Source organism: Nicotiana tabacum, chromosome 13, assembly GCF_000715075.1.
Source record: "Nicotiana tabacum cultivar K326 chromosome 13, ASM71507v2, whole genome shotgun sequence".
Classification (NCBI taxonomy): domain Eukaryota; kingdom Viridiplantae; phylum Streptophyta; class Magnoliopsida; order Solanales; family Solanaceae; genus Nicotiana; species Nicotiana tabacum.
Window position 1 is genome coordinate 11661307 of NC_134092.1, and position 72089 is coordinate 11733395.

Consider the following 72089-nt stretch of genomic DNA (forward strand, 5'->3'; position numbering starts at 1 on the left):
TCTACCTGAAGTGGAAGAAGATCCATGCAAATGGTCCGAGACGAAAGAGCTTTGGATCTGTTAGGAAGAACAAGCACTACAAATGCACGGTAAAGATAGCAACGAAAAAAATTCCCAGCCTAAACTTCGCCAATCTATTTGAATCACGAGGAGCAAGCAAACTCAAGCACTAACGGGTATGGGCAGCCATAATACATGTCAAAGTCCCAAATCGGACTCTCATGGGATGGGAGATATCTTTATATGGCTTGAGCAATCCTCACCTCTTGAGTTAGCTTTTGCGGTTGAGTTAGGCTCGAGGTCCATTTCTTTATTGTATCAAAGCCAGACACATTCCAATTCATCATTATTTTGCCATATGATGGGCCCCCATTTTATATTATCCATGCTACAGATGTGGTGTCAGAGTCTAACGGGATGGGCTTGAGCTAGCTTTTGGGGTTCAGTTACTCCGAAAGTTCATTTATTTATCAGTACACACACCAACAATAAATATAGCATGGCAAAGATCAATCGCACAAGAGACACCAAATTTTTACGTGAAAATCTCTTCAATGTGAAGAGTTAAAAAATATGAGATCAAAACTCCACTACTTAAAAGATCTCTTACAATGTAGTAAAATTGAACTAGTAGTAAGCTTCCATGTACTACTTAAAAGATCTCTTACAATGTAGCAAAATTTAAATCCCAGTGCATTTACGAGTCCTCATCACACGCTCCAATATATAAAGATATTGTCAAACCTCTCTATAACAACCATCTTGACATCAACATTTCACTATAACAACTAAGTTATTTTTGGATCCGATTTTTAATGTTAATGTTTATATTATGTGTTTTCTATAACAACATTTCGCTATAGCAGCCAAAAAATGTCCGGAAAATGATATCATTTTAGACAGGTTTGACTGTACTATCAACAATAAACAACACATATCATCGTAGCAAATTGAAAACATAAAAGCTAAACCATTACTTCAACTTGGAGCAGAAAATAAATCAAAACTACGTCGAAATGATGTCTGTGTATCCGACCTTGGAGGTGCCACGGTAGTGAACCCAAGAGCCCCAAGCAGAGGAATAAGGTTCGCCGATACTATAAGGCAGATCTTTGAGGCCTGTTCCAGATCCGCTGACGACGCCTTTCAGGAAATTAAACATTGTAGAATCTCACCGATCTCCGATCTCCGATCACCGACGAGGAGACGGAACCAGAAAAATAACGACTCTGTTACACACACACACACACACAATACGCGGCATAAATGGGAACTGTAGTGATAACTTGATATTTTAGTGCTTCGCGGTCTACGACAGCCTTTTGTCCCTTGCCCGTACTGTGAAGAAGGAGACCATTTAACCCGTACTGTGAAAAAAATAACGGAAAAATAATGTGATGCATTTTTAAAAAACAAATCAATAAAAATAATATTTTTATATATTAAAAAATAATTTAACTTAAAAAATTTTATTTTACCATTAATAAGATGATTTATAATCAAACAAATATTTATGACTTGTTTTAAACCATAAGTTTTAAAAAGGGCAAAATACATAGTTTGTCCCCAAAACTTAGTGTCAAATCCATATGACACACTTTCTGATCACGCACAACATTTTACACACCCAACCTATTTGAAGTTTATCTAATACATACCTTCTTGCCGACGTGGCCAGTGCGTGTTTTACCAATAAAATAAGGCGCGTGAACAATAAAAAATTATTTTCTTTCTTTATTTTTTATTTTTTTTCATTTTCCAAAACCAATTCAATGCCTATACTCCGCCAAATCCAACACCCACCTTCCACCGTCGTTTCTCCGCAATTTCTCCACCATCCTAACTAACACCCACCTGCCAAGAAACACCATACATTCACCATTGAAGCCTGTCTTTTTTTTCTTCTCAAATTAACCTAGTTGTTGATAGTAGCCATGAAAGCCTTTACCTTCTCTATACAAAATAGTGTAGTTTGAGTTAAACACATAACTAAGATCTTCAGGACATGCCATTTATGTCTTCAATCTTTGAGTTTAAACAAATATTACGCAGTTTGATGTTCTTGAGTTATAATAAAGTTTTGTAATTTCTTCATCTGAAAGTATTTGTTGAATTCTTGTTACTAGCTATTGCTCGTGTTTTTAAAGTATACAAGGGGGAGGGCTTAAAGCCTTAGAGGTGGAAATCGATGGAAAGGGGGCTTGGAGAAGAGGGTAGACGGTGGAGGAGGAGGAAGTTGATGGGAGGGGGGCGAAGGTAACATAATCTTTTGTTGGAAAAAGTTTAATCAATTAAGGTTTATTTTAGATATATATTTATTTAAAGTTGAGTGATGACATGTGTCGCAATTTGATTGGCATGTGGATGCAGTCTCCAAATAAAAAATTGTTCAAGAAAAAAATTGGTGTGTGTTAAACACATTTTGAAAAGGTTAGGTGTGTAAAAGATTGCCCGTGCTCAGAAGGTGTGTCGTAGAGATTTGATTCTATGTTCCGGGGATAAGCTATATATTTTGCCTTTTAAAAAGTATTTATTTCTTAAATTTCGTGGTCGTACATTAGATAAAATAGAAGAAAGAAAACATTTATTTTATAATTCAATATTGATAATTTGTTATTATAGTGAAAATGTATGTAGATATAAGTATTGTTATTTGTTTTTGTTTTTTGGTGAACTGGATACTCCTCTTCGTGTGTGTATATATACACGAAGAGGTTCAAAATGGTTACAACATCGTTTGAGAGTCTAAGGTCTCATTAGTTTCATTGTTATTGTTTGACACTACATTAGGATTACAATCCTTAACATTTCTTGCAAATACAGTTCCTAGGATGTTTGCCCACATTGTCTTGTTTACAAACATCGGAGGAATTGCCAAAAATTATGTTATTCCCAAAACTCCCTTTCTTGCTTCTTCTTTTGCAAGGAGGTCCGCTACCTGGTTTTGCACCCTGAAACTATGTCCTAGTACTGGATTTCTCAGTTGCTCCTTGATGACCTGCAATAAAAAATAATAGAATTATAATGAAGATTTTCCTCTTTTATCATATTAGTAATTTGTACATAATCAATGTTAATCTCTAGGGGGTATGAATTTTTGTTCAAGAGCTATTTTTAGGCCGTACCAACAGGCATGTAGTTCTGCCCCAACACTGGTGGTATGTGAGATGCTCTTCATGTAACCTAATACCCAGTCCCCTCTATTGTTTCTGAAAACTCCCCCAAACCCCATTACTCCTACTTTTGGACATGCAGCTCAGTCAGTGTTGAGTTTGTATGAGCCACTTGGTGGGGGATCCCATTTGATATAGATTGTAGTTGTGTTTTTTCTATCACTGTGATGCACTGCAATATGGTAGTATTATGTAGCTCTAGCAATTATTTTGTCAATAGGGATGTAGTTTCTCTTATTTTTTTCCCCAAAAAAATGTTGTTCCTAGTGAGCCAGATGCTCCAGAAGAAGAAATTTCCAGTCAATTGAGTCATTGAAAGATATGCTTTTAACCTTATTCCAGGTTTGTTCCCAAGTTTCAACCAGAAAGTTTTGCATTGATGCATTCAAAGAAAATGTGGGACTGACATTTAAGCCAATGTTGCTTAGATATTTTCCAGTTGGCAACTTGTTGTGTTACACTAGCCATGTAAACATTTTAATTTTATTTGAAACTTTGAGTTTCCAAATCCAACTAAAGTGGTCATCGTGACCATTATTATGGTCCAATTGAGAGTTAATGAGGTAGTAGGCTGATTTTGTGCTGAAAATCCCATTATTAGTGAGGTTCCAGATTTTCATCAGTGTTGATAGTAGTAGGGATGAAGGTCGACTAAATAACATTGGTTATATCCATGGGAATGGGGTATTGTATGGCATTGAGGTTCCATTCCCCATTTGAGTGAATGGATTTAATCTTTAAAGTTAGATCATTGTTATGCCAAGGGCCATGTAGAATGTAGCTTAGTGGTTGCATATTGGGGATCCAATTTATCAACTAGGAAGTTGACTTTGGCCTCATTTATTTGCATTTAATGTAGGTCTGAATCTTAATCATTCAGATCTTAGACATTAAGTGCGTTTCTTTTTAAAGTATGAATCTTAATTTTGTGTTTGTTTTTTTACTTCACAGCCACTTAATGGGTCTGAATAGGTATGTATCATTACGATCTATAACAAATACTTAATTTCATTAAGATGCTATTATCCATATTCATTATTAAGTGTCGTCACTGCCTACCATTATCAACCACCACCATACTCAACCATCACCACCATAATCCTCAAGCATAACCACCACCATTGTCGACTACCACCACCCACCATCCCCACCACTCCCACCACCATCATTCTCAACGACAACCAATACTCATCCACCTCAACTACCACAACTAATCATCCCATCTTCATCAATAACCATAGCTGGCACTGCCCATCATTATAAATGACCGCCACCCATCACCACCTTCCTCAATCACAACTACCACCACCACCCACCATTATTAACTATCACCACCCACCACCACCATCCTCAATCATAATAGCTACCACTACCAATCACCACTAGCTACTACCCTAAACTACCACCATCAACCAAATATACCACCAAACACCGCTTTTAGTCGGCATTTACAAACACTACTGTTAGCCATCACTATCAAGAACTATCATATTTTAAAAAGCTATATATTTTAGTGATGGAATATTAGATTAATTAGTATTTTATTTGAATTTTATGTTTATTAATTTTCAAATAAACGTAAATTTTATATATTTAGATGTTAAAAAATAAATAATCTTAATCATTTAGTATTCAGATCTTAATACACATCTTAACTTTAAGATGTGTATTCAGATTTAGATGTCTTAATCTTAATACACATATTATTATTCAGACTTGTATTCAAATTCAAACGTCTTAATCTTTAAAAAAAAACAAATGAGGCCTTTATTCCCTTTATGGACTATCCATCTAGAAGCTTTAATGCATACCTTCCATCCCTCTTGAATACACTACCAAGTCCTAGTCTTCTTTTGCCCTACTCTACCTTTCACTGCAGTGCTTCCCCGTTAAGACCCTAGCCCACACTATGTGAGTGTTTTGGTACAACCTCTAAGCCTGGCTAGCGAGGTTGGCTTTATTTTTCATTTGAGCTTGTTGTAAGCCAATCCCCCCTCCCCCCCCATATTTTTTGGTTTATGTTTAATATCCCATTTGATCAGGTGCATTTTCTTTTTTCTGTTGTGGTGCCCTATATAAAGTTACTTTGAATTATGTCAATTTGATTGGTAATGTGTGATGGCAATTTTATGTATTGCATGACATGGTTGGGAATACTTCTTAGGCTTGCCTTTGCCAAGGTTGTACGGCCACACATGTTTAACATCTTTATTTTTCAACCAACCAACTTAGTGTTCATGTTGTTAATGATGAATTGAAAATCCCTGTTGGTAGGCCTGTTATGGAAGACGAAGAAGCCCACGTACTTGCCAAAGTCATTTTTAAAACTAGACACTTAATTCTCTTATATTATTATGAAAAAGTACTAAAAAGCTAATATCTTTATGATCTTCGCTATAAAATATAAGGTATAACCATAATTAAAAGAATGATTGGCCAAGCTGCTAGGAGGCCAAATTTATTTAATTTTTTTTGACAAAAAAGTACTTTTTGGAAATTTGAGGTTTTTGGCAAAGATGGAAAATTACTTTTGATTAGTAGCATAAGTATTTTTTTTTTGGGAAGAAGCTATAAATTCTAGTTTCTTCCAAGAAGCAGAAGCAAAAAATTAATTTGTTCAAGAAATAACCTTACAATAAATTTATATTTTTTAAATTATTCCTCATTAATATAATATTTTTCTATTTCTTTTCCTTTTCATTTTTGTCTACTATACCTTTTTCTCTTGTTTATTTTAATCATATTTTTATTCTCCTTCTCCTATTACTAAGAGTAAATTTTTAATTTATATTGAATAATATATTTTGATATATTTATTTTTTCATGTAAACAATACGTAATAATAGATACTCAATGTTATTGCTTTAGAATAACTATATCCTATATTGATTAGAATTTTTAATTTATATTTTAATTCTATGTTTTATTTTTAAATTAATTCTTTTATAATAAATATTTTTTTAAATAATACTAACCGCAAGCCGAACCTTTATTATCTTTTTTCGTAATTTGATACTTAAAAGTACTTTTTAGAAAGATTGGTCAAACACAATGAGCTTGCAAAAAGCACTACTCAAATGAATTGGCCAAACACAAACTACTATTTTGCAAAATTATTTATTCAAAAAGTACTTTTGAACAAAAACACTTTTCAAAATAAGTAATTTTTGGCAATTTGGCCAAAAGGGCTCTAAGTCACGATACAAGAGATTTTGTGTAACTTTCTCTATAATTGTTGATACCTTATGGTGGAATATTAGTCAATATAACGAAAGGAATTGGAATGAACGAAAGGTAAAAAAAATCATTACGTATTCAATATAGTTAGCTATCGCAAATAAATTTATCTTATATACGGATTCAATCATTAGGTTTCGAATGCTTAGGGCGTGAACAATTGTGACACACGTTTTTATATATTCGAATATATTTTCTTAAGACAACTTACTATGTTTAATCAGTTGAAGACTCAATTAGAAGTGATTATTGAAGGGTAATTTGCATAATTTGCACAAATAGAATCATTCGGTACGGCTGTTTAGATTTTGACCTTGTTAACAAAAATATTAAGAAAATAGACTTCGGCTATAATTTTTGGAACCACTTCTTGCAATTGCAGAAACTTTTCATGCGGTGATCACTAGGATTTATCACAAAAGCTAATCATCGAAATTTTTCATAGATGATCACCAATACTTGCCATAAAACTTGACGGGTTGCTAGGAAAAATTCTAACCATTACTATAACTATAGGTTAAGCAAAATTTTGTGAAAATAGCACGCGCTAGTCAATTTTCGGACTGATAATTGAAAAATAGCCAGCGTTTGCAAAGTCATTGAAAAATAGCCACTATTTTGTTGCAACACAGAAAGTTCCAACATAATATATTGGAGATTGGTACACCTGTGTATGAACTTCTAGCATATTATGCTGGAACTCCAACATACGAAAAGTTTCACCATAATATACTGGAGATTGGAGCATCTGTGTATGAACTTACAGCATATTATGCTGGACAAGTATATTATGCTGGAACTCCAGTATATTATACTTGAATATTTTTCGAATTTTGAAAAATATTTTTGTTCAAATTTATCTTTACATAAAAAATAATTAAATTTTGATTAATTTTGAAACTGTGGGTATCTTTCAATTACCATCTATAAATTTGATTATTTTTTAAATTTCGCCCCAAAATTTTGGCAATCACGAGGAGCCCAAAACTATGATTGGAGGCCATTTTCTTAAGATTTTTCTAGAAAGGTATTGTAAAGAAACACGTATTTTTATTTATTTTAAGAAAAAATAAAGAAATGTTCTATATAACGACCGGAGACGTTAGCTTTCTTCAGTTACAGTGAACGGAGAAATTAACAACGCCGAAGATGACCAGTACCGGACTCTTCAACTTCCTGCGGCCCAAATTGCGTCCTCAGTCCACCGATATACAGGCCGCCGCTACTTGGGGTGTTGCCGCCACTACCACCGCCCTCTGGATCGTCCAGGTCCTTTCCTTTTTCACTTTTTTTTTTCAAGAATTTTGGAATCTGACTTATTCGTATGTACTTCAATTTTGATTTTATGTTTTCCTTGTTTTTCCTTATCTAATTCCATGCCATATAGAATTTTGACAGTCAAATTGTCGGTCACATAATGAATCAGTCGAGTAATTCTCCTTAGATCGTATAAGCAACTAGGTGGGTCAAGGATTTTTAAGTCAGTGGATAAAGAATACCACTGCATCTACTGTAATTTTGATAGAATATCAACTTCTTTTTTTTTTTGAAGAAACTATATTCAAATTCGAATTTTTAATTTAGATCATAGGAGCTTATTCAGTTATCATAAAGATTTAACTGAACCTTTGATTGCCACTTAAAAGCTTCGTTTGAGCAGAGAGCCCGAGCTCAGCTCGATAGCCAGGCCTGATATTATGATTATGGAAGCGGAGCATCTCCTGTCAAGCATCTTATACTGCTATTTTTAGTTGTCATGGTTTGTGATCCTAATAGTAATTAGGAATCATTGTCTGATCACTATCCGCTTGAATTGAAAATTAGATTAGCATTAAGATTACAAACCATTGTAATTAGATAAAAAAAATACTTACAACTTACTAATCTGATGATGATGCCCATTTTTGTTCAACATTTTTCAGCATCCTTTTCTTTTATGATATATTTGAGGCGCTTTGCACTCTTGGGATTTGTTCAACATTTCCACAACTTGATCTATTTTTTTCTTTCTTGGGATTCTAGATCTGGTTTAGGCATGGTCCATTAGAGCCCCCTATGCATTAATAGTTATGGTCCTCAAGGACGTGAACACGGGGTTCTATTTCTTGAACATGTGTTACTCATACAAGTTTGAGTTCTGGCATTTGCAGTTTATGGATTGATGTTTATAGCACTAATCTTGTATCTATGTTTCTAAAAGCTATTGCAATTTCTTTCTCGTGTTTTAAAAGTTATACTAACCTCTTTTCCGAAAATTATAAGTCCTTGCATTGTCCTTCCTTGTTGTTTAACTTCCGAAATGAACTGAAACCGTCAAACATAGCTCTTAAGAGTTAATGCCATATAGGGAAAGTTGGTATGTTTGACAGGAAAATGTTGGGATTTGAATCCTTCCCGATTTTTTAAGGATTAGGTATTCTGGATTGGTTCAGTTATCCAAAATGTGCAATTATTGTTTTGATAAATGTTGTGATGTGGTATCCGTCCAGTTATGCAATACAACATTTGGTGAGCAGATTAGCTTTGCAGTCCAAAATCTTGTGTGACAACTTTAGGAATCAAGAATCTAATTTGACCATAGGTTACATTAGGTGAATTCGTCCCATTTCCCTATGTCTTGGTGGGTAGAGGTAGTGGTACCTCTACTGGCGGAAGCTAATAGGCTAGCAAATACTTGGAGGATCAATTGAAGTGCGCCAAAACTTGTATGTACCCCATTGTTATCCAAAAAAAAAAAAGCATTTGGTATGCCACGGGGTCAACTTTGCTCTCCAGTATACAGTTGACACTAGTTTATCAGACACACACACACACACACATAGTTGTAAATTTCATTGATTCAACTTTTTTTCTTTTGAGCAAACTAAATCATCACCAATGGCAGGACGAGGACAGTCGAAATGGCAAAACAAGGTAGTAAAAGCGGCATATGGATGGTGCTAGAGATCAATTTTCTTCTAATTATTCATCCTCAAATTTATCACTGTATTATCTATGGCCTAGTAGAAGGGTCTTTTCTGGGAAGGCTTAGAGAAGGGGTGGGAGCTTGTTAGGGCGGGTATGGAACAGCAAGTAGGACACAACTATGGGAATGACTGTATTTTAGGTCTTTCCTGTGGGAGTTTCAATTATCGATCTCCTTGCCTCTAACTTAAGACTATAGGAATGGATAAGGAATTAATACAGAGGTGCACCAAATGTGGAAATAGGTGAGAAGAATTTTATCCAGAGTTTTTTGCACTCTGAACAATCCATAACTCTTTTTTGTACCCATTTTCCCTACTTTTGCTATCAGCCAAGAGTCAACTTAGTGACATTGGCCAAAAATAGTCATAATTGCACCCGACCTACTAGTTTAAGAAAATGGGGGATTCATTTTGTTAGTCACTTCGTTTTGTGTTGCAGGTTTTTTGTCCATTTATTTTCCTGTCCATCGGTTTTCCTTCTGGCTTTTATGATGACATTAGTTTCATTTTTTTAACTATGACGTGTTATAAACTTAAAGTTGCATTTTCAGATTATCTTATGTGCAATATATGTGTACTGATGAATGTGGCTGTTTTAAGATATTAGATTGGAGGTTCGTAAAGCACGTAATAAGAAGGAAGGTTCCTAAACTTTTGATGAATTCTATAGAATCTGTTGAAGTAACTTTTTCATTTAAATGTTTTGATGTCCTTTAATTGGATATCTCATGTATAAGCTTTAATTAGAGAGTAGAGAGCGAAGCAAGTGCTAATTTAGCTTTTTGGTATTCTTTTATTTCTATGCACTTCTGGACTTCCTTTTCGGGTTGTGCAAGTCCGTTCTTATTAATGTACTGTTTGGATATGTAAACTTGATTTTGTGATGGCATATGTATCTAATGACACCTCTGACCGTGTTACGTTATTTTCATATATAAGCAGCCATGGGACTGGCTGAGGAAGACTTTTGTTGAGAAACCAGAAGAAGTGAAGTGAACAAAAATGCTGAAGAAGCTGGTTGAGCAGGATTAAGTTTAATAATGTATCTCATTTCTCGTGGTTCTTGTTAGTGCAATAAATCATGAAAGTTTAAGTTAGCTAATGGTCTCTCTTCATACATCACATGTTCACATTTTCATTGTTAGTAACAGTGATGCTTGATGTTGTGTACTATGAATATTGAAGAACATTGCATCAATGATTTGGTCAATGCAGACAATAGTTGAACGGGCTTTGTGAGATACAGTTTGTGCTGCCTGATTAACGTAGAAATTAAATGACATGTAGCGGCTGCTATTAGTAATTAGACAATGCGTCCTGAATTTTAGTTTTTCGGTTCAGTTTTTCGGGACAAAAATATCATAATTTGTCCTGAAGTTAAAAATTTTCATTTAAAGTTCATGACAAAGTAAGTACTCGCTAATCTCTAAATGGCTGTCAGTGCACTTGCCCCCTGATTAACTTTTGCTTCAACATTCTTGGCCTTTTTTAAGCTTTAGCCGTCGGAACCTAAGATGTGTCGGTGTTGAAGACTTACCAGCAGAAGAGGTTTTAATGAATTACAAAGTTATACGCCAATTAAGAACTAGTTTAACGGTGTATTTAACACAACAACAACAAACCCCGTGGATTCCCGCGGGTGGAGTATGGGGAGGATGGGGAGGGTAGGCTGTATGCATACCTTACCCTTACCCTGGAGGGGAAAGAGATTATTTCCGTTAGATCCTCGGCTAAGAGAAGATGAATAAAACAGTGACAACAAGCAATAACAATAGCAAGATATTAAGAAAATCGAAGCGAATCAAAAGTAGGAAGTGATAGCATTCTAAGAATAAAAAGATACCATACAACACTCTACTATCTAGTAACTTTTTACTCTGTTTTTTTACCTTCACACCCTTCTATTAATGGTTATGTCTTTGGTAAGCTCCAGTTGTGCCATATCCTACTTAATCACCTCTCCTTAATACTTCTTTGGTCTGCATCTATCTCTCCTCATATCCACCAAAGTCAATCTCTCACTGTCTCACACCTCCTATGGTGCCTATGTGCTTCTTTTCTTCATATGTCCGAACCATCTCAGCCTCGCCTCCTTTTTACAGTGTGTTTAAATGATGTAGAATATTTTTCATGAAAATCTTTTATTTAGAAACTATGTTCAGTATTTGGCTGAGCATTAAGCTGGTTAACTTATTCTGATAATCGAATGTGAGGGAAGAAGGCCTATTGTTGTGTTTTGTTGATAAATAAGCATGAAGGCTAACAATATTGTTTTTATGTTAGTTGACATATGTTGGTGTATTTTTATGTGATATTTAAAGATTAAAATTATATTATGCCTCGAAAAATTATTAATTTTCATTACCTCATGATCTTGAGAAGGGGTCATAACTCCCTTTTAACCCACTACTCCATGATGCAGAAAATGATCATAACTCTTTTGTAACTACTCTTTAATGTTTTACTACTAATTACACACCAATCATTCAATACTTCATATTCTCCATGATCTCAGAATTTATTACCCCATTTTCTTCTAATTTAATCCAACTAAGAATTCTTACACCAATAAATAGGAGTTTTCCTTTAATAATGTGGTGTGTGAAAAAAATATTATAGAGTGCATGGAAAAAGTAAGGTTAAAATAAAAAAGAGAGTTTTACTTTATTAGGAAGGTGTTTCAAGTGGTGGAGCTTTGGACTCAACAACTTATTCGGAATTTGTTTGAGTCATACGACGCGAATAGACAAGTTAAAAAAGACTACCGCTGGATTAGTGAAGTTTTCATTGCAGTGTGCTTGAGTCTCCTTAAAGAAAGCGAGATATCCACGTGATATCCGCATCTCAACCTGAAAATATATTATTTTGTCTTTTTTAAGTGTAATTATTCACCAACAACATAATTGGGAAGATCTAGTGCTTACACGATAAGAGTAACAATTATGAGATTCTAAGTTCGAAGATATTTGAATTTCATTTACTACCTTAGTGTAAGCTTATATTTCCAATCTTAGTTAACAAAATTATTTGATACATATGCTCGTAGCACAAATGATTAGGTAAATTAGTCGAGGATGAGTGTAAGTCTTAAAAAAAATGCTACTACTAAATACTACTACAGTAACTAAAGTGAAAGAGACAACTGTGGTAAATTTAACTACTACGTTTCTTTTTCATTTGTGGCCAAATTGTGCAGACAAATAGCTTGGAGTAGGCCACTGAACGTTTTGTGGAATTTGAAGAATAGGACTTTGAATATACACACACACGCACACACTATATATATATAATTTTTTTTTTTTTTTTTTGCAAATCTACTTTTTTCTTTCAACAATGATTTTGATAGAGTTAATCTTACTTCTTCTAATAAATATTGTGAACAATAAAACTTAAACATTCTTGGAAGTTGGTGTTTTTCTAAATTAAAAGTTTTTATCTTGCCTTTTTTTTTTCATTTGGAAAAGGGTTTACCCGACGCACTTTTTTTTGTTGAAGATTAATAAAATGACAATGATGTGCCCCGAACTCCTTTCTCGAGATTGACTTATAAACAACAGAATAAAAATAAATATTTTAAACATAATGTAAAGTACAACCCCCACCCCACCCCTATAATAAACCAATTTTTACAATTGTAGATGGCTGGGTGTTGCATATTTTTTAGTCCCTCCGGTCCACTTTAATTGAATTTTTAGTTATTTTTACACATATTAAAAAATCTAATTTTTAGTATTAATTAACAATAAAATTGACTAGATTAACCTTAATTTGTTCATTGAAAATACAATAAATACTCCTAGGCTCTTTACTCCAAAGACAACTGTGAAAAAAAAAATTAATTCCTTCTTGGATTTGAAAAAAATCAAATATTGTGGACCACAAAAAATGGTCAAAAATTAATTAAAGTGAACCGGGGGAATATTAAATAACCGATTATGAATTAAGGACAAGATTGTAATTTTACTTGAAACTACACCTTAAAAAAAGAAGGAAATAGTCACTTTTTCACCTTAGTAGTCTTTTGGTAGGATGCATTAGAGAAAACAATACATGCATTAACTTTTAGTATTATTAATCCATTGTTTGGTACACTTTTTCAACATATGTATAATGTATTACTAATGCAAGTATTAGTTATACAACTTATTTGGCATTAGCAATACCAAAGCTATTAATGCATACATTAGCATGGTTAAAGACAAAATTATCTTTAAATTCCCTTAAAGCTAAAGTGATGGGTTTAAAGTATCTTAGATTTATGTTTTGATGATCTAACAAACTTATTGTTAAGAACCAGACAAATGACTTGATGTACACTTGGTATATATCTCTATCAACGGACTCAAGCTAATGTGTGATATATGACTTCAGACAAGAAAGAATCAACTCACGGACCTGATCCCTTTGAGTTTCCCTGAAAGCAGTACGAAGTCAACTTTACAGTTGGAAAGTGACTGCCTGCATTGTACATGCTACAGTGCAAAAACATTGCAGCAGTCACTTCCCATTGGGAAGGGCTATTTACCAACCAAGTGTTTACATCATCCAAGTGATGTCATCCAAAGGATATTAACAAGAAGCATTACAAAAAAACATCACTTGAACACTTGTGAAATAACTCAAGCACTCAAGATCTGATAATCAAGATTGAAGTCACAAGTGCATCAAGAACAAAGTACAACACTACTGCGGACCAGTTCCTACAACAAGTCTTTTGTATGTCATTAGTTGAGTTGTATCTTTGTATTAGTTTTTCATTGTAATTCCTACTTTGCTTATTTAGAAGCTTTAACTAGGAACCTCCAAAACCATAAACTCTTAGAGTTTGTGTAGTGACTAGAGTTAGTCATGAGTTGAAGCCTTTATAATAGGTGTATTGCAAAGTGGCTTGTAATAGGTGTATTACAAGTTAGTGAGGGATTACGAGTTTAATTCCTAGGTTACAATAGGTTGTAATCTAAAGATTGCTCAAGTAGTGAAGTTGAAATCCTACAAGGGTAAGTCGTGGTTTTTTATCTCCTTGAGTAGGGATTTTTTCACGTAAAATCTCCTATGTCATTTACTTACTGGTTTATTAGCTATTTCTGTGGGAACTGGTATAGGACCAGGTCTCTATACAGTTTGGTGAACTTATGCATTCTATCAATTGGTATTAGAGCAGGTTCTTTCTAAAAGGTTAACACCTAGAGAGGATCCTCACCATGGTTGCTCCACCAAACTTCGAGGAAGGACAATCAATCTACAAGCCCCCGAGATTCAACGGCCAATACTATGGCTGGTGGAAAACTCGAATATATGACTTTATAATGGCAGAGGACTCTGAGTTATGGGATGTTATTTATGATGGTCCATACGTCCCAACAAAGAAGGTAGGAGAACCTACTGTAATGGTACCAAAAACCAGAAAAGAGTACAATGATGCTGTCAGGAAAGCTGTAGAAAAGAACTTTCGCGCCAAATTTTTTTTGGTGTGTGGCATAGGACCTGATGAATATAATAGGATCTCAGCCTGTCAATCCTCCAAGGAGATATGGGACGCTCTACAAACGGCACATGAGGGAACCACTCAAGTAAAGCAGTCCAAGATCGACATGCTCACCATTGAGTATGAGCTTTTAAAATGGAGAAATCATTCAGAGGAACAAGCTCGTGAGGAAAGTTCTTAGCGTTTTACCCAGCTCCTGGGAGAGTAAGGTGAACGCTATTACTGAAGCCAAGGATCTGCAAACACTGACTATGGACGAGCTGGTTGAAAATCTGAAGACCTATGAGATGAAGAGAAAGAAGGACAGTGAAAGAAGAGAACCAAATAAGGAGAAGAGCCCGGTACTCAAAGATGAAAACAATGATTCGAGTGAGGAGGATAGCGATATGACATACCTTACCAGAAGGTTTCAGAAAATGGTTCGAAGGAATGGAGGTATACCAAAGAGAGGTAGTTCCAGCAAACCAAAGAATTATGACCTCTATCATAAGTGTGGAAAGCTAGGGCATTTCATCAAGGACTGCCCTCTTCTGAAGCAAGAACATTTCAAGCACAACTCTAATAAAGCAGCCAAGAGGAACCCGGTTCCTGACAAACGCTTCTAAAGAAAAAACACAGCTGACAATGTTGTGAAGCAAGCTCTTGCAACATGGGGAGACTCCTCCAGTGAGTCTGAAGAAGAAAATGATACAGGTGATAGCTTCATGTTGGCAGTTGAAAGTGAAGCAAATGAATATGATTCAATATTCGCCTTGATGGCTCAGTCAGACGATGATGAAGACGATGACGATGATGAGGTAAGTTTTAGGGATGTTCAGAGAAATCTAAAATCCTCTTCTCCTAAAAAACTCATGTCATTCGCTAATGTATTGATTGATACATATCATAGTCTGGTGAGTGATAAGGATGCCTTAACCATAGAGTTAGGAGATGCTGAGCAGACTGGAGATGACTTGGTTATTTGTGTAGTTGACCTGAAGGAAACCATAGAAAATATGAAAAATGAAAATGAGGTTCTAACAAAAAAAAAATTGCTAGTGTAGAACATGAAATAGATGATTTGATGGTAGTTGTAGTTGACTTGAAAGAAACTATTGAGAACATTAGTAAAGAAAATAATGCCTGAGTGGAGAAAGTTTCTATCACTGAGCAAGAAAGAGATGATCTCTTAGTGGTGATTGCAGACCTAGAGGAAACAATTGAGGAACTTAAAGCATACTCTAGGCCTGAAAATTCTGAAAATGGAAAGGAAATTGCTAGTGAGGCACATATTAAACTTGAAAATGAGCTGAATATTATGAAAACTAGTTTATGTGCTGAGCTTGAGAAAAATAGATAGCTTCAAGCAGAATTGGAAAAAGTAAAAAATAATCTTGAGAAGTCTCTTAAGTGAACCTAGTCCTCAGATGCTATTACTGCCATGCATTTTAACAATGGTGGAAACATGCATGGAATAGGGTTCCAAAGGGAGAAAGTTCCCTATAACCCTCATATCAAGTACGTCACTATACATGATAACTGGCTTTGTACCCATTGTGGGAACAATGGGCATTTCAAGGAAAATTGCCAAGCCAGAGTCCAGTCTGTTCAAAAAAAATAAAGTTTTTTGCTGAAAAAGTAACTACTGGAAGAGGACCAGGTGCCACTCACAAAAAATGCATGTTGCCTGCATGGACTAGAAGAGCTCTCATTCATCCCTTTTCTCATTCCAAGGGACCCAAACTTGTTTAGGTTCCTAAATCTAACCCTTGAATTTCATGTGCAGGGAACAATGGGAGGAAGCAGTCAACAATGGATCATGGACAGTGGATGCTCTAAGCACATGACTGGGAATACCATGGACGTCCTTTCACTGAAAGCCTTGCAATGAGGGAATGTATTCCTTGGAAATGGGAAAAAGGGGTACATTCTTGGTGTTGGAAAAATTGGAAAGTCTCTCTCACACTCAATCAAGAACGTGTATTATGTCAATGGTCTGAAGTACAGTCTCTTGAGTGTTTCTCAAATTTGTGATAAGGGAAACAAAGTCGAGTTTTTGTCAAAGATATGCACAGTTACTAATCTGGTAACTAGTGAAGTGGTACTTGTGGCCAAAAGATACAAGAACATCTACGTTGCTGATTTCGAGTCCCTACAAAGTGGTGACATGAGCTTCCTGAAAGCTGTTGATGATGATGCCGAGATGTGGCACAGAAGGCTGGGACATGCAAACTTCTCTCTTCTGAACAAGCTGATACAGAAGGACCTGGTTCGTGGCTTTCCAAATTCAAAGTTCAAAGAGCACAAAGTATGTGATGCCTGTGCTAGAGGGAAACTTGTGAAATCTTCATTCAAGCCAAAGAAGGATGTTAGCACATCAAATTCACTTGGATTACTTCATATGGATCTATGTGGACCTATGAGAGTGCCAAGCATGGGTGGAAAAAGATACATTTTTGTGATAGTGGATGACTACTCAAGATTCACTTGGACGTTGTTTCTCAGAACAAAGGATGAGACCTTCGAAGTATTTGTAGCCTTTGTGAAGAAAATTCAAGTGAAAATGGAATCAAAAGTGTCTTGCATCAGATCCGATCATGGAACAGAATTTGACAATGCCAAGTTTGATGAATTATGTAGTGAAAATGGCATCACCCACAACTTTTCAGCTCCAAGAACTCCACAACAAAATGGAGTTGTAGAAAGGAAAAACATAACCCTTGAAGATATGGCCAGAACAATGCTTATTGACAATGGGATAGCCAAAAACTTCTAGGCAGAAGCCATAAATATTGCCTGCTACTTGGTGAACAGGTGCATGATCAAATCCTTCTTGAATAAAACTCCCTATGAGCTGCTAAATGGAAGGAAGCCCAAGCTGACTCACTTAAGAGCGTTCGGGTGCAAGTGCTATGTTCTCAATCATGGAAAGGATCAGCTTGGAAAATTTGATGCCAAAAGCGATGAAGGAATTTTTATGGGGTATTCTTCTCAAAGCAAAGCTTACAAAGTTTACAATAAAAGGACTCAGTGTGTGGAAGAAAGTGTTCATGTAATCTTTAATGAATCCCCTTCATCTGGTGAGAAGAGCAATAAGGATGATCGAGACAGTGAGCCACTGCTGGTTCCAGGAGAAATCATTGATATGGCAAATGGAAATGCAGATATGATGAGTCAAGCGAAGGAGACAAATGAAGGCAATGCAACCTCCTCCACTCCAACTCAAGAGGAACCAGGTACCCAAATCACAACCACTGAAGCTGAAGAAAGAGTGGTTGATGCAGTTCAAAGTACTCCACAGGTAGCAGAAAGAAGAATGCAAGGGAACCAGTTAAGATTACCTAGTTCCTCCACTAATGATATTCAAGTGCCAAACTGGAAACACAAAAGTTCTCACCCTTTCGATAATATAATCACCCCCTTGATTCTGGAGTTTAAACTATATCAAAAGCAAGAAATTCACTTGCCTTCTTAGCCTTCCTCTCCCAAATAGAACCCAAAAATATTAATGAAGCCTTGAAAGGTGCAGATTGGATCACATCTATGCAAGAAGAGCTGCATCAATTTCAAAGAAGAGCTGCATCAATTTCAATTTCAACGGACTCAAACTAATGTGTGTTGTATGACTTCAGACAGAAAAGAATCAACTTAGGGACTTGATTCCTTTGAATTTCCCTGAAAACAGTACGAAGTCAACTCTATAGTTGAAAAGTGACTGCCTGCATTGTACATGCTACAGTGCAGAAACAGTGCAATAACCACTTCCCATTGGGAAGAGCTTTTTACCAACCAAGTGTTTACATCATCCAAATGATGTCATCCAAAGGATATTAACAAGAAACATTACAACAAAACATCACTTGAACACTTGTAAAATAACTTAAGCACTCAAGATCTGATAATCAAGCATTGAAGTCACAAGTGCATCAAGAACAAAGTACAACACTACTACAGACTAGTTCCTACAACAAGTCTTTTGTATGTCCTTAGTTGAGTTGTATCTTTGCATTAGTTTTTCACTGTAATTCCTACTTTGCTTATTTAGAAGCTTTAACTAGGAACCTCCAAAAACCATAAACCCTTAGAGTTTGTGTCGTGACTAGAGTTAGTCATGAGTTGAAGTCTTTGTAATAGGTGTACTGCAAAGTGGCTTGTAATAGGTGTATTACAAGTTAGTAAGGGATTAAGAGTTTAATTCCTAGGTTGCAATAAGTTGTAATCTAAAGATTGCTCAAGTAGTGAAGTTGAAATCCTACAAGTATAAGTCGTGATTTTTTATCCCCTTGAGCAGAAATTTTTCCACGTAAAATCTCCTGTGTTATTTACTTACTGGTTCATTAGCTATTTATGTGGGAACTGGTATAAGACCAGGTCTCTATATAGTTTGGTGGACTCATACATTTTATCATAACGAATATAGATGGTATTTTTGTAAACAACTAACCTTTTTAAAAAACATGCAATGCATTTTGATTTTTAATACACCACACAAAATAATGAATAATAAATAATCTTTACATTATTAATACACCTTAATCCGGGATATTCTCGGTACGCCCCCAAACGACCCCTAAGGAGCATTCACCTTGTATAAAACACATTGGTCGAAATTTTCTGGAAGTCACGTGCCTATTTATTGTTTCTCCCAATTACCTCACAAATCAGAATACACACTGTATTTTACAGGTCTCTATTCTCCATAAAGCCCTACTCGTTTTCCCCAAATTTCAAAACACGCCTATTAATCCTACACCGTCGGATCATACACCGTTCTCCTCATCACTGCCGTCCGATCACTCACACGTGCCGCAAACAACCTCTTTACCTCTTCCCTCTCCTAAAACATAAGACGTAAAACTCAAAACTTCTCCAGCTCCCATATCAAAGCTAGGGTTCTATTCGGCCGTCAAATTTCACAGCGGCAGGTTCAATTTCGTCTTCACATTCGTAGAATTTTATAATAGTTCTCAAAAAGTTGCTTCTGTTTTGCAATTTCTGTGTATATGTATATGTGAAATTTGTAATTTTTGTTGATGAATTTTGATTTGGTTGTACAGTGGAGAAAAAAGTATGGAGAAAGAGCTAATTGAGCTGTTCGAGACGGTAAAACGAGCCGCCGATGCAGCTTCTGTAGACGGCGGTGCAGATTCGTCGCCGGAGGAGAGTAGGTGCATTGACGTCTTGAAGCAGCTTAAGAAGTTCCCTGTCAATTATCAAGTCCTCGTATCTACACAGGTAACAATACATTTTTTTCTTTGCGTTTTTAATTTTAAGTTTTTAATTTATTTAGAAGGTAATTTCAATATGTGTGCTTGATTTTGGATAAACAAGCTTCTGCTTGTCGTGTACATTCAACTTTTCTTGATTGAAAAAGGCTTATGTTGCAAAATTTCAAACCATTGAAATTTCTTTGAAGTGATTTGAAAGAAAAAAAGTTGAATTGATAAATATGTCACACACCTAGTGGTCAATGAAGTTGAAATAGCACACGGGAGATTGCGTTTTTAATTTTAACTTTTTAATAGGTAATTTTCAATATGCGTGCGTGATTTTGGGTACACAAGGTTCTGCTTGTCGTATACATTTAACTGTTCTTGATTGAAAAAGCTTGCAGTAGCAAAGTTTCAAACTTTGAAAAAAATTGAAGTGATTTGAATTTTTTTTTGAAGTGATAATACATATGCAATATGTCACACACTTGGTGGTCAATAAAGTTGGAACAGTCCACAGTAGATTAGTGTTCAAATCCTAGCGGAGGCAAAAAAACTAGTTTCTTCCTATTTTTCTAAGTCTTTGGACAGAGTTATCTACACATCTGGAGTTAGCAGAAATGGCTGGATTAGTTAAGGTGTGTGCAAGTTGGCAGGTTACCATTGTTATTTCTTTTCCTAAAAAAGCAAGATGTCTCCAATTTTGATGTTTGACATCCGGAAATGGCCTCTCTACCTTTTGAAGGTAGGGGTCTGCATATACACTACCCTCCTCAGACCACACTTGTGGGAATACACTGGGTTTTTTGTTGTTGTTGTTGAGGGGGGTTGTTTGGTTTGAAAAATTGCTACTTTCTGAAAGAAGTTAAAATTTCTTCCCCAAAGTAAAATAAATATTCAAAAAACTTCGCAAACAAACAAATTTGAAACACTGAAAGTAAAATTTGCAAACTTTTTACAAACAATTTTCCAGCAAAGCACCATATAATTAAAATAGAGCAGAATAAATCTGATAGAGATAATCCCCTCAGTAATAACCCATATAGGGAGAGAGAAGTCTTATTCGGAAATGTTACAAAGACCAGGTCTTTGGAATCTGTTGTAGATTAATTCCTTCGCTTTTCTGCATGAGTTTCCAAATTTGTGTCTCCTTTTCTCTGTTTCCTCTGGTTTTTGTTTGGCAAGGGAGAAAGGGGGTTGGTGTTGGGGTGGGGTCGATTGGGATAAATCTTTAATGTCAGAACACTGAATCATGCTCGTCCACCTAAAGTGGTTCTGTTCGTTGGAAGGGTTTCTGAACATCTGCCGATAAATATTGCACGATGGTTGCACAATTGCTACGTTTTCTATGCTATGCTTAGTGTTTACTATGACAGCCTATCACTTGATGCTAGTGAGAAGCCGATGATCCCTTTCCTGTATTTGACATAAGGAAATATGTTTCAGGTGGGTAAACGTCTTCGACAATTGACAAAACATCCGAGGGAGAAGATCCAGGCTTTGGCATCTGATGTGGTTCAGAACTGGAAGAATATAATCGTAAGAGAAACTTTGAAAAATAAGAACAGCAATGGAGTAAATGGGGAATCTGTAAAAGATGAATGTCCCGGTGCTACTGCTAATGAAGCCACTAAATCTCAGATAGCCAATTTGGTGAAGGTTGAAAAAGTGTCAAAGGTTGATAATGTAAAAGTTGAGAGGATGACCTCAAAATCTGATAAAGCAGTGAAGTCAGAAAGTTCGTTTACAGTTAATGTTGTGAAGACTGAAAAGAGTACTGCTTCTGATAGTGTAAAAGTTGAGAAGATATCAAAAGATGGGAAATTGAGCTCTAATGTGGCAAGTGTTGCTCCGCCAAAGTTGGGCGCTCTAATTTATTGCAAGGACTCTGTGAGGGACAAAGTTCGGGAACTCCTTGCAGAGGCTTTGTGCAAAGTCTCAGGCGAAGTAGATGACGATTTGAGGGTTGAGGTAAATGCATGTGATCCGAATAGAGTTGCAGTTCAAGTGGAGACTGCAATGTTTGAGAAGTGGGGTAGATCTAATGGTGCCCAGAAGTTCAAGTATAGGTCTATAATGTTCAATATCAAGGATCCAAACAATCCAGATTTCCGGAGAAAAGTCCTTATAGGACAGATTCCTCCTCGTAGTATTACTGAACTGACGCCAGAAGAAATGGCAAGCAAAGAAAGGCAAAAGCAGAATGAGAAAATTAAAGAGAAAGCGTTATTCAATAGTGAACGTGGACTTCCTGCACAAGCTAGTACTGATAAGTTCAAGTGTGGTAGGTGTAGAAAGAATCAGTGCACCTACTATCAGATGCAAACTCGGAGTGCAGATGAACCTATGACCACGTACGTGACATGCGTGAACTGCCAAAATCGCTGGAAGTTCTGTTAAATTTGAGCCAGTATCCATTTATCCCTTAATGGCATCACATAGTAAGCTTAGCGCCTTGTCTTAACCTTGATGTAGTTCCTAGTTCATTTTTTCATTTTCTCCTTAGAGGCAATCTCATTATGCCCGCATATGATCGCTGAGGTAGTTTATTGTGCGAGATGTTATGACATTGTATTTTTTTCTCATTTCTAGGCTAAAAAATTACTCTACAGAAAATGCAGCTGTATTGGAAAGAAATAATATAAATAGAAGATGCATTTGTGAGTCAGTTGAATTTCCTGCAAAGTTATTCCAAGTTCATCCAGATTCTTTTGCACCAGTAGGAAAATATTTCACATTCAGACACTTTCCCGGTGAGTCTGCTGGATTTGTAGAGAATGCTCTGTTAGGTATATTGTTGGATTCTCACTCCTAACTTTTTCCTCTTTTACCATTTTGCTCGACAGCCATTAAATCATCTAACTCAATCAATATCAACAAGATGCGTTTATTCACCCTGTCTTCCATGTGGGGTATCTAAAGACATACCATCCCTTTTTTTTATACCGTAGTGCCCCATACCCTTCTTCAAATCAGAGAAAGGCGGGGGAGACTACTCTCGTGCTCCTTCCATCCGCGAAGCTGAGGCGGGAGAAAAAGCGTAATCCCCGGTGTCATAGGTGGATCCGGTTGATTAAGTCGTTGTGTTTGTCGATACCCATGCTTGGAGTGCGGGGAAGGGCTCACCTGTTGATTGTTTCGTTGCATGCTTTCTGATAGTGTCAATTGCAGTAAACAACAGTTCTCTAATCTCTTTTGGTGTTGCAGTTCGTGAACTGTGTAATGTACATCAGCTTTTGAAAAGCTGTCTGGGTCATCAAGTTGCATATGGCTCAAATCAATGCATTAGTCAGTAATTGAGGAGATTGCATGTTTGTGGTTGCGGTTAATGAAGGAGGAGGAGGAAGGTAGATGGGGATAATTTAGGGGTTGGGGAGGGATCAGGGATGGAGTAAATGTTAAGAGAGAAGGAAGACTGTCTATCTTTTTCTGTTTATCGACTTTTGAACTGGTGCTACAGAGTACATAAGCAGATTTTATCTTTTCAGGTAATAAATGGAAACTGCACATTAGAAACTCTTGAGCTCCTTCAACATAGTTAAAAGTAAAGATGATTCTTTCTACAAAGACTTTAGGCTTTTTTGTTTATTAAGATAATAAGAAGATAAAGAAAAACAATAGGAAGAAAAACCAAAATAAATTAAATCAGATAAATACTAGGCTTCTTATCAACATGATTAGTTTAGCCATTTCTGATAAGAGAAGGAGAAGGAATTAAGGGAGCTAGATCAAGGAACTAAAGTAACGTTCCTAATGGATGCAAAACGAGGTATGCTCTTATTTTCTTCACATCTCTAGTTTTAATCTATTATTCCTATTTACATATTTAAGATTGTGATGATCAGTCGCGATCCTAGAAAATTCAATAAGGTTGTTTAAATTTTCGGCGAAGGGTGTTCAATACTTCAATTGACTACCCTTGGCCACACATAGCTTTGCACTTGGTGATGGTGTAAGTGAATTCTCTATCTTGAAACTTGTACCCTAGTTTTACATTTTTTCTACGTTAAGACATTAATTTATCACGGTTAAAAAAGTTTAATTCTCCGATGAAGCTCCTCTCACACATTTTGCACTGTTCCATGCATTTTTTTTTTTGCCTATATGTTACGTAATATTTGGAAATATTATCTCTACACCTTAGGGCAGAGATAAGGTCTGCATACATACAACCCCGCCCGCCGACCCCCACTTTCGGGACTCTACAGAATTTGTTGTTGTTGTTGCTTATTTGTTAATATTGCTACTACCTTTTTTATTTCCTTTTTTCTCTTTTTAAACGTAACGGTAGGTAAATAGATCCATGCTTATGTTGTGTTTTCTTGTCATAGATCCATGGTCGGCACTTTTGTCGAACAGAGCAAATCATTATTCAAGATGATTAATTGGCGTTCATTACCAAATTCTTTCTTACCAAAAGTCAGACTTGAGGACATTATAGATGGTAGAGACTGCAATGGGGTGTCAAAATCTTTTGTTTTAATGGTTGAACCAGATGACACAATAGCTGCAGTTAAAGCGTACATTCAAGAGGAACATGGGATTCCTCTTAAGAAACAGCAACTCTTGAATGAGGAATGTGGAGTTCTGAAAGATGCTGAGACTCTTTCTTTCTGTGGGGTTATTAGGAAAGGTTCTACTTTAATCCTTTGATATGCACATCTTACTCAAATCACACTGAGAACACTTACTGGACGTCGTATCAAGGTAATGGTGGATCCTTATGACACCATTGCAGATGTTAAGGCTGCTAACCAAGAAAATGAGGGTATTCGATCTCGTAAACAGAGGTTAATCCACTGTGGTTGACGATTGCCCGATGATGAGACTCTTGTCAACCTCAAAATTCAGTTTGACTGTGTTCTGAATCTTATTATAGTCAGACATTTCTATAACATCATTCCTATATAACAGTCATTCACTATAAAAAGTAATCTCTTTCCCGGAATTAACTTTTATGTTATATTATAATATTTGTCCTCTATAACAACACTTTATTATAGTAGCCAAAAAATATTAGAACAAACGAGACTATTATAGAGAGGTACCAACATTTACGGGTAGCTGTATCGAGTTAATTATGGTGGATCCTAATGACACTTCGCCGATGTTAAGTCGCTATGCAAGAGGAGGGTATTTGATTTCATAAACGAAAGGTTATTATAGTGAGGACAAGAATTGCTGGATGATGAGACTCTCGTCAACCTCAAAATTCAGTTCGACAGTGTACTGTGTCTTGATGTCGCCACTTACTTGATCACTAGAGGTTGGTAAGTTAGGACTTATTTGGGACATTTATGTAAGATTCCCAATACATTACTTTTTAGTAGCAGTTGTTTCATTATGTATTTCCTTTAATGGTTCAACATTTCTAGCAAGATGTGTCAGTTTGTTTTAATCTGTCTATTCTCCATGTGGTCAGATCTGCTATATTAATTAAGTACAATAAATTTCATATTATCTAAGGATCCGGCCTCTAGATACTCACCCGTATCGAACACTTGCACCCGAGTCCGAGCAACTTAGCTTATTCCCACTCCAAAATCAGGTCTTGCACTTTGTGCTGCTGTTGCTAAAGATTGCGGTTGTGGAGCAAAGCCAAGCTTCTTTGATCCACATCCACAAGCTTAATCCCTCGTTATCACCTGGTAAACCAAATCTCATTAGCGCAAAAACCCTTTATTCACGGGTACACCACTATGATGTTTTGGTTCAACATGACCCAATTCCATCCAAGTTATGTTATTATCCAAGTTATATTATTTTCTTGGAAGGATTAACAATGACTTCAAAAAATAATCAATTGAAAAGCAGAATACTCCAATTTATGACAATTCTTATGTATAAGTTTGCCGAGATGCATACCTGTGCCTGCGTATGAACTGGGTTCTACACTTTATTCCATAATTCTGATCGAGAGAACAATAAATCCCCGAGGTTTGCTCGAGTTCTTTTTCCACAATTGAAAGATCTCCACTACTTCAAAACCTCAGAATTCTTAAGTACTTGTCCAAAAACTCTTTCAAAATCACAGTTGCGGTCCTCAGGAGCTTCTCTCTGAGAAAAAACGGGCTATATACTGTGAAGATCGATAAATCTTGGAGATCTGATTAAGTATCAACAAGCATTTAGAACTTGGTTTTTCCAAAGCTTTCCTCTATGTTGATTCAAAATGTCGAGAGAATTCGCGCCTGCTCAAAGGTTCTTTCCTTAGTGAAAGTGATGATGGGAAAAAATGCAGCTGTGCTGCATCATTGCAAGCTTATCTTAGTTTTATGCTAAATTACTTTAAATTATTTTCAATTTAAGACTAATCCTCGTCAATTTTTCCCTATATTAAGGCTCAAATTTCCATCTCACCTAGATGGGAATGAGAAAAGCAGTCAAAGACTTGCAATATAACAGCGACAAAAGAATGATTTCAGGGTCCACAAAGAAGTGTATTATCTATTCAGTAAAAGCCTGTACTGCAATTACACATCATAGTCCATAGTCCACCTAAGAATAGAGATTTACTGTACAACATGTATTACACCAATCTGAAAATTACCAGATCTAAAATGATTCATCCCTATAAAATAAGTAGTAAGCATCACCTTTCAGCTTTAGTTTTTCCACTTTTCTTCTGTCCAAAACTGACTTGGCACTCTGGGGTTGGGCAAGACAATCTTCACAAATTTGGCTAGTGAAGTAATAAATTACTAACAATACACAGGAAGAGGGAGGGCAAGGACGTTGTTCAAATGAAACTTACTGATATACAACGTGACAATGACAATTGCAATTGTAGTCTGCCGGAAGTTACATGAAGATATTTCAACTCCATTGATCATTACTTGATCATAAAATTAGAGATCACGTTTTAAGGTTCCCTCTTAGTGAAGGAACTAGTAATAGCTTTTTACCTGCATATTTTACCATCTCACCTTCCGAGTCAGCAGAAGCAGACCTAGTATACATCATTGTAGTGGAGGCCAGTATATCATCTCCAAATCCACATGCTGTAAAAAATGGCCTGGGGAAATATATGACCAAAAATTACAAGTGTAGAGGTTTCTCTTTCAAAGTAACAGCAGAGAAGAATTTCTTGACTATACATGAACATACAGGATAATTTATCAAATGAAAAGGTCCAATATGGACAAAGATGAAAAACAATTAAGAATTTTAATCAATTCACTTCCCAACAAAAACTATGCCTCAATCCCAAAAAAGTTGGGATCGGCTATGCGAATCCTACTGACCATGTCAATCCATTTAAACTCGTATCAGTCCATACTACACTATAAAATTAAACAAAAGAATACTAGAAGTTCTCCATATTTTCTATTAGCATACAAATCTCTGAGAAAAATGAAAGACTCCCCGAAAACATAGGACCTAAATTAAACATACATGACTAAAACTAAATCCAAACTTTTCTTTTTCTTTTTTCTGAAAACTCAACCCAACAAATCAATTCACTTCCCAACTGCAATTAAATTTTAGCTTAAAGGTTCAACATCTATTTCACAATGATATCCGCATTGTATGCCAGAATTGCTAGCTTCCATATACATGCAACAATGAACATAAAGCATACCAAAAAATATGGTACCTACACAAATATCTCTTATTCCACCGTAGAGGTCGCTTGGATGAGTCAAAGGCAAAGCCTTTTATGTCAGCATAATAAATTTTAAGGAAAGAAACAAACAAAAACTGCCAAATATTTTGTTGCCTGAAAAGTAATGAACTCACTTCTCTTGATCAGAGCAGAGGGCTGCTATGTCATAAATGTCTCGGTTCGCAAGAATCCTGCAAGCAAATTGAGCTCCATGAACATCAATTAAAAGGGTAAATATAGAACTTATGCAAGCAATATATATCTACAAAGACTAGCTCATGGATAGCCAAAATGATACAATAAGATTCAATTATTGCAGCCTAGGAGGAAGAAGGAAAGAGAGTCGTCCTTATTTGGTTAGAGCGTGTAAGAGAGGGTTAACGTTCCAATATGAAACATCCTATACATGAAAGTGGAAGCAGCATATGTGAAGACATGCGTGTATGTGCACCCACTACTTATAGGTTGTATCAGCCTCCTATATGTGCCAATCAGAATATAAAGGAAAAAACACAAAATGGTAACCTTATCATCCTTTGAACTATCTTCCTGCCAATGCCTCTTCTTCGTAGTGAAGGGATGACCTGCAAATCACTGAAGCAGAATCACATGAATACCCCATGGATTATAAATACTCTGTGGCATTGGATTGTATATACAGGGAAAAAAAAGAAGAAGTCAAAGCTAAACTTTGGTTAGATAAACTTCTACATGAAAAAGATCTCATTTTTTTTTCTCTAAAGGATAGCGTTTTAATTGTAACTCTTTTTTTTCTGAACCTTGATACATTCTCTAAATACCCTTCAAACGGGGAGCCGCAGCTCTCTAGTAAAATTTGCCCCAATAGTTGTCATGGCAGTAGATTGCTTACATGTGTCCTTGAGAATTTTAAAGGTTGAAATTTTGTTTTGGTTTATCTCTATTATGGTTAAATCTATATTAATGGTAAGGCAGGAAAAAAGGGTAAAATCTGGTGGAAGCATGACATACATGTGAGATGCAACCCGCCTTTTGCCTTCGTTTTGATTATATCTCCTCTCCAAAAGACACCATTAGTTACACTCTTCCCAGAAAGAAGAAACCTAGTAAAACAAAAAGTCTACCATTGACTGTTGAAGGATTGTCTTCATTGTTTACTTTGATACAAATTTATCAATTTTTTAATTGAATTAAATATGGGTATTGTTTAATGCCTTTAGAAAATACATTGAAATCTATTGATTTGTTTCTTTTTTAGAAAAAACTTCTAATCACTGGGTGAATATTATTTAGTAAATTTCATGTCTTGATTTTGGTTCTACTGTTCAATGTGTATCTTTTTTATATGTCTATATGAGTTAAATATGTTAGTACTACAAGGTACAAAGCATTAATCCGTTTTTTCGTTTTCTCGGTTTAACTGATAACTTTGAGAAAACCATGGATGATACTACATCCGAAGAAGTTCTATAAAATAAGTCTCAAGAGTATATGATCTCGTGTCTAAACTTGGCCTTGAATTTGACAGTGATTAGAATGTAATTGACTTTTATAACGAATATGCTAGAAGGATTGGTTTTAGTACTCATAAAGAGTACGTGAACACAAATAAGAAATTATGTTATGTGAAGCCAATAAAGATAATATGTTCCATAGGAGGTTTTTGTGGAGATGATAAACGAAAAATCAAGTTAAGAATCCACGAAAAGAAGCTAGAATTGAATGTCAAGCTTTCAATGTTGTTACACGTCGACCGTTCGAAAAGTATCGTATTACTAAGGTTGAGGTAGAACATAATCATCTTCTTGTTCTTCCATCAATGGTTCACATGTTACCATCTCATTGAAGGATAAATGAAGTACCAGCTCATGAATTTGATTTTGGCAGAAGATACATGATTATTGTCTAAAGCTACATTTGATTTTACGAGTTTTCAAGCGGTGATCGAGAAAATTTAGGTTATACCAAGTAAAATCAGAAGAATTATCTTGGAACCAAACGACACAAAGCTAGGAAATAAGGAGCGACAAGTAATATGTTGTCTCATAGGTAAGCATATTACCCGTTTCTCCCTATTTCATTACTTCTCTTCGTTTGATTTGAGGATAATCCTTCTAATCGCTTACTATAACCCAAATTTACTCGACCACTTGTTTGAAGACTCACCAAATCTAAAGTAGCATTAAACAAATCCAATATGTTTTGCCAAATCAATTCATAAGCTTGTATTTTATTTATACTTCTATAAAGTAGCAATATGTGAACCAATAAAAGTGGAACAAGAGGATGATTATGTCCAATATCAACTTTAGTATTATGATATTTTTCGAACAGTTGATACAGAATAACAATGTGAGTTTGACATCAAATTCTAGTTTCTTTCATGGATTTTTAACTTCTCCTCTTATCATTTTCACCAAAACCATCTTTGAAACACGTAATCTTTTTTTATGCCAGGTAACCTAATTTCTTATTCATGTTCACGAATATTTCGTGAGTACTAAATCCAACTCTTCTTACATACTCGATATAAAAGTTAATTGCATCATCATCACTATCAAATTCAAGTCCACGTTTAAGCTCAAGATCAATATACCCTTAAGACTTATTTTATAGAACTTATTCTACTGCAATATCAGCTATGTTTTTCTCAAAGTTATTTATTAAACTTCAAAAGAACAAAAAGCATATTAACACTTTCTACTTTATAGTACAAAAATGATAACCAATAAACATATATCGAGATACATACTGAACAACAAAACCAAACTCGAAAACAATAAATAATTACTTGCTAAATAAACTACTATATTCACCCAACTATTAAATATAAAAAATGACAAATTAACATATTGAATATGTTGTCTAAAGACATAAACAATAATCAGGTTTAATCCAAATAAACAATTGTTAAAAATTAAAATAAAAAGAAGAACACAAACCTTTTAACATTCAATGGTAGACTGTTTGTTATTGTAGGATTTTTGCTTCCCTAGAAGAGGATAAATAATGATAGATTTTGGGAAGGAGATGTGTTCAAGTGAAAGGTAAAAAGGCTAGTTGCATTCTACACTTATGTCACTCCTCACTCCTGATAGATTTTACCTTTTTTTCTTTCTCGAGCCTTGCCATTAATAGAAATTTAATCATAATAGAGAATAAACCAAAATAAATCCCAGCCTTTCAAATTACAAGATGCATATCAACAAATTTAAATGGAAATGCACCTCAATCCCAAACTAATTAAGATACACCTATTCTAATTCCATCTAATTACTGCAACCCTCCTCCTTTTACCCGGGCAGATTTTGTTTTCAGTACTAGATAAACGTTGCTTACTTAAACATGCATATTCCAGATAAAGATCTTCTTTTTATTAAATTGCAAGCAAAATATTCAACCAATTCACAAAAAATAAAAAAACACAATTGCATATCAGCTATTAATCTGACCATAACATCATAGATAGCAGCTGTCAATCCAGAATCAGAAACAGCACGTCCAAAACCAACCAATTCTCCATTACCCGGCGTCACAGGCACCACTTTTCCAATCCAATCTCCACCAATACCCGTTAAACTCGGAGCCAATTCGGGTACCAAACCGGGGACAAAGTCGGGTCGGGTAAATACTGAAACGACGACGTAACTATGACGTAACGCTTTTTGAAGCTTGTTCAGATCCACCGGCTCAACTCTACCTTCTGAGTTCAGTTTTGGAAAACGGTGACACGAATGGTTGCATAAGGAATAGAGGTTTTTAAGGTGATTCGGGATTACGTCGTTAGGGTTTGTGGAAATGAATAGTGGCGGCGGCGTTGGTTTGCTTTGGGAGACTGTTTTTTGAGAGATGCTGCGGAATTTGGAGGGAAGATAACCGCCGTGTACGGCGGCTGCAACTGCCATGTTTAGGATATTTTTTATTTTTAAAAAAAAAACTCTTTCGCCTTTTTATTTTATCTATTTTGGGTTTTTGGATAAATTCGTTTACCTCCCATGAAATTTCGGTAACTATACTTTTCTCCCCTGTAGTTTCCAACATTGTCCATTCTATGTAGGGAATAACATGGCAATTAAAATGTTACATTGTAGATCAAAGTGTTACGAGTTTGAATTATTATGTGTCTTAACCATCTATATTTGTATGTAGATTGTAAGCAACATCCACTTTCAACCAAGAGGTTGTGAGTTCGAGTCACCCCAAGAGTAAGGTGGGGAGTTCTTGGAGGGAAGGATGCCGAGGGTCTATTGGAAACAGCCTCCCTACCTCATGGTAGGGGTAAGGTCTGCGTACACACTACTATCCCCAGACCCCACTAGTAAAATTATACTGGGTTATTATTATTATTATTATTATTATTATTATTATTATTATTATTATTATTATTATTATTATTATTATATATAATTGTGGGAATGAGAAAGTTGATGTGGCATGTCTCAAATGCTAGGAATTAGATTTATCTTTTTCCTCCTTTTTTTTTAGGTTTTCTCCTATTTTAATCGGGGGCGGACCCACGTGGAGAGGTGAGGGGTCACTGGCACCCTATATATTACTGTATATATGTCGAAAACCCCTATAATAATTTAATTGTGCTCCCAAAACAACAAAATGCCCCTTGGTTGCTTCTACCCATTCTCTCACTCCAGACCCAGGATCGAGACCCAACACTAGCATTACTTCACCATTTTTTTCTTTTTTCCTTTTTTAATTGAATGACAGTTTAGTACTCCATATTTAGTAATCAACTTGATTTATTTATTTTTTAATTCAAACATCAGTTTAGTATTAGTACATATAAGTCACTTAGTTTAATTATTTTCTTTTAAAATCTCTTCATCTAAGCTCCAAAACTCAACTTCTCTTCACGATTAGTTCTTTGTATCTTCTACACAAAATACTCAAAAATTCTATTGGAGATACATCTTTCTAGACTTTGAAAAGTTAATAAAGAGACACAAAAATAATGATTAAAGACAGTAGGAAAGGGGGATAAAATATTTCATTAACTAGTTTCATTAGTCAATAATCTTTATCTCTAACCAATTTTTATTATTATTTCATTTAGGAAAAATAAAGACAACTAAAACCCTTCTCCCTTCAACGATTTAGTACTAGTACATAGAAGTCACTTAGTTTAATTTTTTTCTTTCAAAATCTCTCCATCTAAGCTCCAAAACTCAACTTCTCTTCACAATTAGTTTTTTGTATCTTCTACACAAAATACTCAAAACTCTATTGGAGATACGTCTTTCTAGACTTTGGAAAGTTAATAAAGAGACACAAAAATAATGATTAAAGATAGTAGGGAAAAGGGATAAAATATATCATTAACTAGTTTCATTTGTCAGTAATCTTTATCTTTAATCAATTTTTATTATTATTTTATTTAGAAAAAGTAAAGACAACTAAAACCTTCTCCCTTCAACGTTTACTTTGGCAAAGTAGCAAGTATTCGTTCGCTCTGGGACTTCGATTGAGACTTTTTGGACTGCAGACTTTTATTAGTCATGATTTTAAGTTTTTTTATGTTTTTAAATATTCTTTCGGCCACGAACTCGTAATCACCAAGTGTTCAAAGAGTTGCACGCCAAACTTTATTACAACTTATGTTATTTTCATATTTACGTTAAAGATAATGGTGCCCCGCGACGTTCAAATCATGGGTTCGCCTCTGATTTTAATAGTTAAAAACTCAAAGTCTCACCCCTTCATTGAAAATCTTAATTACACTTAACTCTGTACAGTTAAGAAATGAAAAGTCATGCCGTGAAAGGTATAATTAGGAAAGAGAAACGCATGGTTTCAAAATTTTATACCCAAATCTTTTGACTTTTCAACTGCCACATTTAAAGGTAAAATTATCCTTTACTATTTAGCTTCCTCCTACACATGTGAAAGAATGGAATTACGCTGCCAATCTTTTCACCCTCTTATATATTTTCTCTAATTCTCTCCAATATTTTTCTAAAATTGTGAGGCTGCTTTGCTTTTTCACCAAAGGTTTTTGGTTAATTATATTTTGTTTAGTGTAATTGTTAAGTTTCGTAGGTGATGGTTTATTTAGATATTTTTTAGAGTGAATTATGATGCATTTGAGATGATGATCAAAAAATTAATATTGTATACATGTTTGATTTATTAATGTTGAATCTATTTCTTTCATATCTGACTCATGGACATAGTCATTTTTTCTTTCTCGGAAGAGAAATGTTGAGGAAGTGTTCTCTACATCCTTGCATATTTTATAGTGTTGGATATACTGGGAATATGATTGGTTATATGTCAGTTCCATAGTGTAAAAATACTATTTATCTTTTATCTCTATCTTTTAACTATTTTCTTACATTTTTTCATTTCTCTTATTTTAAAAAGTCCACATCCAAAAGCTCACGTCTCTTTATTTAGAGGTTATGGCCTTTAAAAAAATAAAATGTTGAGGAAGAATGTGATAGTTCAACCATAAAAATGTAAGCTTATGCAACGATTGTAATTATTTTTAAAATAATGGTAGTAAGTAAAGTAATTTATCTTTCATTTCATACCTCATCATATACTTTCTGCAAAAGACAATTAAATGTTTGTTAATTACTTTTTGCTTTTGCTTTATTTTGTCTTCTTGCAGATATTATAGCTTATGGATTTGGCTAACAGGTAACTATGCACTGCAATTATTTAGTTTTGATCTTACAATATGTAGTAATATGAAAGTTGATGTATCGACGGTCGTAACCCTTCCTATCATCCCATGATCTTCTTCGTCTTTTCATCACTGTGTATTTTCTCTATCTCTCATTTATGTAAACGTCGTCTAATCTCAAATTGTCATATGACTTTTACAAAGATCAAATCAATTTCAAGATATTCCTTCGTTCTGACTGATTTTTTTGAGAATATGATTTCTATGAAAATTATTAAATGTGTTGGCGCTGAAACATAGGATATGCATGGAAACGGCAAAAGAAATTAACTTGGTGATGCACACTATTTTTCAGTTTTGTATTTTAATGTTACAAATTGTCTAGGTACTTGCTTGCCATGTTTGGGGTATTATTTAGGGCGAGAGTGAACTTTTAACTTTGTTATTGAAAATCTGAGGAAAAAAATTATATTTGTCTTTTACAGTTATACAAGTTGTTTGAGTATATAATTGTTTCTACGTTTCACTTTGTGTTTGAGGTAAATCATTGGTCAATTCGTTTCTTAATATAAACGAATCTCCAACTTTTCATGCAACCAGTACCAAAACACATGTTAAAAGATTTCTTTTTATAAATAGTATTTTTAAAATTAATGTAATATCATAAAATACAAAACTATATCCCATCTATATATAAAACAAAAAGTTGCGTTTAATTTTTATTTACAGTGAAAAGTTTCTTGGTATTTGATAGGGAGGGTTTTACTAAGGCTTATCCAATACAGATCTCAGTTAATTAGATTAGTAAGGTACAATAATAATGTTGCAGTTGCAGAATATACAAAAGATAAGATTGTTTAATGGGTATTATTTCCCTGATAATTCCTTGAATGCTCTTGAGATACAGATATGATATTATTTGATAAAAATATGAGGATATCGATAAAATTATATGTAGTCAATCTTAAAGACCGCGCGAAGCGCAGGCAAATTAATTAGTTACAATTAAGTTTGGCTTTCTGTGTTCAAGTGACGGTGTAAATATGTTTTACTTAACATACTATAATTAATTATTATAAATTTTAGTCGATTACCAGTTATTTTCATGTGTAAAAAGATTATAGGTGAGTCAAAAGAAAAATAGAGAAAGAACGAAGTAAAATATAAGTAGTGAGGAAATGTATTTTTGAAGACTAGTTGAACGTCTCTTGATAATTTATTTTATGTAATCCTTATACCCTTATATCATCATTAGCGGATTCAGAATTTTATGCAAGCGGGTTCAATCTTAGAAGTATATAACTTTAGTAGTAAAATAGTACCTGTCAAATGGGTTCAAAAAAAATATTTATACAAAATTTATGCAACTTTAATCCTAATTTATATATATACACAGTATTATTTTCTGATGAAGCGGGTTCAGTTAAACCCGCTTGCCATCAGGTGCGTCCCCCAATGTATATCATACTGCAATCACACTGAAAAGCATAGCAAATTTGAGAAAATTTAGTTACAGTTTTTTTTGTTCCTCATAATGTTTTGCATACCATTATTTTAAAAAGAAGAAAGATGAAATAAATTATTGGTAAAGGAAAAACTTATATGATAGAAGCTTCATTATTTATAATAGTGTTTACCCGGAAAATCGGATATAGTTAAATTTATAAGTAGTTCTAAGAATATGTGATGTAGCTTGACATAAATCGTACAGAGAAATGTAAATGTGTAGATTCTTGACTATAGAAACGGGAGATAAATTAGTGAGCAAGAAGAGTATGACAAAGCAAAACAAACTCAAGGGTTTTATCTTTCAATAGAAGAAGTAGTCTTTTGTTACAATGTGTGAATGTCCCTTATGCTTACAATAATCCCCCTTTATAGTAGAGGGATCCTACTTTATATATAATAAATTATATAGTGGAGAGCCCATGATGAATTGTTTTTTCCCTAATTCATGACAGGATTTTCTCCCTTAGTGCGGTTGCAACGACCCTGATCTATTAGCTCGATACCGACTCGAACTCGATATTGGATCGAGCCATCGACCTTGACTCGAGCTCGATCCTGACTCGGAGTCTTGATATTCGGGATGGGTGTCGGTCGGTCTGTGCATCTCCGACAACCTTCGCGTTGCCTCGTGGTTCGATTTGGTTATGGGCCCGATAATAATACCGAGCTAATCTTTGATCGATTTTGGAGCTCGAATCATGACACCCTTACTTTGGACCTCGACATGACCTTACGCAGATACCTTTCGATCGAAGTATTATTATCTCGACCAGTCCGTATGACTGAATAATAAGTTTCGACCGTATACAAATAGTGCATACAATAAGTAACCCATATTGATATTGCGATGGAACTAGTAATGTACATTGGGTAATTACAATAGAATTAGTATTAAGTGTGTTAATTATAATATTAATTCTATGATAATAAAGTTTAGTAGTAAGTCTACACTAAATAATAATAATAATAATATATTATGTATTTTAAATTTGGGAAGAATGAATAACTCAAGAATTTACGAGGATTGAGAATAGATTTAAAATTTACTGGTGTTTACACTAAACGATACTCCTCAATTTACTATAGTTAAGTAATAAATTAAGATTAAAATATTTATTAATTATATTTATCTATATAGAGACGGGTAAATATTTTTAATTTATTATTTAATCGCGATCATGTAATATGATTTAATACAAATACCTCTTGACATAATTTTGTTTTATGTTAATGAGCTTGTTAAACCGTGTAAATATGAGAGGTAATTTTCTACGATAGGGTAGTAGGTGAATGTGAGAAGGGGCAAGAACAGTCCAATATATGAAAACGATAAGGCCGTCCTAGAGTTGAGTTTCCTTAAACCCTTTTACCTTTCACCACTATACTCTGAACGGGTACTCAACCCGCTCAAGTCTGCATATTTTTTCACAGAGTTTATCCAAAGAAAGAAATTTTTCCCCAATTGAATTGGTGAGTTTTCTGTAAAAGCTTCCATTTTTCCCTTCTTTTTTTTCGTATTCTTGTTCTTTTCTCCCCACTTGTGGGTAACTACTGGGTTTGTTGTTGTTGTATTCTTGTTCTTTTTTATTTCGCAGCTGTTTTGCTGAATTACATGTGCACCCAATTAATTGGGTGAGTTTGCTTAAATGGGGTCATGTATTTTCTATAGTATTTGCTTTATTCTTCATCTTCTCGCAGCTTTACTTGTTTTCATGGTTTCCACAAGACCCGAATTTTAGGGTTTATCTAGACACAATTCTTGTTTTTTTTTTTTTGTAATATAAAAAAATATGTTTGACTTGTCCATATAGGTGATACCAACTAATCGAGACTAAGGGGAAAATGTGAGTCTTAGAACCATAATTTGTGGTAATATGCAAATTATTTAGTAGTGGAATGAAATGTGTCCCCAACGAGGAGGTGTGTGTCACGACCCTATTGCTAACCAAGTCGTAACCGGCACTCGGTGCCTTACTTGACCGAGCAAACCATCTTGGCTTTTCTATTCTGTTCTATTTATGTTGTGCAATGCATCTCAACACAATTCAATATAATTTAAAGCAAATTCTTTTCTGAATCTTTAATCGAAATAATAGTCTGAAAAGAAATTTCATCATGTTATATGGAATACATTGAAAACCAAATATAATGTAAAGCGGACACCCATGACTCTGTCTATGAAGCTTCTAAGAAACACTGAAATAATAAGACAAAATTCTGGAATCAACGAACTCCACGAACTAAAATGGAGCTCACCAAATCTTCTGGTTATGGGAGGAGAATATCCTAGATCGTAGCCTGCTTACCTGCAAAATCTATGCTTACATTGACATGCGTCAATGTAGGTTCCCATGAAGAGAACGTTAGTACACCACAACGATACTTAGTAAGTAAAGCAATTTTCTCACTGAAGCCGGAACGAGACTCTGAAAGAAGTATGTATGCATGAGAAAAGAAAATTTTAAAAGCTTCTGATAAAGAGTTGAAACGGACAACTCATATATCTATTGTAAAATTCTTCTTGATTTCATTCATGAAAATTCTTTTTCTTCTCTTCTGAAAAAATTAAATAAAACTCAAATATATATACAACCTTTCTCGAAATAATCTTTGTAAATTTTCTAAAGCATTTTCTTGTTTTTTTCTTTTCTGGGGAGTTCCATTGATTCTGACATTCTTTCTGTTTTTGATTCTGAAAATGTCACCATATGATCGGTATGGTGGACGATCCCAGCCCGATCGCCTGGACCCCATTCATGTGGTGCCTCACAGTTCAAGGTTCTAGCATGCTCACGTTCTTGTGCCTTACCAGGGCACTTCTATCATAGTGCCTGAACCAACGGTACACTAATCTCCTACTCTGGCACGAGTAATTTTGGGGTAACATAAACCACTAGAGGCTATGAACCCTTCTCAGAGATCTAAGAAAACTCCCAAAATATTCTTCTGAGTAATTCTTGCATCACAAAATTTAAAACAATAATATATCTTCATAGTTCTCATCAAAACAGTTCCATAATATCTTGTAAAAGAAATTTGCATAGTCTATATATCAAAGAAATATATGCAAGCCATGAATGCATGAGACATGATTTATGGAACATCTATTCTTGAGTTATTAACCATGATAATCATCTAAGATCTTTTCTACAATTCTAATGGATATTGTGAGTTCACTCGTTCCATTCAGAGCCCACATTAACCTTCTATACAGTCTAACAATAACTTATGGCATGATATTTGTGAGAAGACAACTATAGTAAAAACATTGTCCCTACTCACTTTGATTCCTTGCTTTTGGATACCTTAGTTTGTTCCAATCCAATGGGTTCAACTCACCAAACATTTCTATACATAGTTAACTTTAAAATCAATATGAGAAATTCCAAGATTTCAAAAAAATAGAAGCCCTGGGTTTGATTCTTCTCTCCTTCTAGGGTTCATCGTTAATCTAAGTTTCTGTAGTAGTTTATAGGAACAAATATCAACCATAAACCTCTCTCGTGGTTGAAAGCGGTTACGAAACTTACCTTGAATCGCACAACCCTAGGTTAGCGGAGAGACCTTGTTCTTGAGTCCTTGTTGAGAATCTAGCGATTTTGAGATGGAATATTGTTATAATTGATGTTTGGAAGTAGTATTCTAACGTTAATCTCATTGAAAACTCACCTTAGGTAGTATGAGAACCCTTGGATGACTTGAGGATGAGAGGGGAGGTTTAATCTTTAAAGAATGAGGCTATTTTCTCTCTCCCCTTCTCTTTTATTTCAATTTCACACCTTCGGCGTCACGGTCCGCGCCTTACGCCACCCAAAACGCTCCAAAAAAAATCACTTCTGATTTTGGCGTTCTGATTCGCGCCTGGCGCACTCCTGAGCGCCCGAAACGCGGCCCATTTTTTCTGACAGGATAGTCTTCAATAAAACGCCTATAACTTTTTATAGGAATATCGAAATGATGAACGATTTGAAGTGTTAGAAACTAGTCTTCAAGGGCTTTCTTTTGATATATAGCTCAAATCTCAATTTATTATATAATGATTTATATGATCATTGAAACTTAGGTCATGTGCGGCTAAGGTCATGTTCATCTCTTTAACATCTCCAATGTGTTCCAATTTACTCCTCTCCTCTTATAACCATCCATTCAACCTTCTAACCTAAGATTTATGTAGTTTATACCTTTATAACTTTTCAAACACCTTTGTGTCCAACTTAGAGCGTGATAAAAAATATAATACTTAGCGAAGAATCTTCGGGGCTTTACAATGTGAGAGATTGATGATGGTAGGTATAAGTAGAGGTAGAGGTAGGCCAAAAAAGTATTGGAGATGAGTGATTAGGTAGAGGCGTAGAGCATGACGCATCTTCAGCTTACTGGAGGTCGAGAATTATGGCAGAAGGGTAGTAGGCAGTCGAGTGTCTTTCCTTTCATTTAAGTAGTGGTAGCGTTATCCTCGTATTTTCATATTCCTAGATTTCTACTACTACATGGTTACTTTTATCTTGTTGGTGTTACTGTTTCTTTGACTTTTTTAGTGCTCTGTTTGTTTTTCTATTATTTTGTGATTGATTATGCTTACTTTCTTTGAGCCTAGAGTCTATTAGAAATAATCTCTCTACCTGCATAAGGTAGGGGTTAGGTTGAGTGCACACTATCCTTCTCAGACCCTCCTTGTGGGATTACACTGGGTATGTTGTTGTTGTTGTTGGAATGAAATGTGTCTAAATATATGGGGTCTAAAAGTAAAGGTTTCATACAAGGACCCACCTAGTTTAGAATTGAGGCGTAATTGATTAGTTTTGTTTTCAGCTGGAGTTATTTCCCTAAATTTAGATGTTTCTTTGTTTAGTTGACTAGGCAAATTGTTTAGTATTGGAATGAAATTGTCTAAATGGAGCGGCCTAAAAGTGGACGATTCATATGCAGACCCCAACTAGGTTGGGATTGAGGCATAGCTGTTTGGTTTTGTTCTTGTATTGGAATTATTTGCCTAAATGTAGATGTTTCTTTGTTCAATCGACCAAGCAAAGTGTTTTGGATTGAAATAAATTTGTCTAAATAGAGTGGCATAAAAGTAAATGATTTACATGAGTACCCAACTAGTTTAGCATTGAGACATAGTGGATTCGTTTTGTGTTTGCCTAAATTTAGATGCTACTTTGTTCGATCAACTAGACAAAGTGTTTAGTTTTGGAACGAAATGTGTCTATATAGAGCGGCCTAAAAGTAGAGGATTCATATGTGGATCCCAACTAGTTCAGGATTGAGGCAATAGTTGACTCATTTTGTTTTTATCGGAGTTATTTGCCTAAAATTAGATGTTACTTTGTTCGATCAACTAGGCAAAGTGTTCAGTATTGGAATAAAATGTGTCTAAATAGAGCGGCCTAAAAAGAGGATTCATATGAGGATCCAAACTAGTTTGGGAATGAGGCATAGTTGACTGGTTTATTCTCCGTCTGTAGTTGTTTTTTTCCTAATTTAGATGTTTCTTTGTTCGATCGACTAGGCTATTTATTTAGTATTGGATGAAATGTTTTTAAATAGAGTGGCCTTAAGTTAAGGTAGATGATTCATGTGAGGACCCAACTAGTTTGGCATTGAGGCATAGTTGATTGATTTTGTTTTCGGTTGGAGTTATTTCCCTAAATTTAGTTGGTTCTTTGTTCAATCTGACATGTCTTCTTACTGGGCAATTTCTTATTTCATAAGGTTTTAGTTCTGACCTGGAATTATTTTGCATGCTAGCTATCAATGGCATCTCAGGTGATAAGAGAATGGGTCGGAATGCAACAGTTTTCTTCTGCCACTGAATTGAAGTTACTTGAATTGCTAGGAAAAACGAAGCAGGAAGTTCATGTCTCTCTCATTACCTAATATGCTACTTTCAATTTGTTTTTCTGGAGTTACAGTCGAAACGATTGTTATATTTTTTGTATGTCTACCCCAAAATAAGACTTGTGTGCAATTATTTGGCTGATGTATTGATTATGGTCAACTGCTGTAGAGTGTAAGTACATTGACAGTCCTAGTAATGGGCAAAGGAGGTGTTGGAAAATCTTCAACAGTTAACTCAATTTTAGGGGAAAGAGCAGTTGCTGTCAGTGCATTTCAGGTACATATTGCTTTGAATTTAGTTGAAAATTAAAACCTCAGAGGTTTCTTCTTGTGGTTTAGGACATTGAAATATTGTGTCTTTATTTTCAGTCAGAAACTCCAAGACCAGTGATGGTTTCGCGATCATTGGCAGGATCTACATTTAACATTATCGACACCCCAGGGCTGGTTGAAGGAGGATATGTTAATGACCAGGTTCTTGATCTCATAAAGAGGTAAGTATTTAGTATTTACATGCTGAAATAAATCGGTACTTCACTTGCTCGGGTAGGGATACGTAGTCCTTTGTCTGATTAACCAACTTCTCTCACTAATTATCTTTTTTATTTTATTTTTTGGGGTAAATGGATCAAACAGGTTCCTCTTGAACAAGACAATTGATGTTTTGCTCTATGTGGATCGTTTGGATACATATAGAGTGGATAATTTGGACAGGCAAATTGTGAAGGCCATAACAGATAGTTTCGGCAAGGAAATATGGCGTAGAGCACTTGTCGTCCTCACACATGCTCAGGTCTCCCCTCCTGATGGATTGAGTTATGATGAGTTTACTTCAAGAAGATCAGAGGCGCTGTTGAAAATTGTTCGCCTGGGAGCTCGAATTAGAAAACAAGAGATTAAGGTGGGGTCACTACTTTCTTCTATGCTTGAAGTAGATTTTCAGGATTCTTACAATTTTGTTCCACTTCACAGAGCAAATTTTCTTTGGCACAATTTGAATTTGGTATCTTGTGCTCTATTGAGCTAGCATAACTCAATTGAGCACAATTAGGATAGAGGGAGAGGGTGTGGAGTTGCCTATTGATTTCTTAATCTGAACTATCATAAATCAGTTGTTGACTTATTAAGCTGATTAAGGTGTACCTATCAGTTACTGGTTCTGCCAGTTAAGCAACTATGCAGATCATCTAACTCTTATACCATTTTTTCTTCGTGTTTCATCCAATTTTTCTACATGAGATCTTCTGATCTTATTCGCGTCTCCACCTTCGCACACTGTGTTCCTAAGATATGTGTGACATCCTCCTTCCTTTGATCCTAAAAGTAGTTTAAGCACCTACGGTGCACCCCTTTTTTTGTACGTGTCTGCGAGTTTTTTCTTGGGGGGGATACTATTAAGTTTCTTTTTTTTCCGCCAACAATGCACTTTGGTCTCTATTCTGGGATTGTTAGAAACTGCATGGAGGGAGGGCTATAAGTATTGTTTGCCCTCAGCAGTAGCTCTACCATGCAGACCCTGTCGGTGTTGTTAGATATATATTGTGCATTTGCGAAGATAACTTGAACTTCAGTTTCAGAAGCCATGAGAGGAAACATGGTATTGGTGAAAAGCTATCTTTCCCCTTATTTAGTTGCATCTGTATGAGTGAGCGAGATGATGTAGTAAAGCAGTCAGCTGGCAAACATGCCATCTTGTTTAGCACCCTACTTGGAACAGTGATTATAAGTTTGTTTGCTTATATGGTGCTTTTTATAGAAGTATCATCCTTTCATAGAAGTTCGTTTTTACTTATCTTACTCTCCTTGGTGTTAGGCTTCTTCAGTTCCTGTTGTTTTGGTTGAGAACAGTGGGAGATGTAACAAGAATGAAATCGATGAAAAGGTTAGATATACGTGCCATTGTCTTGTTATGTATTGTAATATATTATGTTTGTTGACATGGTCGGCATTGGTTAACAGATCCTTCCAAATGGAACTGCTTGGATACCCAATTTAGTCCAAACTATGATCGACGTTGTCTCAAGTGATAGCAAGGGTATCTTGGTTGACCAAAAATTGATCGAAGGACCGAATCCTAACAATAAGGGCAAAGTGCTCATCCCTTTTATCTTAGCATTCCAGGTGAGCTTTCAATCTGAAGTTGTCTCTGTTGCACTGTTAAAACGTGCGAATACTTGTATTGACCATAGCTAACATTCCCCCTTCCCCCGACTTTGTTTCTCTGGCAGTATTTCTTTGTTGTGAAAAGGATCCAGAAGTGGATCAAGAATGATATTGCAACAGAGAGCAGACCTTCATGGGCATAAGCAACCATCGGCATAGGCCTCGTTTATCCAATTAACTTAATTTTCCCTCTGGTTTTTTGTAGTACTTTGAGTTTCCCTCGTTTATCCAATTAACTTAATCCTGCTTTTTGGTAATATTGTAGCAGTTATAGTCAGCTATATCAGTTGTATGCGGAAAATGAATTTCAATTTCTTTTGCTGAGTCTGGCTTTATCCCTTACAATTCACGTTCGTTTAAAAGTTACTGCAATTTTCAGCTCTGTCTTTGTCGTTGAGTGTTGCAGAGTGTTGCGTTTTACCATTTTCCAGTGAAATGCCAGAAGACCACAAGAACAGGTTATCCTTTATTATCCAAGGACCTAGAGAACTCAATACATAAAAGTCTACTAGGAGTATTTAATTCGTTCTAGTATTGTTTTATATAAGTGCACTATTATCTTTTTCAGAAAAGGGTTAAAATTATCCCCCCCTCCATCTATCGGTTAAAAAATATCCTATCGTTATTTCAATTGTTAAAATTACCCCTCGATTTAGCGAAGAAATTCAAAAATAGTCAGATTTACAAGTGATAATTGAAAAATAACCACAGTTTCAAAGGTAATCGAAATTTAGTCACTTTTCGTGTCAAGATAAATCTGAACGAAAACACTATTCAAAATTCGGAACTCCAGAATATTGTATTGGAGTTTCGGTATAATATACTGGAACTCCAGCATAATATGCTGGAAGTTCATACACAGGTGCTCTAATCTCCAGTATATTATGCTGGAATTTTCGCGTGTTGGAGTCCAACATAATATGTTGGAAGTTACTATATAGGTGCATCAATCTCCAGTATATTATGCTGGACCGGTTCGTGTTGCAGTGAAATGGTGACTATTTTTCAATTACTTTGCAAACACTGACTATTTTTGAATTTCTTGTCCTAAACTGATTAGCTCGTACTATTTTTACTCGATTTAGTGGTAGCAAATATGGGCTACAATTTAATGTGTTGGCTCCTTCTTATTGGGCCACGTGGCTCTTTGGTCATACAAGTCATATATGGGTATAAACCCGCCCATTATCCGAACCGGCCCATCAATTTTTGTTTCTTTTTCTTTGCACTCTAACTTGGCAAATGTGTATTCTAGTGCAACATTGAAAGGTATAGCACACCAATATCTCTTTAATAAGAAATGTAGATGACTTTCAATTAAAATAGAGGTCATGGTAAAAAAAAAAAAAATCGGTGCTTTAAGCTCCCGTTATGTGCGAGGTCCGAGGAAGGCCGAACCACAAGTGTCTATTGTACGCAGCCTTATTTTACATTTCTGCGAGAGGCTGTTTCCACGGCTTGAACCCGTGACCTCGTTGTCACATGATAACAACTTTACCAATTACGCCGAGACTCCCTTCTAAATGGAGGTCATTGTAATTGTAATAATTAAATTTGTTAAATATGGTTCTCCGATTATAAGGTAAGATGAAGCCTATGTCGAGCTTCATTACGTAACACGAAACATCAAACAAGAACTAAAAAGTAGCAAAAAGGAAAAATTGGATATAAATAATCAGAAGTAGAAACAGATTGTGTACTTGGGATCGTTTGGTTGGGATACAAGTTATCTTTGGATTAATTATTTTGAAAAATAAGTTATCTTCGGATTAATTATCCCGGACAGTGGCTGAGCCAGAATTTTCACTAAGGGGAGTCAAAATATAAATAAGTTAGGATGTGCAACACATATATATATATATATATATATATATATATATATATATATATATATATATATATATATATATATATATGTGTGTGTGTGTGTGTGTGTGTGTGTGTGTGTGTGTAAAAATTTAACCTATCTATGCAGTGTAATTTTTGACGAAGGGGTGTCAATTGACTCCCCTTGCTAATGAGTGGCTCCGCTAGGGGGCATGATTTTAAAAAACCTCCCATATGTATAAAAATAACACTTATTCCAACCAAACATAAGATAATTTCATCTTAAATTACGGGATTAATTATCCCTTATTCCTCCATCGTACCAAATGCTGTCAAGCTTGTCGAAGAGGAGGGCATATAATACTACCCTTTTAGGGCTGTTATTAAATAATGTAAATATTTGTTGGAAGCCAACAAAACTATTATCTAGAGGGAGAAAAACAAATGTGCAAACATTTTAGCAAACGAAAATCATATAAAAAGCTAACAATATTATTCTTTCTGATTTAGTTTATGACACTTTTTCTCATTTTGTAAAATTGACTCCAATATATTTTTATACCACTTTTACAACTTTCAACAAATTAAATTCATTAAAGTATTCAACTTTTAAATTTATACATAATATTTTCTCTATTAAATGAAAGTTTCACTCCATTACTCTAATATTTTCCCATTATTACTAAACATTTATATTTAAGTGAAATTAACATTTTAAATACCATATAATTTTTTTATTTTAGTAGAAAATTCCTTTACATTTGGGCCTTGGATAGGATCCAGCAAGTCAGTCATTCCACCAAACTCTCGTTTGCATTTCCAAAACTCCGATCACATTCTGCAAAATCGCCGTCGATCACCGCCCCCTTATCGCCGTAACAATGTTCCGACACGGTTCTCGATTCCTGACCAGAGCCACCACTTCAATGAAGTGGCGCCGCCCATTTTCAACCGATCTACCGGCGGAGTCCGTTGCAGATTCCAACTTCATTGAAGCTTGGAGGAAAGTAGTTCCCAATGTGGAACCACCGAAAACTCCATCTGCATTCATGGCTACTAGGCCCGCTACACCGTCGTCGATTCCGTCTAAGCTTACTGTCAACTTTGTCCTTCCTTACTCTTCTGAACTCTCTGGTAAAGAGGTAATAATATGGATAATTAGCTCTTCCTTTTCGAATTTCCTTATTTATGATATGTCGGATTTCGATTTGATTTCGGAGTTGTAAGATACTAGTTATCCCTAACGAATGATGATAAAGCATCTAATTTTCGATTTGAATTCAGATTTTGATTGATAGAATTTACTGATTTGAAATTTTCGATTTGAATTCAGATTTTGATTGATAGAATTTACTAATTTGAAAATTGTTGCGTAGTGGTAAATGAAGTAGGAGGAGAACTATGAGGTTTCAGGTTTAAATCCCAGTGGAGGCAAAATAATACTAGGTGATTTCTTCCCATTTGCCTAATACATGGAGGGCAGAGTTACCTAGTACATGTGCATAGCTGGTGGAAGGTAGCTGGTAGTCAAAGAAAAAGTTGTTTGGCTTTCCAACAGTGATAGTGTAGTATAAAATAGAAGAAAGGGAGTATTAGACACCTTATCAAAAAAAATAAAAACAAAGATAGGGAGTATTAGACTCTATCTAAATTCAAATGATTTAATGTTCATGAAGTTACACACGAGAATGTTATTTTGCATGCTTAAATTTACATGAATTTCAACTTCCATTGTTGATGTTAAAGCAAGAGAGGTTGAAAAAGAGGTTCAATGCCACCTTCATAGCATTAATCTTGGGCAGATGCATTGAAATGTTATGGTTTCATTAGAATCCAGTAGCTTTGGCTTTGACCCTGTATATGTGTAAATAAATTGGCTAAATAAGTACAAATAATAGATTTCCGAACCCAGGGAATCTAATGGGCAGGGTAGAATTCCAAATTTGAACCCATAAAGTTTAAATTTTGGATCCGTTTTTGGTCTTAATTCCCAAAAAGATTGAAGCTGTGGAGTTTAAAGGTATTTTAGACGTTAAGTTTGATTGGAAGCATCTACAAGATTATCTCAAAGATACTGTCAGAGACTCAAAATGGTGGTGCATAAGATGGTTGATGATGCACATATGGCTTTTATATGGGAAAGGAACATCCTGGATGTTGCACTAATAGCCAATGAGTGCCTAAACACAAGACAAAAAGGGAACTTATTGGGAGTCCAGTGTAAGTTAGACATTGAGAAGGTCTCAGTTCACGTTAATTCGAGTTTCCTTACCAATATGCTTAAGGAGGGATTTGATAGCAAATAGATTAGCTGGATAAATTTTTGTGTGATCACTGTTAAGTGCTCTGTGATCATAAATGGAGTTCTCTTACCAATATGCTAAAGAAATGGGATCTGATGGTAAAAAAATTAGCTGGATAAATTTTTGTGTGAGCACTGATAAATGCTCCGTGATGATAAATGGAGTTCCTGAAGGATTCTTTTCGATTTAAAGAGGCTTGAGACAGGGAGATCCCACCTCCTCCTCCCTATTCGTTTTAGTGATTGAAATTTCAGCAGTGTGTTGAAAGTGACCAACATAAATGGATGGTTACAGAGATTTAGAGTAACAAACAGCAATTAATGTAATATGGAAGTCTCTCACTTATTGTATGAAATGATATCCTCATCCTTTTTGATGATCTAGAAGTCAATTAAGACATTTGAAGTTCATTCTAGTGGTATTTGAAGCAAACTCTGGTCTTCATATTAATTGGAGGAAAACTCGTTCCCTTCCAATGAGGTGGCAAACAGTGCTAGTGCTAGTTTGGCTAGAATTCTGGGCTGTCTGACAGGGACTTTGCCTACTATTGCGTTTTCCTTTTGGTGCTAGACACAAAGCTGAAGAGATATGGCAGGGAGTGTTGGAAAGGTGTGAAAAGAGGGTTGCAAGCTGTAACAATCAGTGCAATTCCTTTGGGGCAGATTTTTGATTAAGGGTGTGCTGGATTCTCTACCAATTTATGTGAATTCTTGTTTCCTTTGTCAGCCTAGATTGAGAAAATAATTGATGAAGTGAGAAGAGATTTTTTGTGGCAAGGTAATAACGGAAGAAAATTCATTCACCTGTTCAAATGGAGTAAACTATCCAAGAGTAAGAAAGATGGAGGATTGGAAATCAAAGATCTGAGGGTTTATTAATGAAGTGGTATTGAGATTGAGTTATGAAAAAGAGGCCTGAAAGAGAAATGTCATCAATAACAAATATGGGATAGATGGTTAAGTTCTTAGATGAGGTGGTCACATATCAAACCCATGAAGACGTAGATCTCTAATAGTGTAAGTTTTTAAATGAGGTGGTCACATACCTCAATATCACATTAGAGTAGTTAGAGGTTCTGGGTTCAAGTGTCGTTGCCGTAAAAGAATATCATCATGTGCTTGGTTCATGAAAAAGAATCAAACTTGCACGTGAAAGTGTGTTGAAGATAAAATTAAGTAAATAAAAGTGCTCCATCTATAACAGTTTAAGCTTTTAAGCGTGACAGTCACTCACGTTGTAGACATTAAAGCAGGTCAAGTGGGGGCAACATGTGTAGCTAGTGGATAAATTGTTCTTTGAGGGATCAATTGGATCAGAGCAAGTCTTTTATGGTAGTAAAGTGGATCCAATTTTAACTTCATGAAGATTACTAAAGTGAAGCCTTTTTATCTTATTCTTGCTTAGTAGTAATTTCATCCGAAAAATCCTTGTGAAATCTCCGTTTGAGGAATGAATTAGTTAGCAGTCATTGCTTTGGAAAAAGCAACTAATAATTTGTTCGTCATTTTGTATAATTTAAATTTTGTTTTTCTAAGAAGTTAATACTTTTTTGGCAAGGGTGGCCTTCCTAAGGAACATTTATTTGCCTGGTTTAATTGATTAGTTTATGCTACAGGGGCATAATGCAACAAAATAATTAATCTACTGGTGGTACGATTATTTGAAACTTGAAGTGAAGAGATATCAGTGAATCTTCTGGATAACAACACACAATAGTAATATAACCGTTCAGTTGTATTAAATTTCACAAGAATCTGATCAGCATGGAGTCTTGCTGCCTTTGCCAAACTTCGTCCTTACTAAAAATTTGGGCTAACTTTCAAGGGTGCTCCACAAATTGTTGATATATTCCAGGTTCCGACTATAGTTGCATAAGCTTAGCAATACAGACCATTAATAAAGCAGAAACATTTTGTTTCTCATTCAATGTTTCAACAGTTGTCAAATGATGCGCAAAGACTAGTGTGAGGTTTAATAGCATGCTCATGAAGAATGTGCATGATTGGCTCTGGAAAATCTGATACAAACTTTGATCATCCTCCCTTTTGCATTTTATATAGGTTGACATGGTTATAATCCCTGCAACTACGGGACAGATGGGTGTTTTACCTGGACATGTAGCGACGATTGCTGAGCTGAAGCCTGGTGTCTTATCAGTTCACGAAGGCAACGATGTGACCAAGTACTTTGTGAGTGGTGGGTTTGCATTTGTTCATGCAAATTCTTTTGCGGATATAATTGCTGTTGAAGCTGTACCACTTGACCGCATCGATCCCAATTTGGTTCAAAAGGGTCTCACTGACTTTACTCAGAAGCTAAACACTGCCTCAACTGATGTAGAAAAAGCTGAAGCCCAGATTGGAGTTGATGTACACAGTGCCCTTAATGCTGCTCTCACTGGTTAAACAAGCAGTGATACAATCTTTGTCCTAGTTCAACTTTCTTTTTTCCTTTGTGTCTGCTTAACTGACTTCTTCAGCCTTTTGCATGAGCTGATTTCCGACATATATTATCTTGTTCAAGTATATGTGGAATACCTATTTTAAGTTGTCACTTTGAATAAATGTTGCGTTAAGCTTTCCTTATCTTGTTTGCTGCATCGTCAGCTGTATGCTAAACTGCAGTAATGAGAAACAGATTGTTCGGTATCAATTGTGCAGTAGTCTCATGCTACCCGATTTTCAGCTATGGTGTATTCTTTGTGTTGGTTTCCAGTTCCCACTCTCTCTTTGTTGCAGTTACAGAGCTTTACGTTACCGTTGCTTTACATAAATTGTTTTCTGTTTTAGATTCTAGCTTTACTTGAATCTTTGTCTTGGGCAAGCTTTCTTTAACAGTATAGCTGTGATGCGGCTTGGAAAATGAAACGCATTTTAGCTTGACTTGATGTAATGTCAAGCAAATAAAACACATGGACGGCGTTGAAAATTAGTAGGATGCGGACGTCCAAAGTGAATTTGAAGGTAAAAAGAGGCCTTTATTTACCAATTTCCCTTCAATTTTTCTATTATATCTAGCACCAATTTCATTCAAGTCTCAGTAAAGCATCAAAATTACGCAGTTCATAAACCTTGGCTAGATTTTACTATTATACTATTACATTATTTCTGCCATTTCCAGCTGTTAAAGAAACAAAAACAGAACTACAACAACAAATAATCCGTGGTATTCTGCAAGTGAAGTTTTGGGAGGGTAATGTGTACTACCTTGGGGAGGTAGAGAGGCGGTTTCCAAAAGACTATTGGCTCGAGAGGAAGAATAGAAACAAGCAAATATCAACAACAATGCTAGGAAAACGATACCAACAATATATGAACCGGAAAAAAAGAAGAGAAAAAAGGAAGGATATATGAGTATCTTTAACAAATATCATTCTGCCTCAGAATATGTACTTTCAACATTCATCTCCCTGCATATATTGCAGTACATTCAATTGATACATCTATTTTTGATTCAAGAATCCATTCATTTCCTAAAGAGTCAACACTGTAGGTTATACCAAGACAAGTTAAAGTTGGTTCTTTGGGAGGGAAAGTAAAAGAAAGGAGGAGGTAAGAAGGTAAGGAAACTTAACAATACAGAGGTTTAAAAAGCAGCAAACGCAAGGAGATACTCGCTCTGTTTCAATTTAGATGTTGTAGTTTGATTTGACACAACGTTTAAGATTTTTTTTTTTTGAAACATGTGGTCCTAAAAGCTTTAGGAGCAAAAGCTTTGTGGGGCCATGATATTTTTGTGGCTATAAAATCTTATCATTAAGGGTAAAACAGGTAAAAAGAAAAGTTTAAAATTGTATTGTTTCCAAATATAGAAATGTGTCATTCCTTTTGGAACGGATTAATAAGGAAAACATGTCATTTAAATTGAAATAGAGGGAGTACTATTTATACTCCAGTCAGAATCTCTGCACCCTAAGGGGTCGTTTGGTTTGAAAGAAATTATCCCAGGATTAATTATCCCGAGATTAGTTATTCCATCTTTCCATGGGGATAAAAAAATACTACAATCTCGAGATAACTAATTCCGAAATTAATTATACCGTAATTTTCTACCAACCAAACATAGGATAAACTCTTCTTATATTTAATCCCAGAATTAATTATTCATTATCTCTCGTACCAAACGAGACCTAAGTACATGAAAGTCAGGTGGGTAGTGTTGCTAAAGATTTTATAACAAGAACGGCTTGGTGTACACATCAAATGGCTCTGTAGCAGTCAACTGAGGCTCCTGCAACCAAAAGGTAAAAGTATTTATTTTCTGGCAATCAATCAATTTAATCTTCATCCTTTTACATTTAAAGGACAATTCAATTCCAACAAAATGTATTACAATAAGCTAAATTAAAGTTACCTGTCTCATCCCAATGCCGACACTTCCTCCATTAATTAGCATTGTGAGAAGAGATGTGACAATTTTGCCTCCTAAATCACTAGCAGAATTGTGAATGGAAGATCTAATTGCATTCAGAATACTCCCATATGTTGTTCCTTGTCCACGTTCAATTGCTTGAATGAAAGAAAAAGTCATTGCACCAGTTGAAGTGACTTTGGACAAACTCTGTTATCAATTAATAAGTCATTCTATTAGCTTGCTTAGGTTGATTCACACTATTTAATTCAAAGAATATCAAAAGTTAAGATGTTAAAAAGATTTTACATTTGTATCTGAAGAATTTTGATGATCGTCGCAACCACTGAAGGATATAACCTCTCCTCCATTTGTTCCTTTCCATGCTCCTGATAGAGGACGATGATCTTCCTATACATATCGTCCAGTTCTGTATCCATATAAAACATAGAAAATAAAAATAATGTTGGTGATGCTAAACCGGGTTGGAAGACATAAATAAAATATTTCCATTTTCTATTTTCCAGTAAAAGGGAGAGCCTTGACGTAATTGGTAAAATTGCTGTCATGTGACCAGGAGGTCACGGGTTCGAGCCGTGGAAACGACCTCTTGCAAAAATACAGGGTAAGACTAGATATGATAGACTGTTGTGGTCCGACCCTTTTCTAAGCCCCGCGTATAGGGGGTAAGACTAGATATGATAGACTGTTGTGGTCCGACCCTTTTCTAAGCCCCGCGCATAGGGGGAGCTTAGTGTACCGGGCTGCCCTTTTTGCCCCATTTTCTGTCCTAACCTAATACCCCATGTCAATCGCATGTGCCACATCATGGGATTTTTTTGGAGCGGGGAGGATTTTTTTAAATACCTTTTATGTGGTGTCACATGGATATTATGTAAGCTGAACTGCTGAAGTGATAACCTAGTTGTGTTTATGGGACCGGATTCGACATTTTCTGGTGTTATTTAATTCTGTGATATATTTAGACATAGTAGAGTTATTTTTTTGTAACAGAATTCAGTTTTATGAGTTGAATGATTATTTGTGGACTTAGCTTTTCTACTCTAGTATTGGCAACTACATATCCTACTAAATATTAGATCATTAGGAAGAAACAAATATGTAGTTTCACAGACCTGTCCATCCTACAAAGGAAAGGTAAATCAAGCACAGTTCCATTGTGATAAGCATCTATTTTGGCATGAAGCTTTGCTCCAGGAGGAAGTGGCTTGACGAGTATTGCATTTAGTTTTCATCATCGGTTATGAGAAAGTTTTGGCTTTTATAGTGAATAACTATTATATAAAAATGATGTTATAGAGAGGTCTGACTGTATTAGCTACTATCCTACTAAATAAACGCGCATTAGCAGGAAATAAAAATTTAATGTTGCAGACCTGTCCATCCTACAAAGGAACGGCAAATCAAGCATAGTTCCACTGTGACAAGCATCTATTATGGCATGAAGCTTCGCTCCAGGAGGAAGAGGCTTGACGAGTATTGCATTTAGTTCGTCATCAATAATTGTTCCCTGTGTTTTAAAATCCAAAGGGCAAAGTGTTTCGTCATAACCATCAACTTCATCGCCATTGTAATTCCTTTGCTGTAAACCATGACCAGAAAAATGGAACACCAGAGAATCCCCTGCTTGAACTCCTTGCATAAGCCAGTACATTGCTGTTCTTATATTATGTTTAGTTGGAATCTTGTAGGGATCTCTTTCTTCTTCTGTAAAATACAGATTTGAAATTAGGCCTTCAAATTGAAAAATAATAAAATGCTACTAACTAAAAGTGAAAAAAATGGTTTGTACTAACAAGAGTTTAAACTCTATGCACTATTGGTACAAAGACAACAGTGAGTTGCTCTATTGGTAAGCAATTTACACTTCCAACCAAAAGGTTGTGAGTTCGATTCACCCCAAGAGTAAGGTGGAGAGTTCTTGGAGGGATGGAGCCGGGGGCCTATCGGAAACAGCCTCTCTACCCCAGGGTAGGGGTAACGTCTGCGTACACACTACCCTCCCCAGACCACACTAGTGGCATTATACTGGATTGTTGTTGTTGTTGTTGTTGCACTATTGGTACAAAAACTATATACATAATTAGGTCACTTAAAACGTTATTATAAGTAACTTTACTTAATAAACATTAATCTTTAATAAATGATAATTAACAAGCTATAAAGTGCAACCCGATATACAAAGCATCTTGCTTTCACAAAGGATCGGGAAGGGCCACACCTAGAGGCGGAGCTAGGATTTGAAACTTATGAGTTCCGAATTCTAGCACTTTTAAGTTATTGGGTTCTAAGTTAATAATTTATATATATTAAATGGATTTTTTAAGACAAATACAGAGTTGGATGACACCAAAGTTACTGGGTTCGGTTGAATCCGAACCTCGATCTCTAGCTCCGCCCTTGGCCACACCCCAAGGGTGTGATGTCATGTAGACAGTCTACCATAATGCAAGCATTAGTGACTGATTCCGCGGCTCAAACTCGTGACCTAAGGTCACACGGAGATAATATTACCTTTGTTCTCCCCATCATAATTAACATGCTATAACATACCGATGGTAAAAAGTTCTTTGTGAATGTAACGTAATCCTACTTTCTTGGAGATCAGAAAGCTGTGGTAGTCACATAAAAAGCTCTGAAGAAGAACAAAGTTATGAAATTCTAAAGTAGCTTTACAAATTTTGAAGTGGTACACTTTCTTTTAGAAAGCTGCGATTGAAGAAAGCTATAAGGCATCTTAAATTGATTTTGCAGGGAAAAGTATTGTAAAAAATGTTAATTAAACAATTTAAATGAAATTCTAAAATTAAAGTAGAACTCACATATCATACACTCAATGAATCCGATGCCTAGTTCAAACCAAATAGTGGAACGGGGCACCAAAGAATCAATTAAGCTGGATTAAAAGATAAAACGCTAAAAGACTATCTTGCATTTACGATTTAATCTACTGACATGTTAAAAAATAATGTGTAAATATTTTTATATACCATCAATACATAGAACTTAAAATACTTTATTTACTACCAATAATCATGAAAATAAAATATGATATTAATCGCTTCAAAATATCATATCTCAAAGAATTTCATTATAGTTACTGGTTTGGTGTAGTTACTGAAGGAACCTTCTTCTAGGATCGGTAATTGTGTGCAAGGACGAAGTTACATTCACTTAGGGGTGGTCAATTGACCATCCTTCGTCGTCGAAAAATTACACTCTATTTAGGTAAAATATTAAGTTTTAGAGATATATAACATATATTAAACACCCTTTGTCGGAATTTTTTTTTTACTTCATTAAAGTTTGAATATCCTTGGAAAAGTTCATGGCTTCGCCACAGTTATGAGTTACCATCAACAATGCCTTAACGGTTTCTTACAAAGTCTACAATCAATGCCTATTTTAACCTGCTATAATAAAAACCACCATTATTTTTCAGGTTACTAATCCTGAGCGGAGGGTCTATTGAAAACAGTGTCCCTATCCTCACAAGTTAGGGGTAAGGTCTGTGTACACACTAACCTCCCTATACCCAAAGCGTGTGATAATACTTGTTGTACTAATCCTACTTTTTTACGGTTGGTTGCCTGTAATCATCATATTTGGTCATTTAATAGAGTAATAATTCTTTTATAGAAGTTAAACTCAATAAAGACAAAGTATTAAGGAGAAATTAAATTAAAGAGAGATTGTTTTACCAGTGAGCATGAGAACGGAATCTTGAGGAAACTTGAATCGATTGACAAGCAAATATTTCATACATTTAGCATCGTTGAGACAGCCCTTAAGTTCATTCTTGGTTTTTTTATACGTAATACCAATAATCAAAGCTCTCTTTCGACCAAAAGGCGAAGGGAGTTGATTACTAGAAGGTGTACGGCGGCCGTAGGAAGAAAAGGTCTGAGCAATGTTGTGGTTTTTGTAGGCAAGTAGCTGTAGCCGGCCGCCGATGCGAGTGACTGCACGGCGGGCGGCACAGCGCATGCACTGAGCACCATGTGGGAGTTGTAATAACGTTGTATGGCAGTTCGGACAGTCCATTTTTAAACGAAGAAAATAAAACGGAATTGTTTCTGGTGAAGCAGATGTTGGAATGTAGGAATGATTGTGTGTTGGTAGGAAGGAGAGCAGGGGACGATTCCAATTGTGGAGTGAGTAGCTTCTATTTATTACTCACGTCTCTCGTTGAAACTGAGCATGGATTTTAAGAATTGTTTTTTTATTTTAAATTTGGGGTTTAAAATATTACAAAATATTTCAATAGTTATAAAATTATGTCATTACGGGTTAAATAAAATATTTAAATTAAATTATTCCTCAATATAGAAATGCCCCTTTTTTGGGACACATGAAAAAAAAAAGTACTTACATAAGATGAAGTAGAGGAAATATATATGTTCTATTTTTAGGTTTTCCATTCGGTGTTCCGTAATGGCGAAATCAAGAATTTTTTCAAGGGTATTCAAACTTTAATGAAGTAAAAACAAAATTCGACAAAGGGTGTTCAATATATGTTATATATCTATAAAATTTAATATTTTACCTATATACAGTGTAATTTTTCGACGAATGATGGTCAATTGACCACCCTTAAGTGAATGTAGCTTCGTCCCTGGTGTTCGGTACCCATATTGGGGCTTTAACTAAATCCAGATTTGCGCCGAAAAATCTCATATTGGGAGGTAAAATATTCACTAACAAAAGTAATTCTATAGACAGGGTTCGAATTTTAGACGTGTGATTAAGGATTATCACTCTATTACAACTCATGTTGGTGAGAAAATTAAATATGTTCTAAAACAAACGCGTTAAAGACAAAGTGCATGTATCTCTTACTTTTAAGTTTGAGTTGACAACTGCACCCAAAAGGGTTGATTCACTTGTCCCCTTGGAAAGTTACATAACAAGACAGTGAAATCTTGCAAACTAGAAAAACAAAGTGGTAAGGAAAAGAATTCTCAGCCCTCAATCCCTTTTAAAGTACTTCTTTGTTATTGGATTTAGCTGTGAAGCAGTCTTAAAGACAGTTTATTGGAGTTGGCAAAAATATTACTACAACAATAACAATCCAATATAATTTCACTGGTAGGGTCTGGGGAGAGTAGTGCGTATGCAGACCTTACCCCTACCCTGGGATATAGAGGCTGTTTCCGATAGACCCTCGGTTCCCTCCCTCCAAGAACTCCCCACTTTGCTTTTGGGGTGACTCGAACTCACAACCTCTTGGTTGGAAGTGGAGTTTGGCAAAAATACAGTAAGCGCAGAACTTTTTACACGGTCAATAAGCACATTTTACGTACTCTATAAAATTGAATATCTCATCCATCTCAAAAATGATATTTTTCCGGATTTCGAGAGTCAGACGGTTCAACTTTGATCATGATTCGGTCATAAAATTTGTAAGTTTTTTATATTTCGAAATTACAGAAAATGTACTATAAAACATAATAATTATTAATTTAAAATAATAAAAAGGTATATAAAAAATCATGGTAAAAAAAGTAACTTGTTTGACTTTTAAAATCAGAAAAGTATCATCTTTTTTGAACAGAAAAGAAGAAAAATGTAGGCATGTTCTTCGAGTAGTTCTCTATACTGCAATAAAAGTTTTTCATCCCAATTATAAAAATTGTCATATTTTTATTTGATCAGTAAAACCACTTACCACATGTTTTATTTCATGTAGTGAGACACGTTTCCTAATACGATTTAGACAAAATCTTTTTGCACTTCCCATAGTATCAATTTGGGATTCACTCTTTCGAGTGCATAATTCTCTCACATTTTCTCCACGAATTTGTTGTGGGATTCATATTAAAGTATGATACTTTTGTCGACTGAATATATTTTTCGAAGCATACAATTTGTTACTAAGCTTTCAAGCAAGATTTTCTTTTCTTCAATGAACCATCTTATATTGTCCATGCTCCAATTGTCTGGTCCCGAGTGTGCGGGGATATTGAGCCTCCCATCAGCTCAAGATAGGTAACTTCGACTCCTTATATGGTCTTGGATAATCTTCGCCTCATGAACGGTTTTGGGGTTGAGTTAGGCCCAAAGTCTATTTAATATGGTACCAGAACAGACAGAGGTCCTGAATTCAGTCTCACTAACATCCAATATAAAAGAGAATTAAACCCGCAAGTGAGGGAGCGTTGAAGCCATAATTGAATAAATAAAGTGTGCTTTTTATCAGCTTAAACTCTTAGATGAGATGGACATACACTTCAATACTATTCTAGTGGTATATACCTTTAAAAGTGTCACTGTTTTCCAATATGAGGAAGAAAATCAGTTTATAAATTTGACAAGAAGAGAATAGGAAAACTTGTTCTGAAGTGCGATTTTTGAGTTCCATTTTCACGATGGTAACTACTCTCAATTCTCCCTAGTATCCACCTTGAGAAATAAGATTTTAATAACTAGAACAATATTCAATTTTAGGCACGACCGACAAATATGCTCCCTCTAATACCAATATGAAGAATCCAGCTATGATCAACATTATATGAGTTAAGAAAACTAATTTTTATTCTACATCCTTATTTATGTTATCGTGAATAACACACTTTAATCATTTATAATAATTTCTCCAAACAAGCCCTGGCCTAGCCAAATATATTGTCTCTTCTATTATGTCGATTGCCTGATTGTAAAGCTTATCGACGAGATATTTTTTTTCTTTTATTTTTTGCATTCAGGTCTTTTGAAAGAGTCACTAAATTGAGTTTTGATTTATTCCTTTTGTTTTAATTTGTTTGAATCTTTTCGGAGTACGAGAGTCAGTCTGATTAATTTTCGGTGTGAATTCGGACAGAGATTCTTTAAGTTTTTTGAAATAAAATTTAAATATTTAGAATAATTAATAATTTAAAATACTTAAAAATTATTTGCAAAGAATATTATCAAAGAAAATCTTATCTGACTCCCAAAATAGTAATAAGTTTATTTTTTTGAAATAGAGATAATAGTTAAAACTCAACTGCTAGATATTTCAGTTTTACCATAGAGTCCAAAGCCAATTCTCTCAAATTTCAGTCGTTCCCATTAATTAAGCGCTTGCTTTACTTTAGAAGTATAGTGAAACCTCTCTAAAGGCATCTTTATATTATAAAGAAAAAACAACAAAGAAAGATAGGAAAAATAAACATGTTTATATACATACAAATATATTCTTGGAAATTCTGAAAATCATATACCTAAAAGTCAGCCAATTAATTATCCGATTGTTTATATAATAATTATATTATTAATGACTAGTCAAGAAACATGTAATCAGAAAGATATAATTATGATCATGTTTAAAATAGGTTTGTTCCCTGCAATATTTATATGAATAATAATGAATCAGCAATAAGAATAAGAATTTTCTTTTTCTCTTCTTGTTTTATTAAAGGCTAGACTGTTCTATTCAAATGCTATGATTCTCGAAACTTTATTCTCTAAATCCCTGAACGTGACACCTGTCTTCCCACTTACCACCTTTCGTTTGATTCTAACAGTCGAGCAACGGATTTGACCGAACCTAGTAATTTTTATTTAAACAGTGTATTTGTATTATAAAATCATTAAATATATATAAATGTATAATTTAGAACCAAGTCACTAACATTTGAAGTCGGCGTTCTAAAATTCAGAACCCGTAACGTTAAAATCCTGACTCCGCCTTTATATCGATATAATAATAAATGAATTAGCAATTTAACACGAGACAAGCATTAAAATGCAACTTGGTAGAAGCTTCTATCTCATAGCTTTGACTTTGTTTGATAGTAATTTAATAAACAAATTGCTATATTGCTACAACCTTTTACGGTTGGATGCAAGTTATGCAGATAAAAAATAAATTGTAATATATAAATTAATAAAGTAAAAATTAGTAAGTTAATAACTTTCTTTCTTATAAATTCCAAAGGAATAAATTCAAAGCTAGCGATTCAACATAGAAAAAGAATTTTGAACTCTCCACAAATAATAAATTAACCAATAAGTCATATGAAATTGAACATATATAAGTGAAGGATAGTATTGCCTAACCATAGTTAGTTAAGTTAACTATAGATTGTTATACATAGAGTTAGTTAGAACTAGTTAGTTATGTGTACAACTGTCAGTTAGTTGTATAAGTTAGTGGAACAATACTACATATACATGTAACAGTCTAGCTGATAGCTTAATGAAACAGTAAAATAATTCTCTCGATTGTTTTTCTCCTCTTCCCTTCCTGTCATCCTGATCTATCCAATCCACATATTTAATATGGTATCAGAGCTACCAATTGAGTGATTCTAGGGATTTCTTCGTGCAATTAAAGAGGAAACCGAGAGAATCGATTCTATTTTTGTTGTTTTCTGCAAACCCTAATTGCTTTTGATTGTGCAAATTCCGGTGATTGACGACAAATAGAGCAACACGACTGCTGGAACAGGTATGACCGGCGGCAAAGCAATAATTCTCGATCAAAATCATCCATTATACCTCTATCCGTCTAACGGACCAGGATCGATGATGGTTGGTCTATTGTTAACTGGAATGGAGAATTACACAATTTGGAATCGAGCAATGAAAGTAGCATTTCTAGGGAAGAACAAATTACGTCTAGTTGATGGATCTACTTCCAAAACAGATTTTAGACCAGCATTGGCACATCAATAGGACCGCTGTAATGCGATTGTGACCTCGTGGTTGATGAGTAATGTGAGTCAAAATTTGTTAACATGAGTTCTCTTCTCTGAAAATGCACAAACAGTTTGGACACGACTTGAGGAACATTTTGATAAGGTGAACACATATAGACTATATTATATGCACAAAGAAATATTTACTTCTACTCAAGGAATATCATCTATATCGGTTTATTTTACTATTTGACGGATCTATGGGCTGAATACAACTCAATTTTGCCACCACCACCTTCTAAAGATTAAGTTGAGCAGTTGCAATTCCAATGCTTGCTACAATTTTTAATGGGATTAAATGATAGTTTGGAGCAAGCTAGAAGTCAAATACTCATGATGCCCATAGTCCCAACCATTAATCAGGCTTATGCAATGGTAATTCAAGATGTGAGTCGTAGGATGATGACATGGAATAATTTTGGAATAGCTAATCATAATGAGCCTACTGCAATGTTCACAACTCAAGTTAAACCTAAACAAAAGAGAATTATGAATTAGAGTGTGATTTGTGTAGGATGAAGGGGCACACTAGAGATGGTTGCTACAAACTTAAGAAGTGTGAATACTGCAACAAAATAGGACATTTGAAGGAAAATTGTTATAGAATAATTGGTTATCCTACAAACTTTACGTCTAAGAGGAAAGTAAATACAGTTAACTACAGAGCAGCAATATACAACATGCCACACCACTACCAATTGGGCACAAAACAACACCACCTCAGATGTTCACTCAGGAGCAATATGCTGAGATTTTGCAAATGCTGAACAAATCCTCCTTTGGGGAGAATACTACTCAGAATGTGGCAATAGTGGCATGTAATCTTTTCTATTGCAATGTCAAAATCCCTAAATGGATTGTGGACAAAACAGGTGCTACAAATTATATGATAGGGGATAAAGACATATTGGATAATGGGATGTCAGTAGGTAATGGAGGTCAGGTACAAATGCCTACATGAGACTCGGCTAAAGTCACACATGTTGGGGATTGTCGGCTAACATGAGGTGACACTATTAAGAATGTTCTCTGCGTACCTTCATTCAAGTTCAATCTTTTGTATGTGTCAAAGATGACAAAAGACATGAACTGCTTTGCATCTTTCTTTCCCACATTCTTTGTTTTTCAGGATCTCTTGTCTGGGAAGGTGAGAGAGATTGGTAAAGAAGAGAATGAGATATATACTATGCTTTCTGCAAGTTAACAAGAGAAAGGAAGGACTTATCAAGCATTCACAGCAGTAGCAAAGGAAGCTGGAGACATTTGGCATAAAAGGCTGGGGCACGTGCCTATGCAAGTCATTAGAAGAATGTCCATTTTTAGTAGATGTGAAGTTTTATATAAGTGTGAGATTTGTCCTTAGCAGGGCAAACTAGAGTTCCTTTTCCAGTCAGCCATAGCAGAAGTTTAGATAGTTTTCAATTGATTCATATGGATGTATGGGGCTCTTACAAGGCAGCTACTCAAAATGGAATGAAGTTTTTTCTTACTTTAGTTGATGACTATACAAGGTCGACTTGGGTATTTCTTATGAGGCTTAAATTTGATGTGACTTTCGTGCTTAAGAATTTCATTACCATGATCGAGACTCAATTTGGCAAAACAATTAAAATGTTCAGATCTGACAATGGTAGTGAATTTTTTAACACAACTTGTAAAGACCTGTTTCACCGTTTTTATTTTGACCTCGTTAAAGAAACTTTAGCTTTTTTAGCTTTCCGTTAGAGTTTTCTTCTTCTTTCCCCCTCTTCCTCCTCTTTTTGTATCTTCTTCTTCTCATCATTTCTCCTTCTGCATCTTCTTCTTTTCCTTTCTCCCTTTCCTTCATCTTCCAATAAGATTATAAACACACAATTAAAATTGAAAATAATAAAATATGTGATGCAGAAAATTGAAGATTCATCATTTATCTGTGGTTAGAATTGAGAGGGTAATATTCCATTAAACTTATATTGTTTATCTTTAAAGATTTGAATTGATTTGGTTGAAAAAAAGTTAAAAACACCATGTTGGGTTTTCATTATTGAACTTGAAAAAAAAAGTTATTGAAGAAGACAAAGTAGATATATTAATTTTGAAAGTTTAAGTTGAATCTAACCATTGATAAATGTTGAAATTGATATAAGAAGGTTGTATATCAAATTTGAAGTCATTTAGGCGTTGATTTGGATCAATTTTGAAGCAAAACATAATGGTAAAATTTATACACAAAAGTTATGGCGACCGTCAGAATTTTGTGGTTTAACTATTACGATTTGCCAGCATTTTCGCAAATTAGTTATGGCGACTGGCCGATTATGACGATTTATCAGTAATTTTGCACATCAATTATGGCGACCATCCAAATTTTGGCCAAATATGATGATTTGGAAATTCTGACGAACACCATAAAATTTGCCAAAAAAATTTAACGAGCGTGCTTCAAAATTCTGACGTAGATATAGTTTTCTCAAACTTTTAATTGGGTCAAAATTTAAACGGTGACACCAAATGATCCTATTTGTGCAAGTCAACAAATTCTTAAATCAAATTACTGGGATTTAAATGAAAATTGACTTCTCTCTGGTTAAAATATCTCATTGAGCTTCCCTAAATGAATCCACTTCATTTTCAACCCCAAGGTCCAGTTATTACTTCATTCTAAAACCTTAACACATGCCACGAGACAAGTGATAGTGCGAATGTCCCAACAAAAGCTAATTATAGTCTTCTAAATGTTTAATTGACTCGTTTCAACCAATTATTAAAATTAGGTATTTACAATAATTTAAAGAAAAATTAGCCTTTAAACAACAATTTAAAGGTTTAATATGATTAATCAAATGATTCATATGAGCCAATCAAATCAAATGAACCAAAATTTCTACTACACAGATATTTTTTCTTCAAAATTGTGAGTTGATCACGTAAATTAAATAAAGTTAATTTTCAATAAGTAATAGATGGATCCCATCTCTTTTAACTTCATTCATCAGACCGCACTGTTTGTTTTACGTTATTTGATTAGGTATCCTTTTTTAGAAAAACACACAGGATGTTGTGACAAGAATAAAGGGATTGATGTTGTATCTCTATATGTTACATAGTACATCTCTTGTATTTCAATCGAATACAGAGCTTCCCCTAGAATTTTACTTGGACAGTTTGTTTACCCAAAAAATCGGATAACAATTGAATTTATACGCGGTTATAAGAATACGTGATCTAGTTTGATACAAAGTGAGAAATCATGTTTAATATGGAAGAATAAATAAAAAATAAAAAAAATACAAACCATGCAGATTGAATAACTTAAGTCTCGTAGGATTAACTTTCTTTGAATTTAGGAGAGATATTATTGAGGCCGGAATATTATTGAAGTCAAAACAATATGAACAAGGTTGAAAAAGATAGTATGTTGTTCTTTAAAGTATGCTACAATGTCCCTAATGAATTACTCCATTCCTTTTATATATACGGGGAGATGAAACCTTTAAGACATTATTTTATAAGAAATTATGTAGACCGTTGGCTCCCTTTTTGATTTAATCCCGTAATTTCCTCCATAATGATTGGTCAATGGCGAGAATCACAGATACTTTTCGTGTGAGTTGGCAAAGCTTTTCTTCGAGGTCGTTAGAAGTGGGGTTGGCCATTCCCCCAATAAACTCGAGGGCAAATCTGATGGTCTTGTTCGAACTTCGACCCTCGATATCGAGCTCAGTTATATCTGTAACTTCGATATCTTATGTAGGTGCCGAGCCTTGACCTATTGTTCCAGATGTCTCGATCAAACATAGAGCTTGGTTCTACCCGTACACAGATGGACCCCTTGTTTTTGGGAGAGTAAGCGATTAAAAATGATATGAACCCTCGGTCCTTACTTCGATAAATCATGACGACGGGTACATGACGTAGGTGATAAAAAATAGTGAAAACGTCCCATCAGTACGGTCTTCGAGGCATTAAATGCATGTCAGTTGACGGTCGGCTACCTCGGGAGATGAACCACCGCTTGAGGAACCTATAAATACCCTTTAATCCGTTTGTTACAACTTTTACACTGAAATTCTTCTTGCGTTCTAAGAATTTCATCTTCTTCATCTTCTGGTTTTCTCATTACCAACCTCAAAGCTTCCCCTTGTCAACAATCTCTTTCCTTTATTTTTTATAAAAATGGCAAAAACTTCAAAGTCTGTTTCTAAAAAAGAAACACCTTCTTCTTCAAAACCTTCTGAAAATGCTCCTCACGCTGTTACTGAAGAACCCCCTCTGAGATCATACATCCCTACTGGGATGCCCTACTGTGGCTGATTTCAAGGTTGAGAATTCGCCCATGGTACCGGGTCGATGCGAACTGGTCTCGAGGTACATATGTACGATCACAGACAACATCCTCGATAAGATTAAAGAGGATTGCAACTGGGTAGGCAAACACGTAGTGGTTCCTACCCTTGAAGAATCAATTACCACCTATGCTGAGGGTTTCTTAAGTGTTTACACTTACCCTTTCACGTTGGGTCATCTAGGCCCGATTATCATAGCCTTTTGCAAAAGGTATGATGTAATGCTCGGGTAGGTACATCCTTCATTTTGGAGGATCATTATTCTGCTTTGATTCTTTGTGAGCAAGGTCGAGGGATGTCCATTCACCATCGACCATCTGTTGGTTCCCCAAGTACACGCAAGTATACATGGTCGTCAAGTAATAAAGTGACTCGAAAGTCGGATGTCGAACCCACAAAGACTTATATTAATCATTAACTAAGTAAACTAAAATCAATTAACTGTCCAATATAATCAAAGGTTTGGTTTTTCTATTACAACTACTATTGTGAAATTTAAACACGTAATTAGCTAAATTAATTAGGAGCAAGCGTTTGTGGTTGGATTTTAATCAAATGAGATGAAGATTCCAGGGTTGTGGTCGGTTTGTCAATCCTATTGGGTTCGTAATTACACATGTTAATCCCCATTATCTATAATTGCTAGTTAACCGGATCGTTTATATAAATAGTATATTCCCACAATATTATCCTTTTATCCATAATATATCAACCCTATATTCCTATGGTCATGAATCTATCATGAACGAATATAATATTGTATTCAACTAAGCAAGACTGTTAGGTATATTCCTATCCTAACCGCGAAATCTTTCCTTGTGCCACGGGTTCAGAAACAAGCTCTCTCTAATTCCACTCTAATCTAAACACGAATTTCCCAAGCATAACATAAATAGTAAATAGAACTCAACTGCTGGCCAAATAATTAAGCAATTATGCACAGAATTAGGGAAACAACCAAAGACGATAACTTGAATTAACGGTAATATAATTAAAAAACTTCAATATTCATGACAACAACAATCCGAGAACGTGAAGTTTAGCTCCACATAGATATGGTAGCAAAATAACAATTCATCCAAAGAAACATAAAGTTACTAAGTTTGATGGAAGAAAGATGGAATTTGATAAATTCCAGCATCCACGGCGGCTCTGTGCTCTCCGTTCGTCCAATCCCATAAAAATTGTATTTTTGAACTATTTATAGGTGTAGTGAAAAAGCCTAGACGAAATAACCAAGTCCAAAACCAAATAGGAGAAAAAATAATCTTTAAAATTCCGGAACACATTCGCTACGGGCCTCACGACACGAGGCAACACGCGAGCCTCATCTCGCTATATCCCTGGCGGCGCAAGCTTCAACGCGCGACACATCCTCGCAGCAGACCTCGCCTCGCGAAGTATAACGCGAGACTATTGGCTTGCTTCACCTGACTGCTGCTTCGCTTTTGTGCTTAGCTACCAAACGTTGCCATTTCTTTTCTCTTCTTCTTCAATTCTTCTTTTGTCTTTTTTTTTTTGTAATGTTCAACTTTAATACTTGTATGTCCAATAATTAAATAATCATAACCCCATTCTTGTAGTGTATAAAATACACATAAAATCTCTACTTTACTCCCAATTTTGTATTTAATGTACCTACACATAAAATAAACTCAATTAAGCACAAATATAGTATAGTTAAGAATTAAAGCACCTAAAATGTAAGGTAAGTAATGCACTAAAAATATAGAATTATAGCCAAACGTCACTATCCTGCACTTAAATATTGCTCGTCCTCGAGCAATGAATAATTCACACTATCCTTGAGCACTTTGTTTTTACACAATTGAGGCACACTACACCAATGTCCATGGTTTATATCAACATTTAAACTTTAGCATGTGAAATCACATACACTTCCCTTTTCTCATGCCATACTTCACTAATATTTACAACAAAGACAACATGCTCCTAACAATCCTAGCCTCAAAAACTAACTCAATGTCACAATGCACTTATGGCTTGAACACCCAACATCATAGAGAGAAGTCTAATAACATTACCTATCCCATGTGAAACCATGTGCCCTTAGAACAAGAACAAGAGAGTAAGTTGAATCCATACATTCAAATCAAATTCTCAAATATATTTTAAGGACTCATATATATCAAAGAAAATCTCTCACTCTCACAAAAGAAGTCACATGCATGCAATTGGCACCATAGGCTTGCCCTTAATGTAAATCTCTACTAATGTAGGTTCACTTAGTCTAAAATCAATTAAGATCTTTTTATGGTTGTAATGTGGGCCAAGGGACGGGAATGGTATATTTAGGAATAGTGGCTAACCCTCCTAAGCACTTTAACACATCACATAATCAACTGTAAGCGCAAATTCTTCAATCGCAATTTTAATTTCACAACTAAAATCATCCCTAACAATGTTCCCTCTTTCTTTAAGCACAACTTTAATTCATTCCCACTAGCAAGAACAAAATATCAATTTATTCATCTAATTTTTTTTCTTTTTTGCAATTTCCACTAGTAGTGTATTCTTTTACAAAACAAGTGCACCTTTCTTCCTTTCACTGGTTCCACTCAAAAGCCACTCCACACTTAGTCCCTTCTTACTTCTTTTAGCTCTCATCTCATAATTAAAGTGCTTTAAGAGGTAAAAGGATCAAAACAATATCAATTTAGAACAAACAGGAATAGGCTTATAATGTGGGTGCCAAATAAAAGTCTATAAGCTTAAAATGGTTAACTAGGGATATATTTTATTTGTGATAAGAATTAAACTCAAAAAGAACAAAAATAGACTAAAATCATTTTTCCAACCGAGTATCACCTAAAATTTTGCTTCGACTCACATACCAGGCAAGTTCTATACACAAGCACAATATCATGGACTATACAAAAATCTCACCACATACGGTACATGACTCACTAAGGAAGGTTTCATTCCGACTCTCAACAAATGCAAGTATTCACGCAGCCACGAGATGTTATTTATTAAGCACAAAGTGAACATAAGTCAAGAAAACGAAACATAGGCATCACAAAACATGCCATCCAAATAACCAAGGCATCATAAGCACTTTTAGCGCCTAGGGAAGATACTACGCATGCCAAAGCCTAAATATGCTACTATCAAACAAGTCAAGGGCGCCTAGGAATCTCATATTTCTTCCTCCATTTTTTCCTAAGTCTTAATCTACTCTAAAAATAAAAAAAATAAAAGGAAAAATTATTATCCGGTTTAAACTACATCCCATAGAAAAGGACCGAGGCATAAAGAAAAACCACATGGGATTATTATTACCTAAAGAAAGCTAAAAGACATATTTTTGGATTTTTATTTAGACTTTAATCCCTCAAGAAAACTGTCTAGGAGATCCATCGTCGAGAAAAGTCCAATTTTTCTACTTTTTTCGTTTTTTTTCTTCTTATTTTCCACCTTTAAAATAAATAAATTAAGCTACTAAAATACTACACAACTACGAAAATAAAAATAAGAAGCTAAAATCAAAATAAGAGTTAATATTTTCTAACATACTACTACTAATTATCTAGAGAAATTCTCCCACCTCACACTTAAAGGAGTGCAGTGTCCCCAATGCACAAATAAAGCAAAATAATAATGAGGGCGGACAAAAAACTCCCTGAAAGGCCAAAGGCCGAGGCAATAGCGGCTCATGGGTACTCAGACTTCCCTCAGGCATGGTGCTTTGTGTGGTCACCCTACACTTAGTTCTCACCATCTATCTCGCTTTTGCACTCTTCCAATGACTTTGCCTCCTATACTTATAATCCTAAAAAACAAAAGCAGACACTACAACAATAATAAGATAAAAATAAAAATAAAAGAGAGCAGTAAAGCTGGGTTGCCTCCCAACAAGTGCCTGATTTAACGTCGCGTCACGACTTGTAGTACTTTTTGTCTCCATCTCGAACTTATGAATTGAGCCCCCAATAGGGCATCCAGTATGTGGCTATGCTCGCGGGGTGGTGGGACAAATATAATTGGGCCAAATAATAAAAGTTTCACTCTACACCTCTTGACCTTTATATGAGGAATGTAATTTTTGCTTTTTGGCACAACAAATTCAAGAATATAGGCACCCTGTTCCTCGTCCATTGGCTCCTCCAAAGGCTCAGATGACTCGATTTCCATGTCATCATTTAAACACAATGTTGAAAAATGTATGGAATGAGGACCAATACGCCCTAACTATAGAATTGTATTACTATTTACATCCTCATATGTACACAAACTAGAGTCTTCAAATATAATATTATCTACTTCCTCACATTGCTCTAGAACATTCCTCTTAGCATTGGCCTCCTCAAGAAAAATATGGTCTAATGCTTCGTATTCTCGTTTTAGCTCCTCAATTTGGTCTAGAAGATTTTTTTCAGTTTCACATAACTCATCATTAAATTATTGGGCGTTAAACGCATCAATATTTGCACTCAAATCTGCATCCAAGTTGTGCAAAGCCAAGCCAAACTTGTCAATTTCTTGTGCAAGATCATCTCTCTCCTTCGGCCAGTCATTCACCAACTTTGTTAGAAGATAACGCCGTTCCTCATATTCCCTTAATCGTGAATATTCGTCCCAATACCAACCCTTACTCCCATATTCAAATTCAAATCTCCTAGAGTTCAGGTCATGACAAGTCAAAAAAGACGGGCCATAAAAGTCTTTCGTCAACCAAGCGTATTCATCAATAACCTTACATCCGGATATTTCATCCCCAGATGTTATGTTGAGAAAGGCTATGAACACACTAAGAGAAAAATCAAATTGTTATAAAAATAAAAATATTTACAAAAAGAAAAAATAAGCAAAATCTGCAAAGATAAAAGTAAAAGTCTAATCTAGAAAAATAACTAAATAGAAAAATTTAAAACTTGAACAGAAATCAATTAAAAGCTTAACTTAGATAAACAATCAAAAACTAAGTCCTCGAAAACAGCGCCAAAAACTTGTTGGTTCCCCAAGTATACGCAAGTATATGTGACCGTCAAGTAATAAAGAGACTCGAAAGTCGGATGTCAAACCCATAGAGACTTAGATTAATCGTTAACTAAGTAAACTAAAATCAATTAACTGTCCAAGATAATCAAAGGTTTGTTTTTTTCTATTAGAACTACTATTGCGAAATTTAAACACGTAATTAGCTAAATTAATTAGGAGCAAGCGATTGTGGTTGGATTTTGATCAAATGAGATGAAGATTCCAAGGTTGTGATCGGTTTGTCAATCCTATTGGGTTCGTTATTACACATGTTAATCCCCATTATCTATGATTCCTAGTTGACCAGATCGTTTATATAAATAGCATGTTTCCACAATACTACATGTCTATCCATAATATATCAACCCTATATTCCTATGGTCATGAATCTATCATGAACGAATATAATACGGTATCCTAACCGCGAAATATTTTCCCATGCCACGGGTTCAGAAACAAGCTCTCTCTAGTTCCACTCTAATCTAAACACGGCTTTCTCAAGTATAACATAGATAGTAAATAGAACTCAACTGTTGGCCAAACAATTAAGCAATTATGCACAGAATTAGAGAAACAACCAAAGACGATAACTCGAATTAACGGTAATATAATTAATAAACTTCAATATTCATGACAACCACAACCCTAGAACGTGAAGTTTAGATCCACATAGACATGGTAGCAAAACAACAATTCATCCAAAGAAACGTAAAGTTTACTAAGTTTGATGGAAGAAAGATGGAATCTGATGAATTCTAGCCTCCACGACGGCTCTGTGCTCTCCGTTCGTCCAATCCCTTAAATATTGTGTTTTTGAACTATTTATAGGTTTAGTGAAAAGGCCTAAACAAAATAATCAAGTCCAAAACCAAATAAGAGATAAAATAGGATTTAAAATTCCGAAACACCCTCACTACAGGCCTCGCGGCGCGAGGCAACATGCGAGCTTCATCTCGCTATATCCCTGGCGGCGCAAGCTTCAACGCGCGACACATCCTCGAAGCAAACCTCGCCTCGCGAGGTATAACGCGAGACTATTATCTTGCTTCGCCTAACTGTTGCTTCACTTTTGTGCTGAGCTACCAAACTTTGCCATTTCTTTTCTATTCTTCTTCAATTCTTCTTTTGTCTTTTTCTTTGTAATGTTCAACTTTAATCCTTGTATATCCAATAATTAAATAATCATAACTTCATTCCTGTAGTGTATAAAATACACATAAAATCTCTACTTTGCTCCCAATTTTATATTCAACGTACCTACACATAAAATAAACTCAATTAAGTACAAATATAGTATAGTTTAACATTAAAGCACCTGAAATGTAAGGTAAGTAATGCACTAAAAATATGGAATTATATCCAAACATCACAATCTCATGCGCCTGTATAGACCTCGGCTTTACCGGTGGGAATTTTTAGTTACATTTGGTGCTTGGTGACAGAATAAGATCAAATCAAAATGAACGAGGTAGAGGCGCCCTGCCTTTTCAACGAAGCTCAACAGGCAATAAATTGGGTAATTTCGCATATCCCTTTGTTGTGTACTTAGATTCAATAGTGAATAATCTTAATATCTTCCTTCGTGTTTTCAAGCCTCGGTGCTTCATCATGAGGCCTTTCTCCGATACCTGGAGGATTTCAAGCTTCACGAGGCCGAGATTCGGGAGCTTGCCGAGAAGAAGGATACTTACAAGCTTCTTAGTGGGAAGCTTCAGGCCAAGTTAGAAGCGGCTCGAAATGAGCATGCCGGTTTTCTCGAGTAGGTAATACGAATATTCAATCTTAGCGATGAT

At 35.2% G+C, this 72089-nt stretch overlaps 5 protein-coding genes, 1 long non-coding RNA gene and 1 pseudogene across 10 annotated transcripts in view; 4 read left to right on the forward strand and 3 right to left on the reverse strand.

Moving 5' to 3' along the window:
- The window catches only part of LOC107824750 (uncharacterized), a 15348-nt gene extending 13977 nt beyond the window's left edge, over nucleotides 1-1371 (reverse strand). For both annotated transcript variants that reach the window (XM_075227736.1, XM_075227735.1), the window contains exon 1: nucleotides 1037-1371. In XM_075227736.1, coding sequence (XP_075083837.1) covers nucleotides 1037-1162 — 126 coding nt within the window. In that variant the 5' untranslated portion in view covers nucleotides 1163-1371. The remainder of the gene's footprint in view (nucleotides 1-1036) is intronic.
- Nucleotides 1372-7431: 6060 nt separating this feature from the next.
- LOC107806191 (uncharacterized) lies at nucleotides 7432-10679 on the forward strand. The gene is made up of 2 exons (XR_001652599.2): nucleotides 7432-7679; nucleotides 10319-10679. It is a non-coding gene; the product is annotated as an uncharacterized LOC107806191 (long non-coding RNA).
- Nucleotides 10680-19595: 8916 nt separating this feature from the next.
- On the forward strand, nucleotides 19596-22735 carry LOC107806188 (transcription elongation factor TFIIS). Its single transcript, XM_016630302.2, has 3 exons — nucleotides 19596-19765; nucleotides 19898-20075; nucleotides 21497-22735. Exons 2-3 carry the CDS (start codon nucleotides 19911-19913, stop codon nucleotides 22448-22450), a joined length of 1119 nt encoding a protein of 372 aa, XP_016485788.1. The 5' UTR covers nucleotides 19596-19765; nucleotides 19898-19910; the 3' UTR covers nucleotides 22451-22735.
- A 2615-nt stretch (nucleotides 22736-25350) lies between these two features.
- Nucleotides 25351-31548, reverse strand: LOC107806189 (GCN5-related N-acetyltransferase 3, chloroplastic). 3 transcript variants are annotated; one of them, XM_016630305.2, is made up of 6 exons: nucleotides 31088-31548; nucleotides 28182-28240; nucleotides 27791-27847; nucleotides 26977-27065; nucleotides 25916-26107; nucleotides 25351-25695 (listed from the first exon to the last, which is right to left on the reverse strand). In XM_016630305.2, exons 1-5 carry the CDS (start codon nucleotides 31538-31540, stop codon nucleotides 26094-26096), a joined length of 672 nt encoding a protein of 223 aa, XP_016485791.1. In that variant the 5' UTR covers nucleotides 31541-31548; the 3' UTR covers nucleotides 25351-25695; nucleotides 25916-26093. The 3 variants fall into 3 exon arrangements, with proteins under 3 accessions (XP_016485791.1, XP_016485789.1, XP_016485790.1); XM_016630303.2 differs by having other exon boundaries at nucleotides 25916-26241; XM_016630304.2 differs by having other exon boundaries at nucleotides 25916-27065.
- Nucleotides 31549-37113: 5565 nt separating this feature from the next.
- Nucleotides 37114-44112, forward strand: LOC107806193 (translocase of chloroplast 34). Of its 2 annotated transcripts, XM_075227738.1 has the most exons (9): nucleotides 37134-37254; nucleotides 37380-37416; nucleotides 41536-41646; nucleotides 41795-41902; nucleotides 41995-42119; nucleotides 42262-42526; nucleotides 43439-43507; nucleotides 43585-43746; nucleotides 43854-44112. In XM_075227738.1, the coding sequence occupies exons 3-9, from the start codon at nucleotides 41542-41544 to the stop codon at nucleotides 43929-43931; spliced, it is 912 nt and encodes a 303-aa protein (XP_075083839.1). In that variant the 5' UTR covers nucleotides 37134-37254; nucleotides 37380-37416; nucleotides 41536-41541; the 3' UTR covers nucleotides 43932-44112. The 2 variants fall into 2 exon arrangements, with proteins under 2 accessions (XP_016485793.1, XP_075083839.1); XM_016630307.2 differs by lacking the exon at nucleotides 37380-37416 and having other exon boundaries at nucleotides 37114-37254.
- A 2254-nt stretch (nucleotides 44113-46366) lies between these two features.
- LOC107806192 (ATP synthase subunit delta', mitochondrial) lies at nucleotides 46367-50570 on the forward strand. The gene is made up of 2 exons (XM_016630306.2): nucleotides 46367-46757; nucleotides 49979-50570. Exons 1-2 carry the CDS (start codon nucleotides 46497-46499, stop codon nucleotides 50321-50323), a joined length of 606 nt encoding a protein of 201 aa, XP_016485792.1. The 5' UTR covers nucleotides 46367-46496; the 3' UTR covers nucleotides 50324-50570.
- A 355-nt stretch (nucleotides 50571-50925) lies between these two features.
- LOC107806187 (metacaspase-1-like) lies at nucleotides 50926-56462 on the reverse strand (annotated as a pseudogene).
- Between the last annotated feature and the right edge of the window lie 15627 nt (nucleotides 56463-72089).

Bases quoted from the DNA above. Each gene is read 5' to 3' on its own strand.
- LOC107806189 (XM_016630303.2), bottom strand. From the start codon at position 31,540: ATGGCAGTTGCAGCCGCCGTACACGGCGGTTATCTTCCCTCCAAATTC. The intron at 28,241-31,087 runs GTCAGATTAATA...AGTGATTTGCAG, and splicing joins CTGCTATCTATGATGTTATG to GTCATCCCTTCACTACGAAG. The intron at 27,848-28,181 runs GTTACCATTTTG...ATTTGCTTGCAG, and splicing joins ATAGTTCAAAGGATGATAAG to GATTCTTGCGAACCGAGACA.
- LOC107806188 (XM_016630302.2), top strand. From the start codon at position 19,911: ATGGAGAAAGAGCTAATTGAGCTGTTCGAGACGGTAAAACGAGCCGCC. The intron at 20,076-21,496 runs GTAACAATACAT...AATATGTTTCAG, and splicing joins AAGTCCTCGTATCTACACAG to GTGGGTAAACGTCTTCGACA.
- LOC107806192 (XM_016630306.2), top strand. From the start codon at position 46,497: ATGTTCCGACACGGTTCTCGATTCCTGACCAGAGCCACCACTTCAATG. The intron at 46,758-49,978 runs GTAATAATATGG...CATTTTATATAG, and splicing joins CTGAACTCTCTGGTAAAGAG to GTTGACATGGTTATAATCCC.
- LOC107806193 (XM_016630307.2), top strand. From the start codon at position 41,542: ATGGCATCTCAGGTGATAAGAGAATGGGTCGGAATGCAACAGTTTTCT. The intron at 41,903-41,994 runs GTACATATTGCT...CTTTATTTTCAG, and splicing joins TTGCTGTCAGTGCATTTCAG to TCAGAAACTCCAAGACCAGT. The intron at 42,527-43,438 runs GTGGGGTCACTA...CCTTGGTGTTAG, and splicing joins TTAGAAAACAAGAGATTAAG to GCTTCTTCAGTTCCTGTTGT.